Source organism: Miscanthus floridulus, chromosome 14, assembly GCF_019320115.1.
Source record: "Miscanthus floridulus cultivar M001 chromosome 14, ASM1932011v1, whole genome shotgun sequence".
NCBI classification, from domain to species: Eukaryota; Viridiplantae; Streptophyta; class Magnoliopsida; order Poales; family Poaceae; genus Miscanthus; species Miscanthus floridulus.
This window is the reverse complement of record NC_089593.1, coordinates 73960867-74032955: the sequence shown is the minus strand read 5'-3', so window position 1 is coordinate 74032955 and position 72089 is coordinate 73960867. Positions and strand designations below refer to the sequence as shown.

The 72089-nt window shown below is 46.2% G+C and overlaps 2 protein-coding genes, 1 long non-coding RNA gene, 3 other non-coding genes and 2 pseudogenes across 6 annotated transcripts; all 8 read left to right on the top strand.

Moving 5' to 3' along the window:
- Positions 1-3787: 3787 nt before the first annotated feature.
- On the top strand, positions 3788-6055 carry LOC136504348 (G-type lectin S-receptor-like serine/threonine-protein kinase LECRK1). Its single transcript, XM_066499245.1, has one exon. The coding sequence runs from the start codon at positions 4061-4063 to the stop codon at positions 6053-6055; it is 1995 nt and encodes a 664-aa protein (XP_066355342.1). The 5' UTR covers positions 3788-4060.
- Positions 6056-30798: 24743 nt separating this feature from the next.
- On the top strand, positions 30799-34793 carry LOC136502571 (uncharacterized). The gene is made up of 5 exons (XR_010770632.1): positions 30799-30999; positions 31141-31287; positions 31365-31831; positions 33603-34455; positions 34563-34793. It is a non-coding gene; the product is annotated as an uncharacterized lncRNA (long non-coding RNA).
- Positions 34794-45337: 10544 nt separating this feature from the next.
- LOC136505652 (heat shock cognate 70 kDa protein 2) lies at positions 45338-49543 on the top strand. Its single transcript, XM_066500819.1, has 2 exons — positions 45338-45648; positions 47565-49543. Exons 1-2 carry the CDS (start codon positions 45435-45437, stop codon positions 49298-49300), a joined length of 1950 nt encoding a protein of 649 aa, XP_066356916.1. The 5' UTR covers positions 45338-45434; the 3' UTR covers positions 49301-49543.
- On the top strand, positions 46178-46279 carry LOC136506312 (small nucleolar RNA Z194). The gene has a single exon (XR_010771526.1). It is a non-coding gene; the product is annotated as a small nucleolar RNA Z194 (small nucleolar RNA).
- LOC136506272 (small nucleolar RNA Z195/SNORD33/SNORD32 family) lies at positions 46419-46500 on the top strand (annotated as a pseudogene).
- LOC136506275 (small nucleolar RNA Z195/SNORD33/SNORD32 family) lies at positions 46731-46811 on the top strand (annotated as a pseudogene).
- Positions 46920-47001, top strand: LOC136506282 (small nucleolar RNA Z196/R39/R59 family). Its single transcript, XR_010771497.1, has one exon. It is a non-coding gene; the product is annotated as a small nucleolar RNA Z196/R39/R59 family (small nucleolar RNA).
- Positions 47060-47198, top strand: LOC136506326 (small nucleolar RNA F1/F2/snoR5a). Its single transcript, XR_010771536.1, has one exon. It is a non-coding gene; the product is annotated as a small nucleolar RNA F1/F2/snoR5a (small nucleolar RNA).
- Positions 49544-72089: the final 22546 nt, after the last annotated feature.

Sequence of the window (72089 nt, the reverse complement as noted above, 5' to 3'; positions counted from 1 at the left end):
TATGATGCACGCATGCATATATATATATATATATATATTCTATGCTTGAATTGTGTGATTTAATACGTTCATTGTGCTTGAACCGAAACATACTATACGCGCGTATAAATGTATAATTAGCAGCATACAATACGACTTCGAAAACAAAAAAATGAAAAGAAAAGAAAAAAGAAAAAAACCTTTAGTCCCGATTCGTATTACCAACCGGGACTAAAGGTTCCGGCCATCGTGGCTTGTCAGGAGGCACCTTTAGTCCCGGTTGGTGTTACCCACCGGGACTAAAGGTCCTCCTTTAGTCCCGGTTCCTGACCCGGGACTAAAGGACCCCCCTTTAGTCCCGGATGCTTGCTCCCAGGTGGAGAACCAGGACTAGAGGGGGTTCTCCACCGGGAGTAAAGCCCTGTTCTCTACCAGTGTTATGGGTTTTCCTCATTAACTGAAGTTGCTCAAAGCAAGTTGGTGGGTACTTGGTGCTAAAACAGTTCAAATGTCGCAAAATCTGTAGGAAAAGCCAGACCTTGAATGAATTTGCACATAATACTGTGCGAAAACTAGTTCATTAAAATGCAGTGCTACTAGCTACTTAGAGCTTGTTAGGTTGTGCCGCCAGGTAATGCAAGGCCATTGATTTCGGTCGCCTAGCAGCCAGGATCGATGCTTTGGCAGGCCAGGAACCAAACACGCCCTTATAAACTAGGGTTTAACCTGGTGGCAAAAAAACTGAAATGACATAACTGAATCCAGAAACTACTACTCTCAACTCCCGAGTCTCAAGCCATGTTATTAGGATCGGACCGGAGATGGAACCGGCAAGGCCATCGGTTCACTGGTTCACTGGTCCAACCGTTAAGAACCGGTTGAACCGCTGGTTCGATAGTTTTGGACCGGATGAATTGAACCGCCCACAAATATTTTGAACCAGTGTAATATAATAATATACAATAAATAATCAATAACATATAATTGAATAATTGATTACATATGCAAATTAGATGATAAAGAAACATAAAATGCGCATGAAAAGATAATATATGGAGTATTTATAAATTGGTAAAAAAACTAAATAGTAATTTAAATATTCATCATTGTAAAACAATCTCAAATACTGAAATGGAGTGCACTATTGTGAAGAGGTCATTCAGATAATCAAAATGGATATATTCAGCCTGTTCGCCTGTTGGTTTCAACCAGGGCTTATCAGCCAGCCAATAGTATTTCTTTCTCATAACAAACCAGCACCAGTCAGATTTATCAGCCCAAAAACCAACTATCAAAAAAAGTTTTGAATTTTTAAAATTTAAAAGACACGTGAAGGTCCGGTACTCCGAAAGTCCAATCAACGAACCATCTGCATAGCGGATGCACGCCACCAGCCAGAGCAGACTGCACGCACAGCAGTATAGCACCATTCCGGACCGGCCGGTTCAATGCAAGATTTGGAGCCAATTTCCAATAATGCCCCTAACTAGATAAGGTCGTACTCAGTGCACAGAAGGGTAATTTTGGAAAAACTCAAAAACTCACCGGTTCGTATGGAACCGGCCGGTTCACCGGTTCCGTAAAAAACCGGCCGGTTCAACCGGTTTTTAGCGGTTCAATTGTACAGACGGTCTTTTAAGTGAACCGGACCGGTGTAGACTCTGGTTCGGTCTTTTGGCGGTCGAACCGCCGGTCCGGTCCGGTCCTAATAACTAGGGTCTCAAGTCGTCTTCGTCATCTGAATACAGAAACTACAACCCTCTTCTTGCTGTTTCCCTGCCTAAGTTTTCCATTTTCCATTGATATCATATCTTGCCGTGTCCACGCCGTACCTACCGTGCGTGTTGAATTCCTTGCCTCTAGCTGCTACAGCAACGAAACGCCATTGCCGGCCCCCATTACATAATACCATTGCGTCGCTAACACAAAATCCGGACGGTCTTTCCTGTCGCCATCCATCATGGATTATCCTTGTCCATCCTAGCTACACCGCACACGCGGTCGCTGGTCAATATGGATCTGACCGATAATCCTTGAACACAAAAACATAATGTAGTGGTCAATAGAGTCAATTGAGAAGTTGCCAAATATACTATCCTAATCAAGCTTATGTAGAGAATACATGTAAAAAAAGGTTTGTACATAAGAGGATCAACATCTACGCGGCATCATATATAAATAGAGGTGAAGTATACATGAAAATAATATAGTTCAAAGTGGATCTATGATGTTTATTTTACACTCCCACCATCTCAAGATAAAAGTAGTTTGTAAAATTGTCCTATTCAAACAATCTCAAGTTGCGAAAGAGCCTGTAGCCTAGCAGTTACAAGAGCCTCGATCAGTAGCACCTCAGGTCCTGGGTTCGATTCCTCGTGGGAGCGAATTTTCCAGGATTTAACGGTGTTGTGCTTTCAACGGTAGTCGATGTTTCCATCAACATCGAGGCGCATGTGTGGTGACTTCGTCAATCTCGAAGATTTGCCAGTCCAGTCTTCGAAGATGCTCATATATATGGGGTAGGGTTTACGTGTGTGCGTTTACACACGTTCATAGGGGTAAGTATGTTGCGTTGTACTATATAATCGCACAAAAAACAATCTCAAGTTTGACCAAACCTATAGAAAAGAGCATAAACACTTTATGACATCTAATTGGTATCATTAGATTCCACATAAAATGAACTTTTTTAACGTACCGGCATTAGTTGTGCCAATTTCAATTAATAGAGAAGAGGTACATAAAATGAACTTTCATAAATAACTTATTTAGTGTCGTAGATGTTGATAATCTTCTCTATGAAGTGGATCAAACTTGAAATAGTTTAACTTAATTACAACATGTGTAGAAGTGGGTTTATCAGGAACCAAGGGATTCCCTTGTAAATGTTGTTCTTCTTTTCTATAAACTTTGCACCGGTGACAATTGTTATTCCCTCCTTTCCAAATTATAGTTCCAACTTGGTAACTTAGAATAAAATTCTCTTTATTCTTAATTATAGTTCACTTCAAATTTGACAAGGTTTACAAAAGATATTCCAAAATCTACCACATCAAATTAGTTTTAGGGCCGTTTGGATCCGTTCATTTGGAGGAATTAAAATAATCTACTTAATAAATTAAGCTATTTGGCTTGAAATTTGACATTCCACCACTTTCCAAAGTTCACATATAACGCTATCTTAAATTCATAGGGTGGGAGATGAAAATTGATTATATAGAATATCATTCTATGTTTCTACTTTGCAACTTATAATACGCTCTTCAACCTGCTCTCCTACGATAGAAATGCAACACATAAGTATCTTTCTCGTATAGCCAACAACAATATAGAAATAATATAATCCATATACAACCATATTAGTTTAATTAATATATGTCTAAATTATGATTATTAAAATGAATTCAATTTCAAGGATCCAAACGGGCCTTATTGAATTATTGTTCCTGAAATATGTTTTGATATATATTTATTTTGAACCCGTAGATGTTAATATAATTTGTTTTTAAAAAAACTGATCAATGTTAAATAAAGATTTCCGAGAGGAAAAGCAAAGTCAGTGAACTATAATTTTTGGAGTGAAAGAGAACTAGTCAATCTGCCAGATGATATATGAACGAAGTGCTTCATCACTGCTGCTGCTCTAGCATGCACTTATGGCGGGATACATGGTTACTCCCGACGTTAGTTTAGCTAGCTTGGCAGCCATCGGAATGGCTATACCTATATACCCATCCGTCTGCTGTTGCTCACACTCGCCACGGTTGCTTCCCTGCCCATGTCAAGCTCGCAGACCAACAACATCACCTCGGGAACCTTCCTGCTGGCCGGCGCCGGCGCCGCGTGGCCTTCCCCATCCGGCCGCTTCGCCTTCGGTTTCTACGCCTCGGGCGGCGGCCTCGCCGTCGGTGTCTGGCTCACCACCGCGCCAAATGTGACGGTCACGTGGACGGCCGCCGGCAACGATACGCCGGCCACGGGCGGCGAGCTCAGGATCACCAACGACGGTCTGATCTGGACCGGCGCCGACGGCCAGTACAGGAGCCTCGCCGTGGCGCCCCAGACGGTCGTCGCAGCGGCCATGCGCGACGACAGCAGCTTCGTGCTCTACGGTGCCGACGGGACCGTGGTGTGGTCCACCTTCGGGTCCCCCACGGACACCTTGCTCCCCGGCCAGGACCTCGTGCCCGGTGCGCAGCTCTTCTCCAGCATCTCGCTCACCAACAGGGCCGCCGGGAAGTACCGCCTCACCAACCAGATCAACGACGGCAACCTCGTCTTGTACCCTGTGCAGCTGGGCAGCATCGCGGCCGCGTACTGGGCCACCGACACGTTCACGGTGGGCTTCCCCCTCACCGCGCGCCTCGATGCCACCGGAGTACTCTACCTCACCGGAAACAACGGCAACTACACCAAGAACCTGGCGGGACCTGGGGCTGCGCAATCGGCCGGCGAGAAGCAGGTCTTCTACCGGGTCACGCTCGATCCCGACGGAGTCCTGCGTCTGTACCGCCACGCCGTCACGCCCAGCGGCGTGTGGAAAAGCGACGCCGGCCATTGGATCGGGCCGAGCGACCGGTGCCAAGTCAAGGGCGTGTGCGGGGTCAACAGTTACTGCGTCCTCGATGGAGAAGCGCAGCCCAGCTGCCTGTGCCCGCCGGGATTCGACTTCATCGACGCCAGCAACAACGCGCTCGGGTGCACCAGGACGTCGCGCGACGGCGACTGCGCGGCCGCCGCATCTGGTGCGAGCATGGACGCGATGCAGAACATGTCGTGGGCCAACACCCCCTACGCCGTGCTGGGCGCGGCCACGAGCGCGGCCGACTGTCAGGCCGCGTGCATGGCCGACTGCGTCTGCGCCGTCGTGCTGCTGAACAGCGACGGCACGTGCAACAAGCAGCAGCTCCCTCTCCTGTACGGCCGCCCGGGCGGCGCGTACACGCTCTACGTCAAGAACACAGCTGGGACGGCGGCGAATCCCGCGCCTGGCGGCAGGAGCCGCCACGTCGGGCGCGCGGTCACCATCGCGATGCTCTGCATCGGGCTCCTCGCGTGCGTGTCGTTAGCCGCGCTCCTGGCGGGGGCGTGGCTGTTCTGGGCGAGCCGGAGGACGTTCGCAGAGCCGGACGCGGAGGAGGCCATGGACGAGGAGGCGCCCCTGAGGTCGTACAGCTACCAGGAGCTGGAGCACGCGACGTGCGGCTTCCGCGAGCCGCTGGGCCGCGGCGCGTTCGGCACGGTGTTCCGGGGAACGCTGCTGCACAACGGCGGCGACAAGGCGATCGCCGTGAAGCGGCTGGAGAAGGTGGTGGAGGAAGGGGAGGTGGAGTTCCAGCGGGAGGTGCGCGCCATCGGGCGGGCGAGCCACCGGAACCTGGTCCGGCTGCTGGGGTTCTGCCACGAGGGCACCAACCGGCTGCTGGTATACGAGTACATGAGCAACGGGTCGCTGGCGGAGCGTCTGTTCAAGAACAGCGATGGCGGAGGAGGACCGCCGGCGTGGGGCGAGCGGATGGGCATCGCGCTGGACATCGCGCGCGGGCTGCACTACCTCCACGACGAGCTGGACAGCCGCGTGATCCACTGCGACGTGAAGCCGCAGAACATCCTGATGGACGCGTCGGGGACGGCCAAGATCGCCGACTTCGGGCTGGCGAAGCTGCTGCTGCCGGACCAGACGCGGACGTTCACGGGGGTGCGTGGCACGCGCGGGTACATGGCCCCCGAGTGGTACCGCGGCGTCGGGCCGCTGACGGTGAAGGCCGACGTGTACAGCTACGGCGTGGTGCTGCTGGAGATCGTGACGTGCCGCCGGAGCATGGAGCTGGAGGAGGCCGGCGAGGAGCGGACGCTCATGGAGTGTGCGTACGAATGGCTGGTGCGGGGCGAGGTGAGGCGCGTGGTGGGCTGCGAAGACGAGGCGGTGGAAGCGCCGGAGGTGGAGCGGGCGGTGAAGGTGGCGGTGTGGTGCGCGCAGGCGGAGCCGCAGGCGAGGCCCGGCATGAGGAGCGTCATCCTGATGCTTGAAGGGCTCGTGGAGGTGCCCTTCCCGCCGCCGCCGGCCTCCTCCTGATCAAGATGCATCATCATGATAAATTCAAATACGTCCCACGCATCTATCCATCTTCTTTTATCTGTCCGACCATCGCAAATTTAGCATGTTATTTTACATTTAAAAAATGCACGTGTGTTACCACAGGAGTACGGGACACAGAGTTTATTACTGGTTACTTATATGACTTGTAGCATGATATTTATTTAACTAACACATCATGTGTTTCAAATTGTCTTCAAATCACCTACGCTATACTCTAACTCATACGAACATGAAAAGCTTTAAATGCTTGGAATTGAATTTATTTTAATAACCATAATTTAGACACATATTAATTAAGCTAATATGGTTATATATAGATTATATATGTACGTTATTGTTGGCTATACAAGAGAGAATATACTTATAAATACCATTCCGGATGTCATTGCGGTTTGCCTATTGGTATGAAATGTTTAGATACCGGACAATACCGGTATACCGTTTCAGAGTGCAATAAATAAATTTAAGTATATTTATCTATCTATATTTATTTATTTTTATATTCAGATTTAAGCATATGGTGATATGTTTATTTAATTTATTTCTTTATACATGCATGATACTTTGCACCAAAATTGCCCATCATTAACCGTGGCCACATGCAGCGAAAGCAAAAGACACGGTAGCTTCCCTGTGTAGTGTAGTGCAGAGACTCTGTGCAGCGTTGGGCAGTGTGCGTTGGCAGAGAGCAGGGATCCCTTGAATCCATGCCGTTGTTTAGTTCCGCTATTCGCAGGGTTGTAAACGATCTTAAATTTCGGTTGAACAATATTTTTCTCTTACACCAAACCAGTTAGCAGTAATAATCCATGATCGTTTCAGCCCCAGCCGAACAGGCTAACTTTACAACTGTTCCATCAAATATTTAGACGAGTATTAAATATAGACTAAAAAATAACTAATTATATAGATTACGACTATTTTGCGTGACGAATCTTTTAATTCTAATTAGTCCATGATTTGATAATAAAGTGTTACAATAATACATATGTTTATAACGAATTAGTTAGGCTTAATAAATTCGTCTTATAGTTTACTGACAAATTTTGTAATTTATTTTTTTATTATTATATAAATACACCTCACATCGGTATGTAATATCTAATATGATATCCTAAAACTTTACGCCCTATAAACACGTGCCTGTCCGGTTCTGATACAGCTGGATCAGCAGCCGGTACAGAGAGGAACGGCGGGAATGGCCGGTAATTTGGCCGACACGGGATTGAGTAATTTGCATCTCGGTTTGACTTTTGGAATGGAACATACCGGTCATTCCGGCTGATACACGAATGGAATTCCGGCCAATACACGAATGGAATTGATAACTGTGGTAGAGATACCTATATTTGCATTTCCACCATAGGAGAGCGAGTTAAAGAATGTATTATAAGTTGTAAATTAGAAATATAGAATGATGATCTATGGAATCAATTTCAATCTTCCACTCTATGAATTAGAGATATACTTTATATATGAACTTTGAAAAGTGGTGGAATATCAAATTCCAAATCAAATAGTCTAATTTATTAAGTAGATTTTATTTTCTCTAAATGAAATGATCCAAACGGCACCTTAGAGATTTGTATCCTTTAATGCATCATGAATTTCATTAATTTATCTTGTGATTGAACCCTGCATGACACGCTCATCCAACTTCAGACCAAATATTTCTTTTAATAAAAACTAAGTGGTACCCCTCATTTTTTAAAATAAAAAATAAAAAAAAAAACTATGCTAGATCAAACCTAGAAAATAAAACAAGAAAACTTGCGACATATATACACAAACAGAAAAATAAATTAATCATTGAAGGACATTCCTTATGGAATCCCGTGAGATTTGTGAATTGTTTATACCTTGAGATGGGCCCTACATGTCATAAGGCATGTTCTCTTTAAAGTTAAAGGCCCACATCGATCTTTATAGTGAGCCCTACTTCATCAGAAAATAAAAAATACAACTTTATCCTTCCACCTAAACTGCTTTGTCAGATTCCATTTCTATACTTGGCCAGCTGGGCCGAGCACGATGAGTTGACACTGGCACGACACTAATAAGCTCGGCCAGGGACGGCCCAGCCCAGCTCACATAGTGCCCGTGCCTGGCACGGCGCGGTCATAGTGTCGTGCATGGGCCGCCATGTCAGCCTATAGTGCCGCCCCAGACGGCACGATTAACAGGCCGGCATGATTCGGCCCGGGATTAGCAAAGAGTATCATATATATTGAAAAAACACCCTGTGAAACCCTAACTCTATCCACTCGGCCTCCTTTCCTCTCTATCCCGATTCATGTCTCCCTTTGCTCGTCCTCGGAGTCTCACGCAGCTTCCGTAGTCTCCTCGTCTCCTACTTGCTCAGAGTCGCGCGCACTTTTGCGGCTGAAAGGTCCTTGTTTGGTTTTGATAATTGGGTGACAACCTAGGTGGACCAATTGTGTTTAATGTGAGATACATAGGTGATTAGTCCACAGGTACATGCGTGTGAGCAACATGTGCTATGGTGGTGAAAATGGCTCGGAGATGTTGTAAAGCTCACATATGTGATGAAGGAGCTCAATGCACATGAGACATGGCATTGAGTCATATGATCAAGGTGGAGAAGATCAAGACATGACTTGGCTCGACGGACCGGTTGCAAGTGTGAAGGGCAAGTTGAGTGATGACTTGGCGTCAATGGACCGAAGCAACGGTGAGGAGCAAGTGAAGTCAAGATCGATGAACCAATACAGTCACGTGATAATATGAAGTGGATCATATCATTTGTGATTGGTTGGTGCATGTGTTGCATCAACATCGGAGGAGATGGAATGGAATGCGCAAGGCAAAGGTATAACCTATAGGGCATTTCATTTCACTGATCTTAGGTGTGTAGAGAAGTTTAGGACAGATTATCGTACTATCAAGAGGGACAAACTTATTTACATATCGGTCATATAGTGTCACTTGAGCGATCTAACTTTGCATACGTGTTAGGATCGAGTGGCGTGATGAATTAAGTGATTGACTCCATAAAAATTTTTGTGAAAATGCTGACATACATACACATGGTGGTGTACACTTGGTGGTGTTGGCACATTTGTAAAGGAGAAGAAGTTGGAATTGATGTGGATCGACTCGAAGAAGAAATGGAGTCAAGAAGGTGTCATTGTGAGTGACCGGACGCTGGTCTCGGTAGGACCAGCGCGTCCAGTCAGTGGCAACACTTGGGCGTGGTCTCGGTCAAATGATCGGACGCTGAACAGTCAAAGTGACGAGATGCCCAGGGCCTACGTCCGATCACAGGTGACATACGCTGACGTAGGCGGCGCTGGAGTTGGCGCGCGAGCGCAGAGCTGATCGGACGCTGGCCTGCGTCTAGTCATGCATGAGCGGACGTGTTCGGTCGCGTAAAAGCTTCTCTGGACCATTACTGGAAGCGATCGGACGCGGCTTGGGGCAGCGTCAGGTCAAGCTGAGTGGCGCGTCCGATTAGTGGCTGGTGGCCCGCGCACGAGGTAGCCATTGGCGGCAACGGCTATTTCTAACGGCTAGTGCCACGTGGAGGTGGTACAACGACCGGAGGCAGGGACTGGCGCGTCCGAACACGTGGACTTGTGCGTCTGGTCACCCCGTGTTTTGTCCATTGAAGGGGTAACGGCTATTTTAGCCCTTGGGGCTATAAATAGAAGTGGTGGCTGGCCTTCGGCTGGTTGCTGAGCACCCTTAAGCCTTGGTGGCTTGTGTAGGTGTGCTTGGGAGCCCTCTAACTCACATACGCTTGATAGTGATCATCCGATTGAGTGTGAGTGCGATTGCATTGTGAGAGTGCATCGAGTGGCACTAGATGATCGAGTGCTTGTTACTCTTGGAGGTTGCCACCTCCTAGACGATTTGGTGGTTTGTGACTCCATTGAAGCACGTGAGAAGCTTGTGCGGTGCTCCGAAGGAGGATTTTTTAAGGGGATTGTGCTCACCCCGCGAGGATTGCGAAGAGCAACTCTAGTTGAGCGTGCCATTGAGCTACCCTCACTTTCAGGGTAGGTTCTTGTGGTGCCTGATGTGCGAGCTTTGCGGGTGATGTCAATTAGCCGCCGAACCACTAAGTGAGTGGTCAACATTGTCTTCATCATCTTTACGGTGGTTTGCATTCCGCGCAACACAAGCTTGTATTACTTTTATTTACATCGTGCTTGTGTAGTTGCTCTTGTAATTAGTTTGTTTGTGTAGCTTACTAGTTATCTTTTTACTTATGTAGCATAGAAGTAGCTCCCTTGCGTGGATAATTTAGTTTTAATAACCTTGTTAGTCACATTACGTAGGTTGTGTAGCTAAGTAATTTGCTATGTCTAATTTGGCTTGTGTAGCCTTGTTATTGAGTATCGCTAGTGAGCTTATGTGGCTTTGTGTATTTGCTTACTAGATTGTGTAGGAACTCTCCCATTTCTTGAAGTACAAGTTGCATAGGTTTCTATGACCTTGCTATTACAATTAATTAGGTGAGCTCTAACTAGCCCGACACCTTTATTGCCTAATTAGGATCATTATAAGGTGCGTGTGCACTTAGATAGAGGGGGTGTAGTCTTGGCTAGACCGTTAGTTTTAATTCCACATTTATTTCGGTTAGCCGACGCATTTAATTTTAGAAATGACTATTCACCCCGTCTAGTCTGTCATCTCGACCCTACAACAGCGAGCTGGCGATGCGCGGAGGCCACGTGGACCCTCCTCACACGGCACGGTGACGACATATGGGCGCACAACGACAGTATCTGCGGCGATGGCGGCACAACAACAAGCCTAGGCACGACAACGGCAAGTGGTGGCATGGCAATGACGAGCTCAGGAGCGACAACGGCGACGGCGGGATGCGCTAGGCGGAGGCGTGGTGCGGCGATGGTGTGAAAGCCGTGCGACACTATTAAGCACGGCACACGGTTGCGCCACCGTGCCCCGTCATGTCGTGCCGTGCTGTGCCTGGGCAGCCCGGTTGGCCATGTATATCCATCTCTAGTGCTGCTCATCCCTCGCGCTGCCTCTGCCCGTCATCGGCGCTGGTTTGCATCCCCGTTGTCTCCCTACTTACCACCCGAGTTACAGAATCACCAAGGCCACCGCCATAGATCAGCTTCGTTGCGCCGGCGCCCTTGCTCGCGTTCGCCCCGCAAGAGCTATGACAAGGCTCGCGTCCGCCGCCATCGCTGGTCCGTGACAGGCTTGCCACCATCGCCGGTCCCCATGAATCAGCCGCAGCCAGTCGTCATGTCCTCTTATGTCGTCTGCCGCGAGAGGCCGCCACCGCCTTCCTCGAGTGCGAAGCCGCTCGTGAATGGTTAAGCCCCCACCCACCCCGAATCTATCGCTGATTTGTTTATTGGGTGAGGCCGGTCTCAAGATTGAGGTCCAGTTCCAGGTTTTTCTATCTTGATGATGAGGCCTCCCCTTAGGAATTTGTAGTTTGGCCTCTACTCAAATTTTATTTCTGTCCACCGTTATGCTCCCATGATTTTTATCTCAATATATATGTTTTTGTCCGTGGTGGTTTAGATTCAGTTTCCTTAGTTTGATCTGTGCTGTTTGTTTTAATCTCAAAATTTGGTGCACGATGGCCTCAATTTGCTTCTCTTATGTTTAACGTTACCGATTTGGAAAACGTCTCAACCTCATGTCGATCTCCAACTCTGTGTTTTGCACAGAGCCCAACTCAGAAGTGATGAAAAAAGGATTACGGACAGCAGCTAGACCAAAATCGACACGCAGACGGAACATCTTCTTCGGAAACAACTGCCGGTTCCGGAGATAACCAGATGTAGAAAATTTTCCGGAGCTGATGACCGAAGCCGAGCGTGTGGTTAGAGACCAAAGCTTGGACATGCCAAAAGTTGATCATACTATAGTTTTTTCGGCAGCTGTTTGACGCGTCAAACTTTCCTAACACCCTGCTCCAAAACTTATCTCGATTTTGCTCGTCACACTTTATATGGCAGCCACATTTTATGAAGATTAGACATGGCAAATTGGTCACTGACCAAATAGACCGATGCAAATTTAGGCCTGTCAGCTCGGCCTCCATCGATCAGGGAGGTGATCCGCTCTAGCAACCTCTTGGACACATCCCGCAGCTGCTGGGTGGGGCTTTTGACGGCGGTGCGCCAGCCCCGAAGCGACCAGCCGACTCCGGCGGGAGCGACCCGGCGGGATGGGAAAGGTAGAACCTGTTTGGAATTAGTTGCCGTATTTTGTTTCATTAGTACAAGCTTTTAACCAACAAATTATTTTATTAATATATGATTCTTCTAGTACAAAAATTATGCTATTAAGTTCCGATTAAAAAGTACTTGCTTGTGGTTATAATTTTATGTCAGATATATCTTAAGATATATTACTATTTGAAGGCCTTCTACATGTCTTTACATTAACCCTACGCGATTGGGGGAAAAAAAGATAAATCTTGAATTTTTTCACAATAGTTAGAAACATCTACGCTTTAATTTGGTATAAAAACTCTAATTATCGTCGCAAGTAATAGCCATGGATCAATCATATGTTTCTTGTAGAAAAACTACCACCTGCTGGAACTCGGCTGAATTCCATGTGTTTGTGATTATGATTCAAGAATTAATATCACATAAATAATGTTATTATGACAACCAGCATGCTCAGTGCCGCCAAAGTTCATGCATACCTCAAAAAAGGCCTTGCCTGTGCCAAATATAAAATCAGTGGCACCTTGTATGTAGCACCCACGGTAGTAGTGGCGCCCAGTCATGCAACGCCGCCTTGTCACCGTCAACTTTCACAGCAACAGTTGCGCCTAGCTTTACCCTTCCCCCTAACATGTTCTCAGGGACGGATTAACCGTCGGAGCCCCCCTTCCCCGCAAACATGCTCTTATGCAGTAGGGAAAGGTAGTGCCTTCACGTACGCTAGCTAATTCATCGTGGAAGAAAAGGAGTAACCTATATACATATTGAGTTGTACCTTCACACACACTAACTGCTAGATGAAGGAAAGGAGTGAGCTAGAAAACTCTCCTTCTAATTCTTGTCTTCAATCATGTATTGCTATAGTCTATATCTATAGTCTACGGTCTATTTATGATTCAAGAATTAATATCACATAAATAATGTTATTATGACAACCAGCATGCATGCTCAGTGCTGCCAAAGTTCATGCATACCTCAAAAAAGGCCTTGCCTGTGCCAAGGCCTCGTTTAGATGCTGAAAAAATTTCAACCCGATGAATAGTACCACTTTCGTCTTATTTGACAAATATTGTCCAATCGTGTACCAACTAGGCTCAAAAGATTCATCTCGTGATTTCCAACTAAATTGTGTAATTAGTTATTTTTTTTACCTACATTTAATACTCCATGCAAGCGGCTAAAAATTGATGTGATGGAGAGAGAGTGAAAAAACTTGGAATTTTGGTGGCATCTAAACAAGGCCCAAATATAAAATCAATGCCACCTTGTATATAGCACCCACGGTAGTAATGACGTCCCCTTGCACCAACAGAGTTTCCTAATACGATAGGAATTAATCTACAGTCATAGAATGCCGCCTTGTCTCCGTCTACTTTCGCAGCAACCGCTGTGCCTTTACCCTTCCCCCTAACGTGTCCTCAGGAACGGATTAGCCGTGGGGCGGGGGCTCAAGCCCCCTTCCCCGCTAATGTGCTCTCATGCAGTAGAGAAAGGTACCTTCATGTACGCTAGCTAATTCATCGTGGAAGAAAAGGAGTAATAACCTATATATATTGAGTTGTGCCTTCACGTACGCTAACTGATAGATGAAGGAAAGGAGTGAGCAAGAAAACTCTCCTTTTAATTCTTGTCTTCAATTATGTATTGCTTTAGTCTATATCTATAGTCTATTGTCTATATCTATAGTGTCTATATGGTAGTTAATATTAAAGAGTGAAAAAAACTCTTTTGTCCGCTTTTCGTCCATTGTTGGTTCCATTGGCTCTGTTCGACTAGTCATCATCCCATTCTGGTCAGTGTTCCAAGTGTTTCCTTGGGTTTTTTTAATGTTGTATTTCATTTGTTTTCAAAACGTTGCAAAAGTATGACACATTGCTGTCTAAAGCTTTGGTGGAAGAGCTCACATACAATTAATGCACTTCCATGCATAAGTTCAGGGTAAGGTGTGGGTGTGGGAAGCTTGGCTATAGATACCGGAGAGGTAAGTACAGACATAGAGGGCCTTTTTGGTTCCATTAGTCCCTGGATTAAAGTTTAGTCTAGAGACTAAACCAGAGACTAAACTTTAGTCCATATTCTAGGGACTAATGGACATTAAAGGTGGTAAACAAAGACCAAAGTGGTCCTATTAAATGCACAGAATCTTTGCTCCTAGTCAATAATGAGGGTAGGGGTTGTCCTTTTGATCCTTTAGTCCTTTTTAGTCACCTCTAAGCGACTAAAAGGCTAATTCACTTTAGTCACTTTTAGTCAGCCTATATGGCAGTTTAGGGACTAAAAGTGGCCAAAATAGGGTGACTAAACTTTAGTCACCCAAACCAAACAGGCCTATGCAGCGGTGGTAACAGGGGTGGAGACAAGGGGGCAGGAAGGGGCCTAGGCCCCCCTATGAATGCAAATTTTTCCACTAAAATTTTTAAAATTCAAATAAAATTTGAAAATTCAACACAGTTGGCCCTCCCTAGCATTTGAAAAATCTGCTCCTAGGTGGTAACAAAGATGGATTTAATCTTATCTTTGGCATCTAAAATAAAATGTTTTCTTCTTTTTTTTATTCTGAGTTTGATTGCTTCTTTTTCATTATTTTTCTTTCATTCTAAGTTCTGGAGTTCCCCATGCTTATTTCTTCTATTTTAATGTTAAGAACATATAATAAATACAACACTATGAGTCTTTGAGCTCTTGACCATCGATTTTTACCATGAGAGAGTGTTGATGTAGTTATGATTAGAGGCAAAACTTATTTTTATTAAAATCTGGATGAGTGTATAATCCAACTAATCAAATTGTGAAAGGAAATATTTAGTAGTTTGTTGTCGATTCAGTCTAAATAAATAAATGTGTCTTCAACCTATATGTATGTAGCAACGCAATCCTCATTGAAGACTAGCTCCCATCATAATCATCAGCGCACAAACAAGTTCTTAACACTCCAATAACTAACTCCTTGCTGATTTTAATAAAATATTAGAATTATAGATTTTTTTTGGGTCCTCAAAGCCCGCAAGTCATCAAACTACTCAATATTTTGTTTCAACTGAAGACATGTTTTCTATATTTGGTGGAAGAGCTCACGTACACTTAATGCACTTCCATGCATAAGTTCAGGGTAGGGTAAGGGTGTGGGAAGCTTGGCTGATTGGTTGATTTGCATACCGGAGTGATTGGTAGAGATCGAGATGTAGGGACAATCGATGCAGAAATTATGTATGCAGCGGTGGTAACAAGATGGATTTAATCTTCTCTTTGATCTGTGTGTAGCAAGTGAAAAACGGCATCTAAAATAAAATGGAGGGAGTAGTTCAGTTTCTTTTTTCGTTCCGAGTTTGATTGCTTCTTTTCTGTTTTTTATTTATTTATTGCTTCTTTTTCATTTTTTTTCCTTGTGTTCTAAGTTTTGATTTCTTCTTTTTATTTTTTCCTTGGAGTTTCCTATTCTTATTTCTTCTATCTTAAGAACAAATAATAAATACAACATTATGTGTCTTTGAGCTTTTGACCCTCGGATTTTTACCATGAGTGTGTTGATTTAGTTATGATTAGAAGCAAAACATATTTTTATTAAAATCTAGATCAACATATGATCCAACTAATCAAATTAAGAAGCGAAATATCGAGTAGTTTGTTGTCCATTCAGTCTAGATAAATAAATGTGTCTCTTCAACCTATACGCATGTACCAATGCAATCCTCATCGAAGACTAACTCCCATCATAATCATCAGCGTACAAACTAGTTCTTAATTAACACTTCGAAAACTAATTCAGCCTAGAATTATAGAATTTTATAGGTCCTCAAAGCAAGTCATCAAACTGGATAAAACTTTAACAACACATGAATAATATGAAAGTTAAAGTTGTGACATATTTTTACGATTAAATATAGCCGGTGTACTTTAGAAGCTGTGTAGGAGAAGGAAGGAGGGCCAAAAGAAAGGAAAATGTCTTTAATTTGGTCTCAAGTATATGACCTGTTTATTCGTGCCCCAGGTTTTCAGTACCAGATACACATGCAAGTATATATAACACGTCTCCATATGATACGACAGCAAACAAATATACAGTGTTGGATTTTCAAAATTTATTTGAATTTTAAAAAACTTAGTGGAAAATTCATGTTTAGGGGAGCCCCCCCCCCCCCCCCCCCCCCCCCCCCCCCCCCCGATAGATGGGGTGGTCACACACGAGATTCCTGAACAATCTATACTAGGTCAGGTTGTGGCAATCCTGGGTCTTCCGGCCTAGCGATACAGTATTTGGAGTTTGTACAATAGTAAATGAACATATGGGAATAGTAGAAGATCTTTGGGATGCATCGTAATAATTTAAAATGTACTTTTAGAAGATTAGTAAATAATAGACTGATGCCTCAGTGAAGGGAAGTAGAACAGCTGGCTTCAACGGTTAGCTACATCGATGAAGAGATTCTATGATCTTGCTTTTCCACTCATCTAATCAGTCCCTTTACAAATTAAGTAGGGGAACTCAGCTTGTCTATCTTTCAGCAATTTGGTCATTAAAAGTCCCACCCAGAGCACTTTTTTTTTTCTCTGGTTGCTTTCTAGGAATAGAACTAAAACTAGAGATAGAATGAGTAAATGAAAAAACCTAGATGACTTATCCTGTCTGTTCTGTTCAAAATATGAAGCTGTAGCTGAGTAGCTGCACATCCTGAATGCGTATCCAGAGTGAGACAAATCCTTGCAATTGAGATGACGCAGTGATTTTTCCTTCCCAAGGTTTGTATCCAAGCATCGTGACTTAGTTCTTGCACCGTTTTGTCTTTCATTCTTACCAACTCGAAGAGATGAGGAGCTAGGTTTTTGGGCGCCTCGCCATCCAACCAACTGTGGTGCGCCAACAAGTCAAGGTCGGCGAGCTGCGGGTTCTTCACGAGCCCACTGGTGAGCAGGACTCCAACATCATGACGAAAGGGCTCACAACGAAGACATTTGACGCGTTTCGAGACAGTCTTTGTGTCACTCCGATGACCCGTCAGCCTGCGGGGGCGTGCTGAATTGTAGCATAGTTCAAATGTTCCTGTCACACAGTTTTTCTGCGCCTCGCGCCCAGTCCACGCCAGGGCCAGTCACGACGTCGCCCACGCCGCGTTGCTCCGTCGTGCGCTCGTCTTGCTAGAGCGCACTCAAACGCCATGAGATCAATATATACACAAAGTGTTGTTGGCTCCATAATCGCTCTTTCAAGTGCAAGCCGCTACAGCCGTCACGTGGAAGTCGATAGCACGGCACGCACGCGGACAGGATACATCCACGTCCGCTGCATTTTTGACGTAATGCCACGCACGCCGTGGCGCGTGGTGTCGCCAGTCACGACGTTGCGATTTCTCACGGGTGTGTATGCCATTGCCATGGCGTGATGGCGCTGACGCGGACGCGGAAGCACGGGGTGTGTGTGCGTGTTGCAGCTGTACGGTATGCACCGTGGCGAGCTCCGAGCTGTGCGCCGCATGCATGCTTGCGCCTTGCGTGCCAGCGTGTCGCGGCTCCGGGTCGCGCCGGCGCGGGCGCGCAGGTTACAGAGAGCTCCGCGACGGGGTGAGTTCCTCCATTGACTCATTTCTTCCCTCTTCCTCTCTGATTCGTCTTCTTCTTGCATTTTGTGCACCTCAACTCCTCCATGGTACTTGTGGTTTGCATGAGCAGGGGGAGCTGTGGCCAAGCGAAATGTACCATGTGCGTGGCAGGGCAGCTGGCGGAGGCGTTGTACTTGTCGCGGCACAAGCGAGCATTGACACCTGCAAGCCGCAAGGCCATATTTTCTGCAAATTAAAAGGTGGAATTGTGGTCCTCTGGCAAATATTTTATATTTTTCTATGATCTTCAGACTTCAATCTTCATCCTGAAATTTCAGTTTATCTACCATTTGGTTGGCTGTCAGAGTGTCTCGTATGGCATATACATTTCCGACTCTGTAGTCCTGTGACAATAACTCATTCTGATAATATCAGTGAAAATAATTTTCCTTTTACTATGCGAAGTTGTTGGGTCGAGACAAATTTACATGGCAAAGATGTTGTATCCTTTTCCAGTCAAGGCTGGTTACCAGCAGAGTTTCAGTTCTGACCTAGGGATTGTTCTCTAGAAATTGCGGAACATGGATTGAAACATCAGCTAGCATCAATATTGTTGAAAGTGTAAACTGAATATTTTAGATGGGAAGCCTCAACAAAGAAGATGCATGAACAAACTGCTATTCTAGAAAAATAACAGAGTCAATGAAATTGGTCGGCCTTGAAAATGTACAGATAGGACGGAGAATTCGTTAGAGAATAGACGAGAGCTCCCTCGCGTCGTCTCCTCGGAGACAACCCGAGGGCGACTGCCTCGCCAGCCTAGCCCCTAGCCGCCATCGCCGCCGTGGCACCACGCCTCCTCGTCGGTGGCGGCGGCGGCCAGGGGAAGGGGCTCAAAAAGGCTTCCATCCTCGTCCTTCCCTCCTCTCTCTACACCTTCCCCCCTCCAACCCAAATGCCTCGATCTGTTCTTGTTTCTGCCAGATCCTGAGGGCCGGATCCGTGCGTGGGGAACCTCGATGTCGAAGGGTCCTGGTGTTGGCGCCGGCCATGGCTGCTGGAGTCGCCGTCTGAGAGGAACCGGCCGCGGGGGCGCCGAGGATGCACGGGGCCGCCGCGTGGGGGCTGCGCGGGCCTTCGCCTGACGGCCATCTGCGAGGTCGCCGTCGCCACCGGCTTCGCCGAAGAGGCCACTTCGTCCGGCAGGCGGTGCGCCCTTCTTCGTGGAGGCGTCGCGGGTCGTGGAGGCGCCGCAGCGACCCGCAACAGGTCGCTCCGTGCGGCCAGGCATTCCGTGCGCGCTGGGGGAAGGGGCAGCTGCTGGGGCGCTTCAAGGTCCAGATCTGGGCGGTCATAATAACGTCGACCACGCCGCCGCCCTGTCTCGCGCGCGGGCAGGGTAAGGCAGCGGCCTGCTTGGCTGGGCTGTTCGGGTGCTCGGGTGGCCAGGCGCCCGCGTGCTCGCGTGCTCGACTATGCGGCCTCTGCTGACCGCTGGCTGTGGTCTTCGGCCCCCCACGACGGAAGAACGGAGGGCCTACATAGCGCCGCTGCTCCCCTCGGGCTACCCTTCGTCGGCAAGCTCGGATTGTCGACGTGTGCCCCGGGCGCCGCGGAGGTGAATGGCCAGGCTGCTGCCGCAGCCAAATCCGACGGTGGCTGGGGCCAGCTAGCGCGGCAAGCGGCGGCGCGACGCTGCCCAAGCGCTCGTGCGCGCTGGCATTTGGCGACCCGCTGCTGGCCAGTCCTCGCGCGCTGCCTGCAACGGCACCGCCGGGGCGACCAGCTCCACGGCCACACCCGCGCACGCCTGCTGTGGCGGCAACGGCCGGGCGATTTGGCGCTGTGGGCACGCTATGGCCCCACCCCAGATCCAACGCCGCCTGGGCCGGTGGGTTTGGCGAACGATCGGATGCGGTGGCTGCCCGTGGGCGTGTAGGCATTATCTTCTGGGATGAAAATCCTTCTTGAGTGCTCTTACAATGACGATGGCGTCTGCGGATGTTAGTCTCCTTCCTGAAGTGAATCACTGGAGTCAGCGACGAAGCCAGAAATCGACGAAGTGGCTTCCTCTTCTTCTTCCTCCAGCCCCTCCTTGCCTTCTTCTTCCTCCTCATGGCGGTAGCCCGGGCTAAGCCCGGGCTCCATGTAAATCATGGCCGTAGGGGGGGCTGGAGCACGGGTAGCCCCCCCGCTGGCTTCGTCGCTGACTGGAGTGCTCAAGCTGCCCTTCCCTCCGGCTCTGCCGCCAAACTCCTGCTTCGTCTCGTAGTCTACAGGTCTCGGGGCGAAAGCCCTTACTAGCCTGGTGCTTTGGTCATCGATGATGGCGTTCGTGGACGTCATTTCCCTTCCTGAAGGCATCAACACAAGCACGCCTGGCTCCGCCGAGCCCGGCACGACCTTGTGCTCTCCCTGGTTGCTCTCTCACCCTTTTGTGCCTCCTTGCTCCTTATTCCCCTCTTGGGTAAGACTAGTCCTGGTTGTCGGTTGTTGCCGATGTTTCGACGAGTGTCCTTCTTGGCGTCTCTGCTCCGTCAGCGCTATCCTTGATGGTGCCAGAAAATCAGATGTCGGGTGGTGTTTCCATCGCTGCCACCATTCCCCTTCATGAATGGTGGTACGTGGGCTCGGAAGTGTTATAGGTGTCACCATCAACTTCAAGGGAGGTCGCCGTGTCTGGTGATCTTGAGCTTGCATGTCCGTCGCTGCTCTTAGTCCCCATTCCACTGTTGGTCCTCAGATGGAGGGCGGTAGCGGAGCGGCATAGCTACGAAGAGTGGTGCAGGACATAATGGTCACGGCGTAACCGACGAGTATGTTGTTCGGCGAATGGTGCAAGTTGACGATCGGTTGGCGTCCTTAGGCTTGTGTCTAGGCTTTTTCTTAGTCCTCGTGTTGGTTCTTCTTGTTGTTTCTGTTAAGTATTGTTGTTGCTGTTGTAATCACTCCCCCCTCTTATACTTCTCTGGACTTATTATATCTAGATTGGCGCCACGCCCTTTCACCTTCCAAGTTGCCCGGCACCTGTGGAATGAAAATTCAGGTGAGGATAGTTCATCAGCTTGCCCGACATCTGTGGAATGAAAATTCAGGTGAGGATAGTCCATCCCCCGGTGACCTTTAAAAAAATGTACACATAGAGACCAAAGACCTCATTCCTATTGTGGGCCGGGGCTAGCGTCCAGCGGCCAACGGGGTCCTGTTGTGCGGTCAGCTGCCGTCCTGCTGTCGTCGTCGGGCAGGGGCCCCTGCCTCGCTGCTGCTGCTGCTGCTAACAGCCTCCGACGACTCACAAATTGGACCAAACAAACATGATGCAGTGGGCGGCACGGTGCGATGGACTCCGGGCGCGCGATGGGCCGTCAATTCTTTGTTTTCTCGCGGTGAATGGAAGGCAACGGGATGGCCTCAATGGAAGGCCCGCGGCAGTTCCTTCCTTTCTCACAGTGGCCCGCGGCGATCGCGGAGTCTCGCGCTGATCGCACGCGGTAAGTTTGCTTATTCAGACGTTACGCACGCGCAGCAAAGCCGTACAAGTTTTCTAGTCGAACCCTCACCTAACGCGCGGACTCTGGGGCCGCCGGAACAATGCCGTCGAGCGCGTCAGGATCCGACCTCCTCTTCTCCACTTCAGCCCTCTCCAGCGGCGGCGGCGGTGTCAGTTCCACTGCTACCACAAAGTCCAGCAGCGGGATAGAGGTCGAGACGAGACCCTAGGCCTGCAGTGGGTTGTCTCCGCCGCCTGGCGCAGTTTCGGCTCAACCATCTCCCATGGCACGGATTCCAAGGGAGGCCTTTTCTGCAGGTTCGAGATCTGGACCAAGAACGAGGCCTTCTTCCGATACTGGCCTTGTTTAGATTACCCCAAAATTCCAAGTTTTTTCACTCTCTCTCCATCACATCAATTTTTAGCCATTTGCATGGAGCATTAAATGTAGGTAAAAAAAAAACTAATTGCACAGTTTAGTTGGAAATCACGAGATGAATCTTTTGAACTTAGTTGGTCCACGATTGGACAATATTTACCAAATAAGACGAAAGTGCTACTATTCATCGGGTTGAAATTTTTCTCAATCTAAACAAGGCCCGAGTGGGTCGAGCTGTTGGAGGAGGTGAAGCGAGATTTCGGCGCTTGCCTTAAGATGCCGCCGCCGAGAATGCTCCATAGCACCGTGCCTTTCTACCTCTACCCTTGTTTCTTCGCCTCTCCTATCCCCTGGTCCTGATGTGCTCGGTTCATTAGAGTGTTGCTCCGGTCAGTGGCGGACGTGGGATGCGGGATAAGGGGGGGCTAAAACAACAGAGATGTTGATTTGCACGAAGATTTAACGGTGAAATCAAGTTTTTGCTACAGTAATTAACATTGAAATCAAGAAATTAGGGGGGGCTGGAGCCCCCCCAGCCCCCCTTTGGATCCGCCACTGGCTCCGGTGGTCCTCTTTTCAACAGATGCACGCATCTTAAATCACGTGGGTAGTTAATTAAAATTAATTATGTTTGGATCTGGACTCGGGCTGACCCTGTCCATGTCCATGTCCAAACCCATGCCCTAGTCCAATCGATCCGTTCCCATCTGCCGCCCACCCCAACTCGATCCGTTCTCGTCTCGCACATTTGTAACATGAACCGGAGAGGAGGAGGCGGCGCCAGCCATCCTGCTCGGGCTCGTTCGCATCGCCGACGGGCGAGGGGCGGCGCACTACTACACAAACTTTATTGGAGGCGGGCGTTTTTTGTTTTCCGCGGCGGGCAAAGCCGTCCGCCACGGCCTAGAGGCCACGGTAAATCGTGGCTTAACCGCGGCGGGCGGCCTTGCCCGCCGCGGTTAACCGATTTACCGCGGCGGGCGGTGTAACGCGCCCGCCGCGGTAAATATACTTTTACCACGGCAGGCACGTTAGGATGCCCGCTGCGGTTAATCATTTAAAAAAAACAAAAAAAAAACCAGGAGCCCGCCGGCGAGCCCGTTCTCGAGCCCACTGGCGAGCCCACCGGCGACGGATCCGGGCTTCCCACAGCTGCAGATCCGTGCCGCTCGGGGAGGGAGAAGAGGAGGCCGTGGTGGAGGGAGGCCGCCGCGCCAAACCGTCCTCGCCCGCCGGATCCGGCCACCGCGCGCCGCCACCGACCGGATCCGCCTCGGGACGCCGTCACCGGCCGGATCCGGTCACCGCGCGCCGCCGCTGGCCAAATCCGCCTCAGGACGGGCTCGTCGTTGCCGTCCCACGATCCGTGGAGGAGGAAGTCGCCGCCGCTGGATCTGGAGAGAGGAAGAGGGAGGAGTGAGGGAGATGGAGAGAGGAAGAGGGAGATGGAGAGGAAGAGGGAGATGAACTCACCTACCTCGGATCGACGTCCTCCGCGCCGCTGGCCTGCCGGATCCGAAACCCTAGCCCCGCGCCGTCGACCCGCATGCCGTCGTCCCGCGCGCGCCGTCTCCCCGCGCGCCGCCGTTGCTCCGCACGTGCCATCGCCCAGCGCGCCGCCGTGGCCCCGCGCGCGCCATCGCCCAGCGCGCCGTCGTTGCCCCACGCGGAGAGAGAGAGGGAGTCGGGGAGGGGAGGGAGTCACGGCGCAGAGAGTGAGATGAGAGAGGGAGGCGCGGCTGCTGGGAGTGCGAGTTTGTGTATATATATGACGACGGAAATAGTGGGCCTCGCTTTGCTATTGGGCCTCCGATTTTCCATGGCGGGCCTTAAATGATGCCCGCCGCGGTAAATAGGGTATTTTCCGTGGCGGACGTCGTTACGCGCCCGCCGCGGTAAATCGATTTACCGTGGCGGGCGCCTTAAGACGTCCGCCATGGTAAATAGGGTATTTTCCGTGGCGGACGTCTTTAGGCGCCCGCCGCGGTAAATTGATTTACTGCGGCGGACAAAAAAACTTTGTCACGGTAAATAAAAAATACCCGCCTCGGTAAATCGCTGTATGTACCGTGGCGGGCAAACTCAGTGCCCACCACGGAGGCCAAAAGTGCAACGCTGCGCAAATTCAATCGTGTAGTAGTGGCGGCGGCGTCGCATGGAGGGCTAGGTAGCTGCAAAGCACGGAGGGCAGGAAGCGTTTGCTCGTTCTTCTTGACGTTAAGGTTGCGCCGGACTTCGTCGCACCAGAGGACTTCGCGGAGGAGGAGCTTGCACCGGATTTGGCGACAGTACGTCGTCAAGGTTGCGCCGGACTTCGTCGCGCCAGAGGTGTTCGCGGAGGAGGAGCTCGCACCGACTCGGCGACACGTCCGTCGAGCCGTACTCGATCTGCGGCAACGAACCGCAGCAACGCGCCATGCAGAGATGCAAAACTCACGCCACAAAACGAGGACATGCAACATGCAAGTGCCAAAGGGTAAAAAATCCAGCGCGGTCAAAAACGAGCCGCACAGTGGCATACAAAATCATGCGTCAAGCCAAAAAAACCATGCAAGCGGGCGATCGAACCGTGCACTGCAGCCTCGGGACACAGCGTGCTAACCAGTCTAGCTCGGCGATGCGAACGAGCCCGAGCAGGATGGCTGGCGCCGCCGCCTCCTCTCCGGTTCCTGTTACAAATGTGCGAGACGAGAACGGATCGAGTTGGGGTGGGCGGCAAATGGGAACGGATCAACTGGACTAGGGCATGGGCTTGGACATGGACATGGACAGGGTAAGCCCGAGTCCAGATCCAAACATAATTAATTTTAATTAATTACCCACGTGCTTTTAAGATGCGTGCAACTGTTGAAAAGAGGACCACCAGAGCAAAACACTTATCATTATTTCTGTACATCACTTTTTGTTGCTCAGCTAGCCACGTCATCATTTACTCTCGTTCGTCCGATCTCTAATCCTGTGGCTGAGATTGCTCGGAGCGGATTCCGGCAGAAGCGGCTTCTCGTGGTTCCTTTTGGTTTCTCCTCCTCCCGATCCAAAGCCAAGCAGCAAAAAAACATTTCCGAGCTTCTTCCCCCTCTTGTCCTTCTTCCTCCCGCTCCCAAAGGTCGTCGTGCGATGGATTTTGGGGCGCGACGGGCGATCAATTCCTTGTTTTCTTGCGGTGAATGGAAGGCAATGGTAGCATGGCGTTAATGGAAGGCCCGCGGCAATTCCTTCCCTTTTTTAGCAAACAGGAGGGGCGAAGCTCCTACTGAAATTTATTAAAGAAAAGAGCGGCGAAGTGGAACTAACGGTTACTGATTACAAAAAGAGGTGGAAGAGGAGGGCTGCAAAATTCAGGAAACGAAAAAGGAGGCAATTCCCTCCTTTCTCACGGTGCCCGCGGTGATCGCGGTGTGTCGATCGTGTTATGAACGACGTATAGGAATATGAAGTAAAGAATCAAGCCACAGAGGAGACACACGATTTAACGTGGAAAACCCCTCCGATGTGAAGGGAAAAAACCACGGGCACCAGCCAGCAACAATCTCACTATCTCAAGAGTTTTGGGTTACACGCCTATGGCGGCTTACAAGAGAATCAAGTCTCCACGAAACCCTAGCAAGGGTGTATATACCGTACCGTGGGGGGCTCCGCCCCCCGCACCCCCCGAGCACAGGGGCGAGACCTGATGGGCCGGCTTCAGACTCCGCTACGCTCCGGCCCAAGCCTCCGCGCGACGGGCCTCCGCTTCGCTCCGTCAGAAGCCCGGCCTATATCCTGGAGTGAATTTGGAACAACTCCAACAAACTCCACCTTGACACAAATTCATCTTGTATCATAAATCAACCCTTCATCCTGAACATAACAAAGATAGAAAACCACTGGTGCCAACAATAGTCTCTTGGACTATCCAATTAAACCAACTAAGCTTGAGCACAGCTCAAACTTAGCAACGGGAACAAGCTTTGTCATCATATCAGCAGGATTATCATGAGTACTAATCTTGCATACCTTCAGCTTACCTTCTTCAATCACATCACGCACAAAATGATACTTGATATTTATGTGCTTAGTTCTCTCATGGAACATCTGATCTTTAGTGAGGTAAATTGCACTTTGACTGTCACAGTGCAAACTTATGCAAGATTCAACTCCACAAAGCTCAGCGTACAAACCTTTCAGCCAAATTAATTCTTTGCACGCTTCACAAATAGCCATATATTCTGCTTCAGTAGTAGACAAAGCAACAACTGACTGTAAAGTAGCCCTCCAACTTACAGCACAACTGCCAACAGTAAACACATAACCTGTAAGTGATCTTCGCCTGTCCAGATCAGCAGCATAATCAGAATCCACATAGCCAATAAGACCCTTATCAGTTCTTCCAAACTTTAAACAGGAATCTGCTGTGCCTCTGAGGTACCTGAAAATCCACTGAACTGCCCTCCAATGTTCTTTGCCAGGATTAGACATATATCTACTAACAAGACTCATAACATATGACAAATCTGGACGAGAGCAAACCATGGCATACATCAAAGACCCAACAGCACTAGAATAAGGAACCATTGACATGTATTCAATCTCTGCATCTGTACTAGGACACTGAGCAGCTGACAACTTAAAGTGAGGTGCAATAGGGGTACTAACAGCCTTAGCATTTTGCATGTTGAAACGCTGAAGAACTTTCTTAATATAATTTTGTTGACTAAGAAATAGCAAACCAGATTTTCTGTCTCTACTAATTTCTATACCAAGAATTTTCTTAGCACTACCAAGATCTTTCATATCAAACTCACTACTCAATAGCTTCTTTAACTTAGTGATTTCAATCTTACTCTTGGCAGCAATCAGCATATCATCAACATATAACAGCAAATATATAGGTGATCCATTAACATGCTTGATGTAAACACAGCTATCATACTTAGATCTTTTAAAACTGTGTGCTAACATAAATGAATCAAACCTCTTGTTCCACTGACGAGGGGACTGTTTCAAACCATACAAGGATCTCTTCAACTTACACACATATTTTTCCTTGCCAGGCACTATGAACCCTTCTGGTTGGTCCATGTATATGTCCTCCTCAAGCTCTCCATGCAAAAACGCAGTCTTCACATCTAACTGCTCAAGCTCAAGATCATGTGAAGCAACAATACTAAGGAAAGTACGAATTAAACTGTGTTTTACCACTAGAGAGAACACATCATTGTAGTCAACACCCGGAATTTGACTGTAGCCTTTAGCAACTAATCTTGCCTTATACTTTGGAGGCTCGCTTGGAGATAAACCCTCCTTTCTCTTGAAGATCCATTTACAGCTGATGGTCTTCTTATTCTTAGGCAAAGGTACAATCTCCCATGTACTGTTCTTCTCAAGAGACTGCATCTCCTCATGCATAGCAGAAATCCAATTCTCAGTATCACCACAATAAATAGCTTCTTTATAGGTTGCTGGCTCATGAACATTCTCCACCTGTTCAGCACAACTCAAAGCATAGTAAGACAAATTACACTCTTCAATAAGACGCTTAGGAGGTGCAATTGTCCTTTTTGACTTGCGTTGAGTAATAGGTAAATCCTCCTCTAACTGCAAAATAGGAGGAGTTTGCTGAACATCATCATGAGCATCATTCTCAGCAACATCATTATCATGGTCACCATGCTCATCAACAGGCTCCGCCTGCACACCTGTATCATCATCAACATGCTCCACCTACATGCGCATATGCTGCAGCTCTTTTCTGGAACATGATCTGAGGGCAAACTGTCAGTAAACATCACAGATTCATTAAAAACAACACTCCTGCTCATAAAAGTCTTTCCTGTTTCAGGATTCCATAATTTATAGCCTTTGACTCCCGAACTATAACCAAGAAAAAGACACTTAACAGCTCTAGGCTCTAATTTTCCATTATCAACATGAGCATAAGCAGTGCATCCAAAAACTTTCAACTGTGAATAATCAGCAGGCGTACCAGACCATACCTCAATGAGAGTTTTTTTTATTTAGTGGAATAGAAGGCGACCTGTTTATCAAGTAACAGGCAGTATTAGCAGCTTCAGCCCAAAAATACTTGCTCATCCTGACATTAGACAACATGCAACGGGCCTTGGACATGATGGTTCTGTTCATGCGTTCGGCCACATCATTCTGTTGTGGAGTATGAGGTATGGTGTGATGCCTAACAATGCCTTCCGATCTGCAATAATCATTAAATTCACGCGAATAAAATTCTCCACCATTATCAGTACGAAGCAATTTTACCTTCCTTTCAGTTTGCCTTTCTATCATTACTTTCCAGTTCTTAAAAGCAGCAAAAGTATCATCTTTCTGTTTCAGAAAATAAGGCCAAACCCTTCTAGAGTAATCATCAATAATTATAAGCATGTAACGAGCACCACCAAGTGAGGACTTACGGAAAGGACCCCATAAATCAGCATGAACATAATCAAGAGTACATTTAGTGGTGTGAACAGAAGTGTTGAAATGTACCCTTTTATGCTTCCCGAAAATACAATGCTCACAAAACTTTATTTTACTCGAAGTGCAGCCATCCAACAGGTTTCTCTTCATCAATTCTGCCATACCATGGTGACTCATATGTCCCAAATGCATATGCCAAAGGTTAGTTTTACTAGGTTCATCATTAGTAACAGCAGCAACAGCGGAATCAGAACAAGGTAAAGTACACCCTCTAAGGACATATAACTTTGCAGAATTAAGATCACCTTTCAAGCAAACAAGAGAACCTTTTGATACCTTCAGAATGCCATCTGAACCGGAATATTTGTAACCTTCTGCATCAAGCGTGCTCAATGAGATAAGATTTCTAGACATCCCTAGTATATACCTGACGTTTTTCAGCGTGCGTGTCATGCCATTATTAGTCTTGATCTAAACTGATCCAATCCCCACAATGTCACACGGGTTATCATCTCCCATCCACACAACATCCCCTTTCTGCACAGGCTTATACGAGCTAAACCAATTTCTGTTAGTGCAAATATGAAATGAACATGCGGAATCGAGAATCCATTCATCATGACCAGCAACACAACCAGCAAATACTACCAGACAATCTCCAGAATCATCATCAGACACAGCAGCAGCAACAGAGACCTTACCAGCCGACTTGTTTTTCCTCTTCTCCTTATTCTGTACTTTTCTGCAATCCTCAATATTATGATTTGTCAGCTTGCAATAAACACAGAACTTTTTATTACCATGCGGCTTGGACTTTGAACGGCCTCTCCTTTCGAAGTTCTTTCTACCATCATTGCCATCATTGGAGGATCTGTTTTCAGTTCTGCCTCTCACATGCAAAGCATCGCCCTTAGAGGACGACGTCCCGTCATTCTGCACCATGCCTCTCATCTTCTCCCTAGACTGGAGAGCCTCATAAACTTCCTTTAGGGTTAGTTCATCACGGCTCAAAAGTATGGTGTCACGAAAATTTGCATACGAATTTGGCAAAGAACATAGCAGTAAAAGACCTAAGTCCTCATCATCATACTTCACCTCCATCGACACTAGGTCGGCGACGTTCTTCTTGAATTCAGCGATGTGGCTCATCACTGAATCCTCCTCCTTCATCTTCAGAGTGAACAGCTTCATCTTCATCTGCATCTTACTGGTTAGATCCTTGGACATACAAATCGATTCCAGTTTCAGCCATAGTTCTGCAGCAGTTTTCTCTTTCAGACACTCCTGCAAAATATCATTATGAAGATGCAACTGAATTAGGGCGAGCGCCTTTTGATCCTTGCAGATCTCTTCTGGAGTCCACTCGGCCTTCCTCTTTCCGAAACTATCCAGCGCCTCATCATAGTCATGAGTCTGCGCCTATGGCGACTTACAAGAGAATCAAGTCTCCGCGAAACCCTAGCAAGGGTGTATATACCGTACCGCGGGGGGCTCCGCCCCCCGCACCCCCCGAGTATAGGGGCGAGACCTGATGGGCCGGCTTCAGACTCCGCTACGCTCCGCCCCAAGCCTCTGGCGACGGCCCTCCGCTTCGCTCCGTTAGAAGCCCCGCCTATATCCTGGAGTGAATTTGGAACAACTCCAACAGATCGCGCGAGAGTGGACCATCGCGCGTGGATAACGAAATCGACTGCCGACTCACCTACGAGGCTACGAGACAACACGGCAGTGAATACTGAGTAGTAATAGTACTTAACAGGTTTCCCTATTCAGACGTTACGCATGCGCGGCAAAGCCGCCGTGCAAGTTTTCTAGTCGAGCCCTAACGCGCGGACTCTGGGTCTGGGGCCGCCGCAACAATGCCGTCGAGCGCGACAGGATCCGACGATCTCCTCTTCTCCACTTCAGCCCTCTCCGGCGCCATCGGCGGTGTCAGTGCCACTGCCACCACAAAGTCCAGCAGCGGGATAGAGGTCGAAACCCCAACCAAGCCGAGTGGGTCGAGCTGTCGGAGGAGGTGAAGCAAGATTTCGGCGTTTGCTTTCAGATGCCGGCGCCGAGAATGCACGCACCTACTCCTCCGTCGATTTTGTTTCTGAACATCTTTCGAAAAGTTGAATTGAACCGAATTGAATCCCCGTAATGTTCGGCAAATTCAGACCTGTTTGAGAGAGCATGGGGATGGGACCGTTTCTTTCCTGTCTACAACGACCTGAGGTACCTCAAGGAATTCTACTGGCGAAATGCCAGAGCGAGTGGGGCTCAATCTGATACCACCCTCGGTCGACAGCCATTATTTGTGCTACCGCGGGTGTTAATCTAGTCTACCTGGTAAACTCCATTTCCTGATAGCTTCGCTGAGAATTACAGTATTATCACCAATTGTAAAATGTTCCGTTGTTTGTGTTAGATAATCCTAGCTCGGCCACGTTCCTTCTTCAGTTTCTATTCTTGGCATGTCATAATTAGAGCCTGAACTTAGCTAATTCAGGTGCGTCCATGTAAGCCAGACGCATGCTAGTTCATGCAGCGGCAGTCCCTTCTTTTCGGTGTTAGGCGTCGTAGTGGCGCGCATGGCGCGAGCTCGATCGTGGGATGGCGCGGTCAAGTCGGAGTTCGTGGTGTGTGTGGCAGCGGCAGTGGCCGTGTGTAGCGTCTTGTATATATTGCAATATAGAGTCAGAAAAACGCTGCGGTTGTTAGCGGCACCAATTCGCTCGTGTTCCACTGAGTTCGCGTGTGTTCTCTGTGAGATCGTGTTCGATCCTTGGGAGTCTTCTCCAGCTCCGGCGAGGGGCGCCGGCAAGCTCGAGACTTCAGTTTGCTGGCTTGCTTTTTCCAAGCGCCGCAAGAAGGTCTAACAGCTTGCCAATTCTGCTCGTGCCGATCACAACTTGGCTATTGTTCTCGTCTATCTGGTAAACTCCACTGCCTGCCAACTACTAGCTTAATGTGGAGCCTTTGAGGCTGGGCTTGCATTCATTGGTAGCTTACAGTGAATTGATCAATGGTAGCGTACAGTGAATTGATCTATGTTTTTTTTTTGCTTACTTTCCAAGTGTTGCAAAAAGGAGGCCGAACTGGTTTCTGAATCGAAGAAGCAGGGGTTACGTTTTTTCTCTCCTGAGATCAGGCTGAGCACCAGGATCCAGAGTCTCGTGCTGCCAAGAAAGAACAGGCCGACCCCTATCATACCTCCTGTTATTGTACGTGTACAAAAATAGCTTCGCATCAGTTTTTACATTATATGTACTTTATATCCATCTGTTTACACTACTTGCAGTATGATTGCATCAATTGTATCACGAAGGAATCTGGGCTGATCCTTGAGTGGCTGAGGATGGGGTTCGGTGTTTACTCACTCTACTTCCATGATGACTTGAGCCATGACATTCGTGACTGGTTGTTTCGTCTCATCAAAAAGTATTCGCGTGCAGATCCGTGCTCTGCTTCTGTTGCCTGTCTGTCCTTTTGGTAATGACAAGCAAGCTTTTTATTTGTTGTTGTTGTTAGTTGATCTCTATCCAATGGCCCTTTGATCCACGCCCTAATCGGGGGCGCCCAACCCTACATGGTTGGTGGGCCCCCGTCACACTGCGCTACAAAAGAAAGGTGGGGACCGGCCGCTCAAATCATGAGATTCACCTAAGCTACAGTCATCCACCGACACAACCCTAATCCGATCTAAGAGAGGGTGCGCAGCCAGTGACGGAAAGCACCACCACTGGGTCTTCACCAAGCATCACGATGGTGAGCCCGTCTTCCTCAAAGGCGGCCAATGGTTTGCACCCCCTTGACCCCTCTCTCTCACTCTATCTATTAATCATGTACTAGTAGATGTTTTAGGACTCACTGTTTATTTGAAAAGCAAGTAGACACGCTAGATCTATGGCTAGATCCTGTTTTAGGTCTATCAATGGTATCAGAAACCTAACTAGGTGTAGATCTAGCCTATCGGAAAAGAAAACCGAGTAGCAGCATGTAGAAGGATGTGATAGATTCGTTTAGGGATCTAAACGGAGGGTTCATCGAACCCTAAACCCAATTCGGGTGAAGAAAAGAAGTAAGAGAAAGGTCTCGGTTTTGAAAAGCAACTCAAACCCTAACCCTAACCCGCGCAAACCGCTCGGGGAAGATGAACAGTAAGGAAACCCTAACCCTAACCCGCGCAAACTGCTCGGGAAGATGAACAGTAAGGAAACCCTAACCCTAATCTCGATCCTAACCCCATCCCCAACCCAAAATCGGATAGATCCGAGAAGAAAATAAAGAAAGATCCAATCAGAGAAGAAAAGGGGAAGGGGAAGAGGCCTACTTCACCGCTGCACCACGCCATCGCCTCATCTTCGCGCGAGAAGAAGGGTCGAGTCGCCGCTGCACGTTGAGCGGGCGCGTGCTCTGGCCAAGGGCGCTGTGGCCAGGCCGCTCGACGGCGGCACGCTCACCCGCTGGGGAGCGCGCGCCGACGAGGGGGTCGGCGACGGCGTCGTCATCGCCTCGCCTCACTCGATGTCGTCGCGGGGCTGAGAGAGAGAAGGTGGAGAAGAGGTCGGTCAGATCTAGGGTTTTGAGAGCTCTTCACCGCAGCGCGTGTGGGGATCAGGGCACCGCCACCCAGACCGCTCGACGACGGCACGCTCACCTGCTGGGGAGCGTGCACGCCGGCGAGGGGACTGGCGACGGCGCCATCACCGCTCGCTTTTGCTCGGCTGTTGCTGCTCGCTGCGCTGAGGAGAAGAGAGGGGCGTGGCGAAGACAGAGAAAGGGAGGAGTCGAATGAGTTAGGGTTTGGGAACGTGGCCGGCCGAGGGGGTTTCGATCTCCCGAAATCGACGTCTAGCCGTTGGATCTAGATGGATGACTGAGAGCGCCTCGGGCTAGATTGAGCCTAGGCGAGCGAGAGCTTTCCCGGCCTAGGTCCAGGTTACGGCCTGGGCGCGGGGGAGGTGCCGCGAGCGCGTGTGCGTGGGCCGCTGCTGCTGTCGGGCCGCGTACTGTCGCTGCTGGGCCGCTTACTGCTGCTACAGGCTAGGCCAGAATGAACAGTAAATAATGTTAGAATTTTATTTAATTTTCTGAAGCAGATTTGAATGAATTTTGATGAATTTCGAAGGTTTAAAATTTCTGGTAAAATTACACCAATGTGTTACTTTTTCCAGAAAGTAGATATGAACAAGAAAATACTTCTGAAAAGTAGATAATTATTATTTATTCATGGTTCTGCTGCAATGTTAAAGTTTATAATTTTCTAATTAAATTTGAATCAACGGGAGAATTTAATTTTAAGAGTAGTCAATTTTAATCAGTAAATTATAATATTGTTATTTTTCTGATCAACGTTGATAATAGCAATATTATAATGTTTAATCATAAATTTTCCTTGTATTAATTCTATTTCTGCCCAATGGTGATGTAGAATTAGTGTATAAGAATAATGTATGTTTTAATTTTGACCAATGTTAAATTAAAGCATACAATTATAATGTCATATTTTCTCACTATCTCTGACGGTGTTTTTCAGGACTCAACCCAATGGCATTCATCTCGCACATACCACCTCTAGAAGGGGGCAATTATAGAGTATGGCGAGAGAAGTATGAGCTCGCACTTGCGCTGTCCGAGAATGACTTAGCGCTAACCTCCCCGTGTCCTATTGAGCTAGTAGACCCGGTGAGGGAAGAAAACGAGTTTGATGCTGATTTCACTGCTCGGTAGCGAGATCATATAGAAGTGCGGATGAAGTATGATCTCGAACGTAAGAAATGAGACATATCAAACTGCAAGTGCTTGATGGTGGCTAAGTCCACAATTTCAGATGCTATAAGGGGGTCGATCCCAGACTGTGATACCGCCACGGAGTACCTAAAGAAGGTGGAGAGTCAGTTCACTGGCTCTTCAAAGGCTTATGCTAATACATTGATCAAGAAATTGTTCAATGAAAATTATATTGATGGCTGTATGAGAGAGCACATATTGAAGATAAGCAACACAGCTTCGAAGCTGAAGCCAATAGATTTGGGGCTCAAGGATGAGTTCCTGATTCATCTAGTTTTTGCTTCCTTGCCAAAGGAATATGAAACATTTGTTGTTCACTACAATATGCAGCCCGACAAGTGGGACATAGAGAAGCTCATTGCAATGTGTGTTCAAGAAGAGGAAAGGCTGAAGTCCTTACAGGGTGACTCTGCTAACCTTGTGAAGGACAAGAAAGAACTTCAATAAGAATGTCAAACCTCAAAGGAAAGCCCCTTAGAATGACCACCATCCAAAGAACAACAATACTCAAGTTGAAAAAGATCAACGCAAATGGTGCAAGAAGCATGGACACTACCAGAGGGACTGTCCAGACTTCCTAAAGAAACTGCTGAAGAGAGGTGAGGATTTCATTACATTCATAAATGAATCCTTGTATTTAAGTTATGCAAAATCTACTTAGTGGATTGATTCATGTGCAACTGTTCATGTTGCAAATTCATTACAGGGATTCCGTACGAGGAGGACCCTGCAAAGAGGAGAAAAAAGAATTAATGTAGCAAATGGAGTTGAAGCTCAAGTTGAAGCCATTAGAGATCTTTCTCTAGAATTAGTTGATGGGTTTCTACTTAAGCTTTCAGATGTTCTATTTGTACCCTCTTTATGAAGAAACTTAATAAGTGTTTCACGTTTAGATGACGATGGATATGATTGCCATTTTGGTAATGGCAAATGTCAGATTGTTTATAATAATAAATGTGTTGGTCTTGCCTTCCGACAAGACAAGCTTTATTTATTATCACTTTTTGAGAATTTAAATGATGTAAGTATTAAGAATGAGAATGCTTTCTCGTCTATGAATGCAACAAATAAGCGGGAGAGAATGCATGATGTATCTTTAAAATTATAGCACTGTCGTTTAGGCCATATTTCAAAGGGGAGAATAGAGCGATTGATTAATAAATCAATTCTTCCGCCCTTAGAATTTACAGATTTAGAACAATACATAGATTGCATAAAAGAAAAGTATATTAAAAAATAAAGAAAGATGTCAAATGAAGCGTAGAAATTTTAGAAATAGTTCACACAGACATCTGTGGTCCTTTTCCTATGAAGAGTGTGGATGGTTATGATTCATTCATAACATTCACAGATGACTATTCTCGTTTTGGCTATATTTATCTAATTAAGAAAATATTGAAAGCATTGGATAAATTTAAAATATTCAAGGCTGAAGTTGAAAATCAGCATAATTTAAAAATTAAGGTAGTAAGGTCCGACCGTGGGGTAGAATACTACGGTCGACACACCCCATATGGCCAAGTTCCTGGACGAACCTCAATAGAATAGAGTAGCTAAAAGACGTAACCATACCTTAGTGGATATGGTGAGAAGCATGATAAGTTACTCTACCTTACCGATAAGTTTATAGATGGGGATGTTAAAATCCACCATTCATATACTTAATCGAGTGCTAAGTAAATCGATGCCCAACACACCGTATGAGTTATGGACAGGAAATGAACCCTCACTAAACTATTTACATGTGTGGGGTTGTCCAGCTGAGGCAAAGGTATTTAACCCAAACATAGGGAAGCTGGACTCCAAGACAGTCAACTGTCATTTCATTGGCTATTCAGAAAAGTCAAAAGATTATCGCTTCTGTTGTCCTGACAGACAAACGAAGTTTGTAGAAACAAGACATGTTGTTTTCTTGGAGGATGATATGATCAGGGGGAGCATGGTAGCGCGAGAAATTAGTTTTGAAGAGAAGCGGGTATACGTGCACACTCCTATGGTTCAAGAACCATTCTTCACGCTACATGTTGTTGCTGTACCAATGGTGCAAGATACTGTAGTAACAGCACCTGTTGTTAGTTCTCCTGTGACAACAATGAATGAACATGAGGAACCTGTCCTTCAGGATCCCTAAGAACCCGTTGTCACACATGAGGAAGAGCAACAGCAGCCTCATGTAGAACAAGCGTCATCTAATGAGGCCCCTAGAAGGTCTCAAAGAGTCAGGAGATTAGCCATTCCTGCTGATTGTGAAGTTTATGAATGTGAGGAATTTCAAATGGAGAGTGATCCCACCTCATTTGAAGAAACCATGAGAAGCGCTCACTCATCCAAGTGGCTTAAAGCCATGGAAGATGAAAAGAAATTAATAAAAACCAATGGAGTTTGGAACTTAGAAACAATTCCTAAAGGAGCCAAGATAGTAGGCTGTAAATGGGTCTATAAAACTAAACATGACTCCAAAGGGAATATAGAAAGATTTAAAGCACAACTTGTGACAAAAGGCTCCACGCAAAGAGAAGGTATAGATTATAATGAGACATTTTCTCCAGTCTCATGTAAGGATTCTTTTAGAATCATAATGACGCTTGTAGCATATTATGACTTAGAGTTACATCAGATAGATATAAAGACGACGTTCCTAAACGGGAATTTGGGGGAAAATGTTTACATGGCACAACCGAAAGGTTTTGTTGTGGAAGGAAAAGAATGTACGGGATGCAGCCTAAAGAAATCCATTTACGGATTAAAACAAGCTTCAAGACAGTGGTATTTGAAGTTTGATAGTACAATAAGAAAGTTTGAGTTTCAAGAAAATGTAGAGGACAATTACGTTTATGCAAAGTTCAAGAATGGTAAATACATTTTCCTAGTCTTGTATATGGATGACATCTTGCTCACTAGCAGTGATGTTAATCTACTCCTAGAAACAAAGAAGTTCTTGTCCTCAAAGTTTGATATGAAGGATCTCGGTGAAGCTTCGTTCGTCCTAGGAATAGAGATTCACCGAGATAGAGAAAATGAGGTTTTAGGATTATCACAAAAGGCATACTTAGAAAAAGTTCTAAAAAATACAGTATGCAAAATTGTAAGTCTTCACCTGCTCCTATAGTCAAGGGCGACAGATATGAGAAATTTTAATATTCCAGGAACCAATATGAGATCGATCAAATGAAAGCGGTTTCATATAGTTTAGTTGTCGAAAGTTTACAGTATGCTTAAGTATGTACTCGCCCTGACTTAGCATTTGTTACCAGGTTGCTTGGCAGATATCAGAGTAATCTAGGAATAGAACACTAAAAATTAGTAAAGAAAGTTTTGCGTTACCTGCAAGGTACGAAGGGTCTCATGCTAACATACAGAAGATCCGATTTCCTGCACATAGAGGGGTATATAGATTCTGATTATACGGGAGATGAAAGAAAGTCCATGTCAGGATACATATTCACTCTCGCGGGAGGAGCTATATCATGGAAAAGCTCAAAGCAAACCGTCACTATATCGTCCACAATGTATGCCGAGTTTGTAGCATGTAATGAGGCCACACGGCAGGTGAATTGGCTAAAGAAATTCATGTCGGGGTTGAAAGTGGTAGACGACATACATAAACCACTCAAGTTATATTGCTATAATAATCCATCAATATGTTATGCTCACAACAATAAGTCAAGTGGTGCTGCAAAACACATTGACATAAAGTATTATGTTGTGAAAGACAAAGTCCGAGATCATATAATTAGTCTTGAGCATATAAGAACATAAAAGATGATCGTAGATCCGCTTATAAAAGGCTTACCACCCAGCGTGTTCAGAGAACACTTAGCCGGCATGGGTTTAAGGGAAAGCCTATGATTCCTGGACAATAAAGGCCTAGTTGAGAATCTGTTTCAAAACAGAAAGGTACATTGTAGCTGTTTAATCTAATGGCAATTGACTGTGACGATGAGGCATGCTCTATGCACTAATCTGTGATGGAATGAGAACAAGATAAAGTAAGTAAGTTGAGTTTAAGTCATAAGGTGAGATCAAGGGGAAAGAATGTTAGTTGATCTCTATCCAATTGGCCCGTCAATTGGGCCCTTGGATCCACGCCCTAATCGGGAGCGCCCAACCCTACATGGTTGGTGGGCCCTTGTCACACTACGCTATAAAAGAAAGGTGGGGGATGGTGGCTCAGATCACGAGGTTCACCTGAGCTACAGTCACCCACCGACACAACCCTAATCCGATCTAAGAGAGGGTGCGTAGCCAGTGACGGGAAGCACCGCCACCGGCCAACGCCGCCACTGCACCGTCGCCCTTCGACACAGCACCGCCACCGGGTCTTCACCAAGCATCGCGATGGCGAGCCCGTCTTCCTCAAAGGCGGCCGATGGTTTACACCCCCTTGACCCCTCTCTCTCTCTCACACACTCTATCTATTAATCCTGTACTAGTAGATGTTCTAGGACTCATTGTTTATTCTAAAAGCAAGTAGACATGCTAGATCTATGGCTAGTGATCCTGTTTTAGGTCTATCCGTTGTAAACTGATATTTACTGTTTGATGGGTAAGTAACTAACTTGCTTGCAAAAATTGCAAACAAAAAATTTAAGGGGATTGCGAAGGAGTCTGCGCTAGTCTCTGAGAAGTTGAGGCAAGATGGTGATATCTTAGGTGGAGAGAATTCCTTGAGTTTAGACATTCGCTCGTCGGCCTTGGATATGTTGGCTGATGATATGGATGTGTATGTGCTTAAGAGGGCTAGAACTGATGGCTTTGCCTATAGGGTTCACTTTGACCCAGCTGCAGCAGACATACCTGCCTGGTATGATGTATATATATATACTGATTGGTATATTTCATTATATGTGAGAGAAATGTTTATAATGTTGTGGAGGAGTGACAAGCATGTCAATATCATCATTTTCATATATCTACTCTTTCCAGGCATGAAAGGGAAGAGGCTCAAGATATAGAACTGGGTGAAGTGCACGCTGATGGCGCGCATGAGTTAAGTAAGGAAAATCATTCAACCAAAAACGAGGTATAGCAATGAACCAGTTCAGATTAACAGTTTGTTCTTTCAACATTCTGATTTCGTTTTTGCTGACTTGAAGTGTTCGCTAGGTGGAAGAGGATATGACAGTCAATGGCATAACCAGAGGCTCTCATGAGTTAATTAAATAAGGAAAAGAATTCAACCAAAAAGAAGGCAGGAGGATGATGTGACAGTCTACGATGTAATGTAACCAGAGGTGTGTGGAGGGAGGTCTTGTAGCCTGAGTGGGCCGATTAAAATGGTTAGTTGAAATTGTATGGCTATATTGTGGAAGTTCGAAAGGCTTTCATGCATGTATAGTTCAGAAACTTGGGGGAAGACATCTAGATTGGACAGCTAGTAACAATCGCTTGAAAGAAACGTTGTTTTCAGTTATCTGAAATTTAGCACTTCCCTTTTTTTTTTAATGTCCATGCGAGGTACTGAAAAGCATTTAGTTTCCTTTTCCGTATATGCACTCTGAGTTTGACGGACGCTCTTGCTTATGGTATGATTTTGTCCTCACAGATTTGAGCAGCACCTAGCTCTTGCACTTATTTTGCTTTTTGTCTGGGGTACTAAAAACTGTATTAATTCAGAACTTAAGTAATTTTACCTCCAATCTTTCAAAAAGTTACCAGACTAACAATAATCAACATTTTCTTGGCTACGTATCACCGATATTTCATTAGCGCAGCTGTAACCTCTGTATTACCATAATGTTTTACGGAGTTGAATATCGTTGTACCCATCTTGCTGTCGTACCGATGTTCCATATCGATGCTATATATCTTCTTGATACCATCCCAGTCTTATTTTTGCGCCCAAGGGGTAAGGGTGGAGTGGAGGTGTTAATTTTGTGTTCTTTTACCCATATAATCGCGATGAATCATTTTCAATTTAATCTTTACTAAAGTATACGATCATCTGCCACGTGTTTTCATCTGATTCGTCCATCAGCCGACCGCACCCCGCTCCACCACTTGTCCCCACCCCCAACACGTCCGAAAAAAAAACCGTGCATTGGGTTCGACGGGTTGTCCGTATGCCAACGGAATAACGACTCATGTGTATCTATCATGTCAGTGCTATGTTTGTGCTGACTAGAGTATGTATACTCCAATAGTGTTTAGTAGTAGTAGTAGCTAGCACATGTACAGTATATGATGTACTACGTACGTTTCTAGCAAATGGTGTTGCCTACTCGATGTGTCAGCGTGTGTGTACTTAGCCTGTGCTCTGTCCAAGAGGTAAAAGAGAGGAAATGTCAAGAAACGTAATTTGAAGTACGTAAGAAGCAAAAGCGATCATGTTTTGAGGCATAACTTCAATCTAATTTGAAGCAGTAAACATCATCACAGACATAACTATATTAAAAAAACTTTTTTCTTTTTTTATATATAAAAGCAAGATTAAGATTGGAGTGAGCCAATGCAGGATTTGGGCCCTATGTATATACTGGCCGGCCCATCCATCCGTCCATTTCTGGGCCAGTCAAAATGCTAAAACCAATCGTACCTGCACCATATTTATCTACTCCTTCCACCCGATGCGCAACGGCCCAGGACCATGATCAAATCCTGCAAAAAGGTGACAGCAGGGGGGCAAAGAGCATCTTCACTGGATTAAAGTGGTACGCGACGTGCCCGTCGACAGCGATGTGTCTGTGATGATTTTGTCAATCTCGATATTTGCCGGTCTAACTCAGTTCTTCGGAGGTGCTCATAGGGGTAGGGTGTACGTGCGTGCATTCATAAGGATGAGTGTGCGCTCGTGTTTGTGAGCGTCCGTTGTAATCTCACAAAAAAATCCCTTTCTATATTTAGTCATAAAGAGAATTTAATAGAAAAAAATTGGATTCAACCCACCTTTTTCTCTAATTTTTTTCTCAATTGAGAAGAAGTACCCCTCGATCTCTAAGAAAACGGAACTGCTAGCGTCCGGATCGGACATCCGGGCGCTAGCGCCAGCTATGCCCGTCCGCGCGCCCACTTCACATGGGGACCCATGCCGCTCCATTTTCCACGCATGTGCGCCCCCACACGGGGCCGCGTCTCGATCTGCGCCCGCTCTTGTTTCCCGCGTCTGCCGCTCCCATACACATGCACGTGGCCCCAGCAGCTGCAAGCAGGTGGCTATGGCAAGTGGGTCCAACTACAACATTCAAACACCAGATCTACTTTTGCAACATCCAGTTAAAACATTTGCAACAAACGTCTAAAATAGATGAAACATTTGGGACATATAGTTGAAACACCATTGCAACATCCCGATCTACTTTTGAAACATTCAGATGCAACACTTGCAACACACAAAAGAAAACAGATGAAACACTTCAGACATGCGTCTAGAACACTTGCAACATACGTGTATAAAAAAATAGATGAAACATTGGGATAGACACTTGCAACATACGTATACAACTATTGCAGCATATGCAACATCTCGATCTACTTTTATAACATCCACGTGAAACAATTGAAACATACATTTGAAATAACTGAAACACTTGAAACATAGGCTTACAACATGTCTGAAAAATGTCCTGAAACACTTGAAACATAGCATTGTCGCGTGGCCATGACCTTAGTAGCCATGTTCCTGTTCCCGTTCCCGTTCCAAACTTAGGGTATCATTTTATAACATGGGAACGGGAACATTCCCGTTCCGAAACGTGGAACATGGGAATGAGAACGTGGGCCATGTTCCCGTTCCCAGGCTGCTAAGGCCATGACCTACCTGGTGGTAACTGCAGCACTGCGTCCACGTTGTCCGAAACGAGGGCACGCGAAGAGATCCCGTCTGATTCCGCTGCCGGTGGCGATGAGATGTTGAAGCGCTTCCGCCGGGGCAGGGAGAGGTTGGCACGTAGATGGAGGCCTCGAGGAACTCTGCGAGGACGCGCTTGTCGGTGGCGGCGGAGCGCACGCCTCGCGCACCGTAGATCGGGGTTGGCGCCGTGCAGATCAGGGGCAGATGCGGGGCTGCCGCGGAGCCTGGAGGTCGCCGTCATGCCTGAGACGAGAGGGTGGGTGCGATGGGATAGGGACGGTCATGCTCTGCTCGGTCTGCTAGGTCGGTAGTGCCTTGCCCGCTGCATGAGGGTTATTTAGGCTGACGTCGTGGCCCACCTACAGAACAGTCGTGTTGCAAGCATTTCCGCAAAGAAAAGCCCCCACCCCCCCCTACCTATGTTACCGAAGCCAAAGCCGTGTCGCAGTGCAGGGCTAGGATGGTCGCCACAACAACAGCCGCGTGACCGCGTGGCCGCAGGGAGCAGCAGCTTCACCGTGTCGGGTCGAATTGTTGTTGGGCCGCCGCCGCTACGCCAGGCCCCAACCACGCCGCATCTTCCCACCACTTCATCCACGTCTCGCCGCATTTTCAACGAGATGCCGCGCACGCCGTGGCACGACGCACGACGCTGCATTTCTCAAGGGTGCGTTGGCCGCGCAGTACGATGCCCGGGCAAGCCGTGGCACGATCGATCGACTGTGGCGACTGTACCGTGCGCACTGTGGCGACCAGCGACCAGCGACCAGCGACCAGCGTGCTGCGTGCTGTTGAGTGCTTGCTTCTTGCAAAGCCAGTTAAAGTAATTGTCACAGTGTTCTTTTTTCTGAATGAGTCGGCGCAACCATTTCGACGTTTCTGGAAAATTGGAATAATCCACACTGCTTTGCTCTATTGTTTCAGTTAACAGTCTCCTAGTGGCAACGCGTGCGCCATCAAACTGAAGTGGCAAGAGCTCCAAGCAGTAGCCAATACGTTTGATGCCTCCGAAAGATGGAACATACACAATGCACATCTTGAAGCTTTTTTTTGCCACATAACTCCATCCTCACGTGACACAGCGAGGCATGTGTCTCCAACCCACTCTCAGTATCCGGATCCAGCCATGGTCGTCATTGCCACTTTCTGTTTGGATGGAGAACTCCACTAAACCATCATCGGCAAGCAAAGAGCCAAAGATTGGGTTAGCGATCAACGGCAAATTAAAGACATGGACTTGTTAGGCTGAGCACCAGATGTTAGGATGATCTCCACCAATTTGGCCCAACGGCTAATTGGACCCTTGACTCGCGCCCTGATCGGGGGCGCCCCCGCTCTCCTGGCTGGTGAGCCCCCGTCACGCAGCGCTATATAAAGATAAAGGAGGTGGGAACTAGGGCTCGTAACACGAGGTTCACCGTAGCCGCAACTCCCCACCTAATCCTAACCGATCAAGGGAGCGCTGTGAGCGACGGAAAGCGCCACCGCCTTCGCCGTCGCCACTGGACCGCGCCTCCACTGCACGGCGTTCGACTACGACGCCGCGCCACCGTCACCCCTCACTGCATCGCCACTGCCATGGCTATTTCTTCCTCCTTTGCCAAGCTCGAATGTATGGCTCTCTCCCTCCCTCTCTCTTCGGTTCATGTTGTTGGTTGTTCTAAGCCAAATAGAAATGAATCCACCCGCCAGATCTACTCCTAGACGATCCTAGCAACCTATCACCAGACTCTACCAACCTAGCTGAAGAAGCTGTCCGCACCAATATGTTTGTTGTACCAAATCGCATTCCAAGGTTTATTTGCTTCTCGTGCATATGTAGATGAAAGTAGGTCATCACATTCACCTTCCTCAGCGATATCTTTAGCTTCGCCTTCCACTGCAGCAATATAATGGGACGTGGGACTGAGAGACGTGGAGATCTTCCGAGACGGCTACAACGCTGCGAATCTTCTTTCAGTACCACCATCTCCAGACTCTCGGCTTTATCCTCGTCGCTCTCATGGTCATGGCCAGTCTTGTCGCCGGACAGAAAGGATGATACTCTGCTAACTGCCTCGCTTGCCAGTTGCCACGGCAGATCCAGTTATTTGCGCCATTGACAACCACTCAGCAGAATGGAGAGAGCAAAGACGTTGCTTGGCCACTGATAACGTAGTCCAGGCCACCATTAGTCCTCTACATTTGCGTGGACATGATCGATGAATTCTTGAAATTTCCTGCCCTTACCAATCTGACAGAGACACATGGAAAGCTTTAGACCAAGACCAAGGAAATTACATGGAAGCTAGCACGCCTCATGACTTCATAGACAGGATGTTGGTCCTTGAGGTACGATGTTGGTTCATAATTCATACTAGTAAACTATAGCGTCCACTTTGCCTTGATAATTATATATGACAGTTTACTTCAGTATTCTATATGACAATTCAACAACACTATACGTAGCAACGAAGTCTAGGCTCAAATTGGTCGTTTTCTCCTTTTCCTTTTCACTGCCGGTCCTCAAATTTTATTATTTTTGTGTGATGAATATTTTTAATAGAAAAGATAACTACAAAAGGAGTCTACAAGAGTGCCACGTAACTTTCAATTCAACTTCAAGAAGACCAATTCTACAAAAAATACTATAGTAAAATAACTATCTCAAAACTAGACAATATAACATACTAGTTTCATAAAACAAAACGTATATAGGCATCGCAACCTACACTCTCAGAAATCCATGTGAAAGGAATATACCTTTCTATCTATGGGTGTATAGCATGGGCATACATTGCTTGGTCGGACCCCAACACTTCATGAACGTCAAGATATAGGTGTGCTGAGCCACATTGCAGTAACCCGTACCCCTTATACACCTTCATGTAAACTTAAGCTCAATTTCGTGGTTGGAACAATATACTTTCTACAACTTCTAGATCAATATGTAAGCTCATGGCCCGAATCAACTGTGAACACCTTTTTCTTCAATGTGTTTGGAACAACATGTAGGCTCAAGCTCAATCCCTATCGTTTTGGCTACTTGGTTGGAGCTTTACATATTTTGAAACAACTATTGGGATTTGGAAAAAAACAGTTGATTGGACACAATATCTTCACTAAATTTGAACATTTATTTTAAATTAAAGATATCATCAAACTTTTATGAAAGATTGTCAAACTTTTTTACCTTGTCGATTTTTTTTTAAATTGTCAAACTTTTTTGCTGGTATCAATTCCAACTTTTCCTAGAGCTTTGTTGGGCAGATTTTCAGCTCCATGACTCAATTAACCTCGGAGCTAGAGCTATGCTAAACGACGCACAAAAACTGGTAATGGTATGGTGTTTGTTCGAGCCTTTATTAGGAAGGTCGATCTCAGTGGGCTTGTTCTAAGCGGGCCTCCAAGCCGGCCAGCACTTATGGTATATGACTTGGGCCGAGATCTGATCACAGCCCATCCCGTCGTCAAAGATTCCTTTTACTCATGTGAAAGCAACCCAGAAAAGGAAACAAGAGCCGTTTGAACCAGCTCTAAGCCGAAAGGCAACCGCGGAAAGGACTCCGCCACGCGCCCTCGGCCGCACGATCGCATCTCAACGGCTCGGGTCTCCCCACGACGCGCCCAGGAACATTCTAGAACACCACAGCCCACGCGCTGACGCGCCCTTTGGCCCCTATAAAATGTCGCCTCCCCGCGTCCGTCCCTCTCCCTCTCGAAACCCTAGTCCCCTGCTCCTCCCCACAGCCGCCGCCAGTCCCCTCCCGTTCTCTGCGAGGCCGTCGCGACCGCTGAGAGCGAGAAGAGATGGCCGGCAAGGGCGACGGGCCGGCGATCGGCATCGATCTCGGCACGACCTACTCGTGCGTCGGCGTGTGGCAGCACGACCGTGTCGAGATCATCGCCAACGACCAGGGTAACCGCACCACGCCCTCGTACGTCGCCTTCACCGACTCCGAGCGCCTCATCGGAGATGCGGCCAAGAACCAGGTCGCCATGAACCCCATCAACACCGTCTTTGGTGAGCACACCCTCGTTCTCGGCTCTTTACTTACTCCTGTTCCAGCTCAGATCCGTTTTGTTTACCGTGGTTAGTGGTTTGGTCTGACCACTGCAGTTTAGCTGGATCTACTTTAGTGCGTGATTTGATTTGTGTATAACTTCCTGTCGTAAAAAGTTGCTCAGATCCGATCCACTGTAGCTTGTTGTTGTTTAGATCGGTCGGATCTGAAAGCGATTGTGACTGGTAGTAGTAGTAGTAGTAGTAGTTGCATAGTTATTTTTACTCTTGCTGGACTCGGATCTGTCTCTGTTTGTCCGATCTGGTCTTGGGACCGAGACCAGCTAGTTTGTAAGACTGTGTAGCCTGACAGCCCGACTGCATAGTGTTATATTACCTGACATGGAATTTTATACATGTTTTTTTTCGTAGATCCATGCAATGTGTTTTTGGTCTGTTGTTAGCGTTAGATCTGTTAATTTTTGGCACCTACTCAGTACTGAAATTCTGATCGGATGGTTCTGGAGTACTATTTGTCAATTCTTGAGCTGGCAGATTGATGATGAAACAATTACCCCAAGCGCTTTATTCCACTGATACCAGTGATGGAAAGCTATGTTAGAATAGCTTTTGTGGTTTTCAATCTGAAACTGCAGATCAAGAGTTCAGTTTTTTTTTTAAATTTTTTTAATTTTGTGCTATTTTTTTTCTTCCAGTCATGTCAAGATGGAAAACTTGACTAGAAGATGGCATTTGGATCTGTTGTTTAGTTTCCTTTTGGTTTAAGTAATGGGAGAAGTGATGAGATTATATCCACACGAGATATCTGCATTCTTTATGATGACAACATCATGCATCACCATCTGATCTCTCATTGCTTTAATCTATTGCTTTTACTAGAAAATATTGGCCCCCTAGTTTAATATTGTACTCTAGCTTTTATGGTTGGTAGTTGGCAACTGCACATCAAGCATCATTACAATCTTTTAAAAATCAAGCATCGTTACAATCTTTTAAAAATGTTGTACTGCTATTTGTTGCTCTGATATTTTGATCATGTCTGTGGTTGAGGTTTATTAGAGTTGTAGAAGATGAATTTTAATGGGAGAAGTGATGATATCATAACATAGGAGATATCTGCATTCATTGTGATGATCACGTCATGCACTACCATCTGATCTCTCTTTAACATTTCATTTTTACTGTAAGCTTTTGCCAGTTTTATAGTATCTTGTAAGTCAGCAGTAGTTCTCTAAAGTCTAAATAGTTATTTGTTGGTTGTATTTTTTATGTGCAATCTGTGATGCAAATTCCCATTTCCTGAATCACTGTGATTATTGCAACAAAAATCACCATCTTTCGGCTGAGATTGCACCGCAAATTTAGTTTTTATTGCATTCAGAGTATGTTTTCTAGTGTAATTTGTTGTAGTCAATGCATTTGGTATCTGACTTGCAGTCATTCTTTGTGATTGTGTGTCTCAAAACATGGCAGAATACAAGGGGGAACGGATCTTGCGACACTGGTTGCTCATTTATGAGTTTCCAGTTACTATATGCCCGTTTACATGTTCTGATTGTTCTAATGATCATGACTGAAAAACTGATGATTGTTTTTTCTTAGCTAGTTAGCCAGTCAGGTGTAATTTGTTTTCTGAATATAGTCTTTTGTTTTTTCTTAGCTAGCTAGCCAGCTAGTGTAATTTGTTTTCTGAATACAGTCTTACTATTATTATTGGAGTTCACTTGATTGGCCTTTCTGCTAGTGGCATCTTGACTGAAAACTGATGTGAATTTTTTATTAGTTATAGGTAGTCTCTGGATTATTATATTTCACTTGATTGATCAAAGTTTTATTTAACTGATGGATGATTTCTTTTACATTTCAAATTGTATGGTATTGGAATGCATATCTGACATGATTGCATTTGTATGCAGATGCCAAGCGTCTCATAGGCAGGAGGTTCTCTGATGCCTCTGTCCAGAGCGATATCAAGCTGTGGCCCTTCAAGGTCATTCCTGGGCCTGGTGAGAAGCCAATGATTGTTGTCCAGCACAAGGGTGAGGAGAAGCAGTTTGCCGCTGAAGAGATCTCCTCTATGGTTCTCATCAAGATGCGTGAGATTGCTGAAGCTTACCTTGGCAGCACGATCAAGAATGCTGTTGTGACAGTCCCTGCCTACTTCAACGACTCACAGAGGCAAGCCACAAAGGATGCTGGGGTGATTGCTGGCCTCAATGTGCTGCGTATCATCAATGAGCCAACTGCTGCTGCTATTGCCTATGGTCTTGACAAGAAGGCTACCAGTGTTGGCGAGAAGAACGTCCTCATCTTTGACCTTGGAGGTGGTACCTTCGATGTCTCCCTCCTCACCATTGAGGAAGGTATCTTTGAGGTCAAGGCCACAGCTGGTGACACCCATCTGGGTGGTGAGGACTTTGACAACAGGATGGTCAACCACTTCGTCCAGGAGTTCAAGAGGAAGAACAAGAAGGATATCACTGGCAACCCGAGGGCTCTCAGGAGGCTGAGGACTGCTTGTGAGAGGGCGAAGAGGACTCTGTCTTCCACTGCTCAGACCACCATTGAGATCGACTCGCTGTATGAGGGCATCGACTTCTACTCCACCATCACCCGTGCCAGGTTTGAGGAGCTCAACATGGACCTGTTCAGGAAGTGCATGGAGCCCGTTGAGAAGTGCCTGAGGGATGCCAAGATGGACAAGAGCACCGTGCACGATGTTGTCCTTGTTGGTGGCTCCACCCGTATCCCCAGGGTGCAGCAGCTGCTCCAGGACTTCTTCAACGGCAAGGAGCTGTGCAAGAACATCAACCCCGACGAGGCCGTCGCCTATGGTGCCGCTGTCCAGGCCGCCATCCTGAGCGGTGAGGGCAACGAGAAGGTGCAGGACCTGCTTCTGCTGGACGTCACCCCTCTCTCCCTTGGTCTGGAGACTGCTGGAGGAGTGATGACCGTGCTCATCCCTAGGAACACCACCATCCCCACCAAGAAGGAGCAGGTGTTCTCCACCTACTCGGACAACCAGCCTGGTGTCCTGATCCAGGTGTACGAGGGTGAGAGGACCCGGACCCGCGACAACAACCTGCTGGGCAAGTTCGAGCTGTCCGGCATCCCCCCTGCCCCCCGCGGCGTGCCCCAGATCACGGTGTGCTTCGACATCGACGCCAACGGCATCCTGAATGTGTCCGCCGAGGACAAGACGACGGGGCAGAAGAACAAGATCACCATCACCAACGACAAGGGCCGTCTGTCCAAGGAGGAGATCGAGAAGATGGTGCAGGACGCCGAGAAGTACAAGTCGGAGGACGAGGAGCACAAGAAGAAGGTGGAGGCCAAGAACTCTCTGGAGAACTACTCGTACAACATGCGCAACACGATCAAGGACGAGAAGATCGCGTCCAAGCTGGCGGGCGACGACAAGAAGAAGATCGAGGACGCGATCGACGCGGCCATCAGCTGGCTGGACGCCAACCAGCTGGCCGAGGCGGACGAGTTCGAGGACAAGATGAAGGAGCTGGAGTCGCTGTGCAACCCCATCATCGCCAAGATGTACCAGGGCGCGGGGGCCGACATGGGCGGCGCTGGCGGCATGGACGAGGACGCCCCCGCGGGCAGCGGCGGCCCCGGCCCCAAGATCGAGGAGGTCGACTAAGCGGCTCGTGTCAGTCGTCTTCGCGCCTGTGTGCTGCTGCAGCCCCTCGGCTGCCGCGAGTTATCGTCGTCGTCGCGGTGTGTCCGCGCTATTAGTAGCTTTGTTTATCCGTGGTTGGTTGGAACTTTGTGGTGGTTAATTATTTTTTGGACCTCGTGATGGTTGGTCGGTCGGTTGGTGAACAATGTTATCGTGGCAAGCGCTAAGTAATACTACTACGCTATTATTTATTCTGGTTCGGTATTTGCTTCTGTGTATTTCGCTCGTATTTTGTTTGTTTTATTTTTTCTTTAGATTATATATCAGATATTTTCGGTGGGATTTGTCTTCTTGCTAGTTAGGCTAGCAGAGGCTTAATGACCTAACGTGCTCTGATCGGAGGTCGGTCGGTCAGTCTCTTCGGGCCGTGTCCACGTCATTGTTAGGCTGAAGCTGAACATGGCCGGGCGGTCAAAGGTCTGGCAATGGCCATAGAGCAGGCGGGTGATTTTCCTTGCCTCGAAGCATGCGAGGCCGGCAATTGCCAGAGTGAGCGCTTTCCTCTCTGGCATGGCAGGATGCAGCTTAGCCGAATTAGCGCTGCACCCGGCAAAGCACGAGCAACCCGTCGCTGTGTGGCTATTGTGTACCATTCCCATCGGAATCTCACCGCCTTGGCGTGGCCGTCGCCGCGTCCCGTCGGCGTCGCGTCACATGGGGCGGACGGGCAGGATTTTTTTTAATTTTTAATATTTTTAAACAATATTTTAATACTACTCTAAAAAAGTAGGTCGCGCCAGCGTTCCGGGCACGACTGTACCACGCTGCGCGTCACATGCGATGGCGTGACGAGCTGAGCCACCGTGGCAATTATGTTTGACCGATGCTCACGTGATGTACCGTGAGCTCCGCCCTATCGCGTCAGCGACTCAGGCGCGACAGAGCTGATGCGCCAGACGGGCTGGCGCGCCACGCCCATATAAAGGTCGTGGCCCAACTCGTTTTTCCTCCCCCTCTTCTGGTCGAGCTCGAGGTGACATGGTGCAGTAGTGTTCTATCTCTTCTCTTCCTCCCATCCTCTAATTGTCTTAGATGAAGTTTGCATTTGCATTTCAGATCTGATCGGTCCCGTGCATGAGGTTTGACTCCCTCACCTCTGTTGTTATTTTTTTTGTTTAACTGATGTTTTTATACTGCTCTGGTTTATGCTGCCGTGTGCAATACTGGCTTTCGTTTGGTTTAATGAAAGTTTTTTCGGCTAATCATGTTTAATATATTATGGTTCATGATGTACTTGTTGAACTTGTATGATTTTTCTGATTGGTTTTCGTTGGCACTGCATTAGGGTTTGATCGCACTGGTTTCGACAACAATATGGGTTGGAGTGTTGTTTGTAAGCCTTCTTGGAAGTGTGTGATTTCAAGTATTTTTGTGTTGATTAGATGTATAGATGAGTTGGACTATGTATGTATAGACATCATTTACATTCAATAAGTTTGTTTTAGGGTTTGGCTTCATGGGTTTACATGATTATAGAGATGATTAAGATGGAAATTGTTGTTGAACTGTATAATAGTATTGGTTCATATCTTTGCTTTGTTGAACTACTTTGTAATAGGTTCAATGACGGTTCCAAATGACAAATAATTCGTGCACCATCCGAAGGATCATGGTGCTATAGGTCCTTTCCTACCAGCAGAGCCAACACCGTTGTGTTACCGTGGGTTACCGGCATTTGTGAAGCAGTCAAGGCATCCCGCGTCAGCTGGGCGTGCTTTCTACTGTTGTCAACTTAAGCAACGTCCCCCGACACTTGATGCCTACCTAGAGGGATGCATCTTCTATCAGTGGATCGATGACGATGAAATGTTTGAGCCGTTGATATGTTGTTTCCTTATGACCCCTGGAAGAGTGTTCCATATGCAGAATATGTTCGTTGGGTTCCGCCGCCACCGAACCCTCCGGAAATGCCAGAGGCGGAGATGGTTGACGCTGCTTTGCGCCGTCTAGCCAATCCTCCTAGATGCTATTGTGGAGTGTCGACGCAATTAACTACTCCCAGCCTACGTGGAGCATTCACTGCCTTCTATCGCTGTGGATTGCCAGATTATGTAAGTTATCATAAAAACAATCTATCTCTAAGCTTGTATGCGTTTTGCACATACAATGTTACACTTGGAACATTTGTTTTTTGCAGAGAGGGGTCCCATCTTGTGACTTTGAGGAGTACAACTATGGACCCAAATCGCACTGGCCTTCAGAGTATGAATTTGCAGAGTTTCAAGCAGGCATTAAGCCATGGCCATGCACAAAGATGCCGGATCGTAAGTGCAAGTGTGGCATCAAGGCTCACGAAGGAGTTGTTCTGTCTGAATTAGGATATAGATACTACTGTGGCAATGCTTATGGAGGGCCGTCTGAGTTATGGGTGAGTTGACTGAACCGGTGAAGTTACTACATGAACATAGGCCACCTGTTTGTTTGCTCATTGCTTTGTGTTTGCTTAGGTGGGGAGGACATGCAATTGGGAGGACTTCACCGGTCGTGGAGAGTTAGTGGAGAGGCTGAAGATACATTCGCCACTCGAAAAAGAGAGCAAGCGTTGGATGCGGGAGGAGAAGCAGATGGAGGTGAGGATGAGGTACGGGGTAAAGATGCCATTATGGAAGACCTATAACAGGATTTTAGAGGACTTTCCTCGAGTGACCGGTTGACAGTTGAGTTTTTACAATAACGAGACCGAGTTGATGAGCTTCTAGCGACAAAACAAGGAGGCCTATGACTTTAAGAAGGCCGAGGATAAGAGGGAGATGGTCTTGTTCCAAAGGCATTTGCGTCGCTTATGTGAGTAATTGATTTCAAAATATGTTTTGACTTGTGCATATTCTTACAATTGTTGCTAATGAGACATTGTTTTGTTCTTGTAGTCCCCGATGATGCACCGAACGATGGTGAAAGTGCATTTGCCCCCTATGTGGGTTTTGGTGTATTGATGACATCCAAATTAGGGACTAATGAGATCTTAATGAGATATATTGCAGCTTTAGTCTCTTGAAAGTTTCAAAGAGTTGATTTAAGATGAAATGGTATCCCTCAATTCTTCAAGTGCAAAAGGCGAACGAACCCAAAGCGCGCTTCAAGCATTTTTAATTTTGTTTTGGGTTTAGCTATGCCATACTATAAAGAGGAATGCAAGTTTAGGTGGTCTGAGGAAGATAGAGTGCTCAACCATAAAAATAAAATCAAAATAGAGACACAAAATCACCTCACGAACACTTAGATATAGTTCTTGGATTGAGTTCCGGCCATCGGAAGATCTAGCATTTGGTGCCAGAAGTTCTGGCACTTGAGGACTTAGCCATCAGCCCGCCTGCGCTTGCTCGCCCATCAGAAGTCCCGACGAGAGTCGGGAGTTCCGGGTGCCGGAAGTTTCGGCTCCCGCCGAAAGTCCCGACGCTTTGGGACTTAGCCCCCTGGCTCGGTTCTGGATCGGGAGTTTTGACGTGAGTCGGAAGTCCTGGCTGCCAGAAGTTCTGGAGTTCCGCCGGAAGTTTCGGCTCCAGCTGTGTTGACCACCTTTGACTCTGCCTTGAATAGTGTTTTACAGAAGGGCCGGAAGTTCCGGTGATCTGCGTCGAAACTTCTGACCCAGATCTAAACGATTGGATTTCACTATGAGTATAAATAGCTCTCTCCTCTCTTCTAACCGTGAACCACTCATTCATTGCTCACCAACCTTCATCCAAACAGCTCTCAAGCATTCAAGGCACCCCTATCCTCTCTCCTTTGCTCCAATCTTTGATTCCCCTAGGGTTTTGAGTGAAAGCAGTGGATTGAGTGAGAGAATCACTTTGGCAAGCTTGAGCACTTGATTTCTTCGTCAAGCTTGTTGGATTTGCGTCTATTACTCTTGGGTTCTTGGAACCCTACCCGGCTAGGCATCGCCCAAGAGATTCCATCTCGTGGAAGAGCCTTGGGAAGTTTGTATTACCCATGATTTCTTAGTGAAAAGCTCAAGTAACCTTTGTGGTTGCTTTGAGAGAGGCAAGGAGGTGGAAGAGACTCCGACTTTGGTGGTCACCTCAACATCGAGGACGTAGGAGCTCCTTTGTGGGGTTGTCGAACCTTGGGATAAATCCTTGTGTCCCACGTGCTTGTTGTCGTGATTTGTTCTATCATATTTATTCTTGTTAGTTTGTCTTCCTCTCCAACTCTCCTATTAGGGTTTGGACTCAATCTATGGAGTGGTGACCTTCCGGCGTCAAAGGAGCAACCCCAACACTTCACCTTACCACTAGGGAGTGGGGTTGTAAGATATCTTTCACTCAAAGTTAATTTAAGCACTTGTAGTAAATTTCACGTAGGTGCCAGAACTCCCGGCTGTTTGCGTTGGAACTTTGGACTGCCAAAAGTTCCGGCCCAAACAGTCAGAACTTCTGACTGTCACTGATATTTGACTTTGAGTTTACGCAAAAATTTTTAGATATGCCTATTCACACCTCTCTAGGCATTGTTTAGATCCTTTCAATTGGTATTAAAGCAAGGTCTTCTTTTAGCGCTTCACCGCGTGAGAAGAAACAATGTCGGAGACCGACAAGATGCAAGCCGACGCCACCGAGATGGCCAAGAAGATAGCTGAAGAGTTGATGGCTGCTCAAGTCAAGTTCTTTCAAAATAAAATATAAAAGATGTAAGATAAGATGAGCAAGATGAAGGAAGAATTGAGCAAGAAGGTTGATGATGCAATAAGTGGCAAGAATGATGCAACAAGTGGCAAAAATGAAGCAAACAAAGATGCCACTAGTGATATTGGAGCCGGTGAGCATGCTCATGGAAAGGGAATATATTCAAGCATGAACTTCAACTATGGACAACTCATCAAAGGTTCACCTCTACATACCCCTTCCGTCAACATTGGCAAGCCACCTCACTTTGATGGAACGAGATACACCGATTGGTCCTATAAGATGAAGATGCATCTCATTGCCGCAAGACTTTGGAAAGTTGTGGATGTTGGTGTGATGATTCCTACCGATGAAGATAGAGAGATAACTCCAAAACAAGTGCACAATCTCCATCAAAATGCACAAGCCATAGCTTTGCTTATGTCAAGCTTAAGTCCAGAAGAGTTTAGAAAGGTAAATGGAATGGAAAGTGCAAACCAAATTTGGGATACTTTGAAAGTGTCATTTGAAGGAGATAAGAGTGAGAAAAGGCAACATTGAGTTGCTTCATGGTGAATTGGAAAGATTTGTGTTCTCGCAAAATGAAACTACACAATCCATGTTTGATAGGCTTATGGCATTGGTCAACCGCATAAGACCTCTTGGAAGCACCGAATGGGATGACAACAAGGTTACTAGAAAGATGTTGAGAACCTATAGAGCCAAGAACAATATGCTAGCATCCATGATCATGGAAAGGCCCGGTTATGATGAGATGACACCTCAAGAAGTTCTTTCAAAGCTCATGCATCATGAGTGTCTAGATGAAGATGCAACAAATGCTCACAATCAAAATCATAATGCAATGGGATACAACAAGAATGCAGCCCTAAAGGCAACTCAAGCTCATGAAGGCAAACCCTCTAGTCAAGAGAAGAAGAAGAAAATGAAGGATGATTCCTCAAGTGAAGAAAAAGAGTTCGATGAAGAAGTTGCACTCATCATTAGAAACTTTAGAAAGTTTATAAAGAAGAAGAGCAACCGAAAGACTTACGGTGATGGGAAGAGAAGGAATAAGAAGAGGTTTTGCTACGGTTGTGGCCAAACCAGACACTTCATAGCCAATTGTCCTAATGAGAAGAAGAAACACAAGCATGACAAGGATGAAGACAGGAAGAACAAAGGCAAGAAGAGAGGTGAAGCTCATCTTGGTGAAGAGTGGGAGTCAAATGATAGTGACTCAAGTGATGATGAGAAGAAGAAGAGAGCTGCCAACATCGCCATCCACCACTCTTCGTCACCGACCATGATCTTCCCCGACTCGACTTCACCACCAAAACTCTTCCCCAATTTATCTTCATCACCAAGGCTCTTCTCCAACCTCATTGACAACGACTACTACATTCCAACTTGCCTCATGGCTAAGGGGGAGAAGGTACATATCTCATCTGATCCCTCTAGTGATGAGTATGATAGTTGTGATGAGAACATAGAAGAACTTGAAGCAACCATGATAAAGAAATTTGGTAAAAAGGCCTACACTAAAATAAAAATGCTAATGAAGAAATTAGAGAAGAGGGATAGATGCTTGGAGATGCAAGGAGACATAATCACTCAAGAGAGAGACAAGAACCTTGCACTTGAAGCATCTATTGCCGAGGAAAAGATGAAGGTTGAAAAGTTAACCGTTGAATTGTCTTTAGCCAATGACTCAATTAGAAAATTGACTAAGGAACATTCCTTGGTTAATGATCTAATGGCTAGCCTCAAGAGTGAGAAGAGTATAGCTCAAGAAAGCCTCACAAGCTTGGAAGAAAAATACCAAAATCTTGAGCTAAACTATAGTACTCTTTGGGCTAGCACTTCAACTTCTCCTAAGGCAACCGAAGACTCTAATGTCTCCACTAGTAATGGTTGTAAAAGATGCTATAAAGTTGATGTAAATGCATATGCAACTAACCTTGTTGAGCTAGAGAAGAAAGACAAGGAGATTCATAGGTTGAAGATGATCTTGAAGAATGGATGCAAGTGTCAAGAGCAATCCAACAAGACTATATACAAGTTATCAAAGCATCCATCAATCAAGGAAGGCATTGGCTACAATAGGTATGATGGGAAGGCCAATGGAAGGAACATGATCAATGGTGTGCCTTGTGTGAAGTTCAACAAGGGCATTGCTCTTGATGAGCTTATATGCAAGGCCAACAATAAGGTCTACATTCCCAAAATCCAACCTACAAGTGACAAGACAATCAAGATGAAGCAATCCAAGGCCCCTAATCCACAAGCGCCACTTCCACGGTGCTATGCTAGTGACTATATGTGTTGTTGGGGGCATGGATGACAAGATTGTAGTCAAGTATGTTGGTGCCCAAAAGAGGAAGGAGATTATGAGGAGTGTTTGGGTGCCCAAGTTTTATGTGACTAACCCCCCAAGACCCAAATCCGTTTGGGTACCTAAAAGAAAAGCTTGATTTATCTTTGTAGGAATATTCCTCCGTCGGAACAAATTAGGTGGTGGATAGTGGTTGCACCAATCATATGATTGGAGAGAAAGACATGTTCACATCATTCCAACCTAGTCATGACCAAAGTAGGAACATTGTGTTTGGTGACAATGGAAAAGGAGAAGTTCTCGGTTTGGGTAAAATTGCTATCTCAAATGATAATTCAATTTCCAATGTTTTACTTATGAATTCGTTGAGATACAATTTATTGTCTGTTTCGCAACTTTGTGAGATGGGCTATAATTGTCTCTTTACGGATAAGGGTGTGGAAATCTATAGAAGGGAGGATTCCTCTATTGCATTTATGGGTCATTTAAAAGGAAAACTCTATCTAGTTGATTTCACATCAAATAGAGTAAATTCCGAGACTTGTTTAATGGCAAAATCTAGCATGGGTTGGTTATGGCATCGCCGACTTGCCCATGTTGGGATGAGGAACTTGGTCAAACTTCAAAAGGGCGAACACATTCTAACAAATGTTTCTTTTGAGAAAGATAGGATTTGTAGCGTATACCAAGCGGGAAAGCAAGTTGGAGCTAAACATCCCGTCAAGAATGTTGTGACAACCGAAAGGCCATTGAAATTGCTTCACATGGACATATTTGGACCCGTCGCTTATATAAGCCTTGGTGGTAACAAATATGGTTTCGTAATTATTGATGATTATTCTCATTTCACTTGGGTATTCTTTTTGCATGACAAGAGTGAAGTACATGGCATCTTCAAGAAGTTTGCAAAAAGAGCCCAAAATGAGTTTGATGTCAAGATCAAGAGAGTTAGAAGTGACAATGGGACGGAGTTCAAGAACACCAATATTGAGGAGTTCCTTGATGAAGAAGAAATCAAGCATGAGTTTTTGGTTTCATACACTCCACAACAAAATGGTGTTGTGGAGAGGAAGAACCGAACACTCATTGAAGCCGCAAGAGCAATGTTGGATGAATACAAGACTCCAACCAACTATTGGGTAGAAGTGGTTAGCACGACATGTCATGCTATCAACCGCTTATATCTTCACAAGAAAAGGGACAAGACTGCCTATGAACTTCTAACTGGTAAAAAGCCTAAGGTGCACTACTTTAGAGTTTTTGGATCCAAGTGTTTCATACTTAACAAGAAATCCAAAAGCTCAAAGTTTGCACCAAAGGTTGATGAAGGTTTCATGCTTGGTTATGGTACTAATGAACATGGATATCGTGTTTTCAATAAAACCACCGGTTTGATTGAAATCGCGGTAGACGTGACTTTTGATGAAACCGACGGCACTCAAAAGGAGCAAGTCAATGTTGAGATTGTAGGTAATGAAGAAGCTCCACATAAAGCCTTCAAGAAAAGCTTGCAAATGGTGAAGTAAAGCCCATCGAAGATGAAGATGATGACAATATTGTGCATGTTGATCTTGATCCAACCACACATCATGTTTCATCCAATGAACATGGTGAAGCTTCCGCAACAAGAAATGATCAAGATGAGAGATCAAATGAAACACAAGATTATTCTCATGAAGATGGTGTCAACAATAAGCAGGCTCAACCTCAACTCAACAACGAAGAAAGAAGTGAAGACAACCCTCCAATCTATCATGACCATGATGATGAAGATGATGGCCCCATTCAAAGATCAACTCAAGTGCCACATCCTAGAGTGCATCAATCCATTCAACGGGATCATCATGTTGATAACATATTGGGGAGCATCCACGAGGGGTAATGACATGTTCTCGTTTAGCAAGTTTTTGTGAACATTACTCGTTTATTTCTCCTTTGGAACCTCGTAGGGTGGAAGAGGCAATTGATGATCTAGATTGGATGATATCCATGCAAGAGGAGTTGAACAACTTCACTCGAAATGAAGTCTGGTCCTTAGTAGAAAGGCCCAAGCAAAATGTGATTGGAACCAAGTGGGTCTTCCGCAACAAGCAAGATGAGCATGGCATGGTGATAAGGAACAAGGCAAGGTTGGTGGCTCAAGGATTCACTCAAATTAAAGGCTTGGATTTTGGGGAGACCTATGCATCGGTGGCTAGGCTAGAATCAATTCGTATTCTACTTGCCTACGCCGCTCATCATGATTTCAAGCTATATCAAATGGACGTGAAGAGTGCATTTCTCAATGGCCCCCTATCCGAGTTGGTGTATGTAGAGCAACCACCAGGCTTTGAAGACCCCAAGTATCCCAACCACGTCTACAAACTTGATAAGGCGCTCTATGGCCTCAAACAAGCCCCTAGAGCTTGGTATGATTGCTTGAAGGATTTTCTACTCAAACAAGGATTTGAGATAGGAAAGGTCGATGATACTTTATTTACTCGCAAAGTCAATAATGATATCTTTGTTTGCCAAATATATGTCTATGACATAATATTTGGTAGTACTAATGTGATTTTTTATGAGGAATTTAGTAGGATTATGACGAATAGGTTCGAGATGTCCATGATGGGAGAGTTGAAGTTCTTTCTTGGATTTCAAATCAAGCAACTCAAGGTTGGCATGTTCATAAGTCAAACCAAGTACACCAATGACGTGTTGAAGAAGTTTGACATGGACAAGGCCAAGCCCATCAAGACACCTATGCCAACCAATGGACATCTTGACCTTGATCAAGGAGGAAAGGACGTCGATCAAAATGTATATCGCTCCATGATTGGATCCCTCCTTTACCTTTGTGCATCTGGGCCTGATATCATGCTTAGCGTGTGCATGTGTGCAAGATTTCAAGCTAATCCAAAAAATGTCATTTGATGGCCGTTAAGAGAATTTTTTGATATTTAGTACACACTCCTAATCTTGGCTTGTGGTATCCTAAAGGTTCCACTTTCGAGTTACTTGGCTATTCCAATTCGGATTATGCCGGTTGCAAAGTAACTCGAAAAAGTACCACTAGGACTTGTCAATTCATTGTTAGGTCCTTGGTGTCTTGGAGCTCTAAGAACCAAAATTCTATTGCTTTGTCCACCGCTGAAGTCGAGTATGTGGCGGCCGGTGCATGTTGTGCCCAACTACTTTGGATGAAGAAAACCCTCAAAGACTTTGGTTGTGAGCTAACCAAGATCCCCCTTTTGTGTGACAATGAGAGTGCCATTAAGTTGGCAAACAACCCCGTAAACCACTCTCGAACAAAGTACATAGACATCTGGCATCACTTTTTGAGAGACCATGAAGCCAAAGGAGATATCACAATTCATCATGTGAGCACCGAAAAGCAACTAGCCGATATCTTCACAAAGCCCCTAGATGAGTCAAGATTTTGTGCTTTGAGGAGTGAGCTAAATATCATTGATTCTCGTAATGTGGCTTGATGTCTTGCACATACTTTGTTTGAACTATCTAGGAGAAAAGAATTGTGAAAATATTGTGTGACACTTTCAAAATCTAATTTATAGTTTTCATATGTGACTATTGCTTTGTGGAATGTTTGAAACCTAGTCACATGTGAAAATGATGTGTCCATCATATTTTTGCCCCATATGACATGGTGAGCTCGAGGTAGGATGTTTCTAAAATTTCCTATGTCAGAAGTCCTGGCTCTAGGGCCAGAACTCCCAACTGCCAGAAGTCCCGGCTCAGGCCAGAACTTTCGACGCAGATTTGCGTAGACGGTTTCTTTTTAACTGCGCCCATTGACCTAGGGTTCATTTTTTACCCACACTCCGCCCGCGCACTACCACCATCACGCACCATGCCCGCCCCTGCGCCGTCGCCCCCGCTCGCCTCCACTCTGCCCGCGCGCCGCCACCCTCGTGCCCCCGCGTTGCCTGCCGCCGCCATCGCGCATGTGCCTCGGGAGGTCCGGCTCTGCTCGGGACTCCCAGTGCTGCTGCCTCCTCTCGACGCCGTCATCTTAGCTGCCTCCCTATGCTAGTCATCGCCCCTAGTGGTGGAGAGGCCATCCACTTGTTGCAAGCAGTGCTTCTTGTCGTGGATTTCCTCGTTGGTGCTGCGGATTTGGTGTTTCTCCTATTCTTTCTCTCCTTTCCAAGGTACAACCTCCATGGCTAACCCTAATTGCAATGTACCTTGTGTCTTTGCTTCTATTCCTCTTTCCTCTCTCCTCCTTTACCTTCGTTGTGTGAATGTTTGCGTGGATTTGGAGCCACATGTATGGATTGGCCACCAAAGTATGCCGGAAGTCTTGGCTATAGTCGAAACTCTTGGCCGTCGGAAGTCCTGACCCAGGGCTAGAACTTCTGAACCCCGAAAGTCCCAGCGCCTGCCGGGACTCCTGACTGCTAGAAGTCCCGGCGCTAGCCGGCACTCCCGACCTTTTGGTTGCTACTCCATCCATGTTTCTCCATCTCTAGGTTCTCGTTCGCCATTCTTTTACCTTGTTTCTTAGTCTCCTTTCACTTTTCTCCACAACGATAGTCTCTAATGGTGATGCCTCTCCTCCCCATCATAGCGAGAAGTGTTCCAAGTGGACCAAAGATCCTGTCGCATCCTCTCGGCCAACTAGACGCACCAAGGCGTCACTCTCTCACGATGCCGCTGGTGGTCATGGGGCTCATGCTCGTGCTGCTCGTGCTCAAGCCCAAGCTCCGCATGTTGGGGCCGCTACATGGGAGTTCATTCCTGTTCTTGGTGATGTTCCCATCGTCGATCCTACTGAAGAAGCCCTTGATCAAGAAGGCCAAACTATTGCTGATGATGTGAGCACCATGACACCTTCAGCTCTAGGTTACTTTTGGGATCAGTCGCTTGATTTGGTTTGATGGTCCCACTCCTACTATCTGGGAACCGCAACGCACTCCCAATCTAGCTGGAGGTTATACCCCTCATCTGTAGGTTGATTATCGTCGACATGTGGCTGAGATTCATCGCCATTGTGCACAACACCTTTATGATGAGCCCAAGGATCTAAGAATTGAGTACCGGTTCTGGGAACCGCTTCATTTTGATTTCTACCATCACTTCATGTTTCTTTGCTTCATCAACAAGCAAGAGGCTTTGGTGATTCAGATGAAGGCTATTGACACCTTTGAGCTTAGCAAGCTACCTAGACCGGATATGCAATAGTTGCTCCATGACTTGAGAAGGATGGGGTTGCAGCCATTGATGGATTTCCGCAAGCCGTGGAACAATGAGATTATCTGTCAGTTCTACGCCTCCTATCACTTGGACACCCGGGTAGAGACTCATTTCATTCATTGGACCACTGAAGGCAAGCACTACAGGGTTGATTTCATTATCTTCTCTTGCCTTGTTGGCTTGGACCGCAGGGATCACACCTCCACTGCCATTAATAACATTTCTGCTGTTGCCATGGATGAGTATCAGTATATGTATTTGGATGGTCATCGTGTTGATGGGAAGACCGTTTGGTTGAAGCCCTACTACTATGTGCTAAACAACATCCTCCATCAGATTGTGTATCCCAAGATAGGTGACTCTACCAATCTCCATGAGGATTCACAGGTTATCCTTGATTACTTTGGAGATGAGTTCACCAAGTTCTCCATTAGCTGTTATATTTGGGATAAGATCTTCATAGCTAGTGAGGATGTGGTAAAGCACTACCCCTATGCTCCATTCATCATGCATATCATTGAGCATGTGTTCGGCATTCACTTCCCTTCCGATGTCCCTCACAAAGTCCTCAAGCTGTCTAACAAGACATCACTTTAGGCAAAGCGAGAATTAGCGGACCTCGCTAAGGGCAAAGGCAAAGGTGTCTCGGGCTCCTCCTCACAAGCTTCTCCACCACGTGCTTCGCGCTCTCACCTTGCTCATAGTGAGGAGCCTCAGTTCTCCTCCTCCGGTGGTAAGCCCCCTAGCAAGTTCCAGTTCTTCATGAAGTATATGTTTGGAGCTTGTTGTGCTAGTGCTGAGCATGAGCAAGAGATGCTAGTGAGGATGCATCGTATTGAGTAGAAGCTTGACATTCCCTCCGCTCCGCCTCAGGCCTTGGAGCCACTTCGTGATCCTTTTGAGCTTTATGATGAGGCTTGCAAGGAATACTATGGAGAGTCATCCGATCAGCCCTGTCCCCATGGCAAGTTGCAAATGGATGTCGATGAAGAGGAGTACCGAGAGGAAGATGATGACGACGACAACGATGGTGGTGGTGACCAAGATTATGATGAGGACTACAATGAGTAGTCGTTTCTTTCATGCGGCCTACCCCTTTTGGCACTTGTTGACAAAGGGGGAGTGTTAGGCTTTGATCTTATTGTAATAAGTTAGTTGGTCGCTTAGAGTGGTCGCTTAGAGCTTGTGAGACTTTAAAATTTTTAGCTTGTATGAACTATGTCGTGTGGTGTCACTATGTGATGGACAACTATATTTGTGTGATAGATGATTATAGGACAAGCAATGTTTATCTACATATCTATTTGTCTCTACATGTGAATGGTGGATGTTATTTTGGATGGCCATGTGTTGTTTCAAGTTATTACTTTGAGATCTTGGCCATCATATTTTCTTTTACTTGTTGTATAACATGTCATATTGCATCTCCCTTTTTCACGTATATTCACTTGTTCACATACACTTGTTGCACCCCACGAATTGCAAAATTTAGGGGGAGTTTCTATCTTAATATATGCAAGTGATGTGTTGATGATCATCATTGAAATTCAAATTCAATGCACATATTAAGGTGGAGCTCTCTATAAATTTTGGGGTTCAAATGCTTTAAATTCTTACATTTTTATAAAAGCCTAAGTTAGTTGTTATCAATTACCAAAAAGGGGGAGATTGAAAGTGCATTTGCCCCTTATGTGGGTTTTGGTGTATTGATGACATCCAAATTAGGTACTAATGCGATCTTAATGAGATATATTGCAGCTTTAGTCCCTTAAAAGTTTCAAAGAGTTGATTTAAGATGAAATGGTATCCCTCAATTCTTCAAGTGCAAAAGGCGAACGAACCCAAAGCGCGCTTCAAGCATTTTTAATTTTGTTTTGGGTTTAGGTATTCCGTACTATAAAGAGGGATGCAAGTTTAGGTGGTCTGAGAAAGATACAGTGCTCAAGCATAAAAATATAATTAAAAGAGAGACATAAAATCACCTCACGAACACTTAGATATAGTTCTTGGACTGAGTTCCGGCCATCGGAAGTTTCGGCATTTGGTGCCAGAAGTTCCGACACTTGAGGACTTAGCCGTCAGCCTGCCTACGCTCGCTCGCTCGTCGGAAGTCCCGACGGGAGTCAGGAGTTCTGGGTGCTGGAAGTTCTGGCTCCTGTCGAAAGTCCCAGCGCTTTGGGACTTTGCCCCCTGGCTTGGCTCTAGGTTAGGAGTTCCGATGTGAGTCGGAAGTCCCGGCTACCGGAAGTTCTAGAGTTCCGTCGGAAGTTCTAGCTCCAGCTATGTTGACCACCTTTGATTGCACCTTGAACAATGTTTTACAAAAGGGCCGGAAGTTCCGATGATCTACGTCGAAACTTTCAACCCAGATCTAAACGGTTGGATTTCACTATGAGTATAAATAGCTCTGTCCTCTCTGCGAACCATGAACCACTCATTCATTGCTCACCAACCTTCATCCAAAATAGCTCTCAAGCATTCAAGGCACCCCTCTCCTCTCTCCTCTGCTCCAATCTTTGATTCCCCTAGGGTTTTGAGTGAAAGGAGAGTGGATTGAGTGAGAGAATCACTTTGCCAAGCTTGAGCACATGATTTCTTCGTCAAGCTTGTTGGATTTGCGTCTATTACTCTTGGGTTCTTGGAACCCTAGCCGGCTAGGCATCGCCCAAGAGATTCCATCTCGTGGAAGAGCCTTGGGAAGTTTGTATTACCCTTGTTTTCTTAGTGAAAAGCTCAAGTAACCTTTGTGGTTGCTTTGAGAGAGGCAAGGAGGTGGAAGAGACTCCGACCTTGGTGGTCACCTCAACAACGAGGACGTAGGAGCTCCTTTGTGGGGTTGCCGAACCTCGGGATAAATCCTTGTATCCCGTGTGCTTGTTGTTGTTGTGATTTGTTCTATCATATTTGTTCTTGTTAGTTTGTCTTCCTCTCCAACTCTCCTATTAGGGTTTGGACTCAATCTACGGAGTGGTGACCTTCCGACATCAAAGGAGCAACCCCAACACTTCACCTTACCACTAGGGAGTGGGGTTGTAAGATATCTTTCACTCAAAGTTTATTTTAGCACTTGTAGTAAATTTCACGTAGGTGCCGGAACTCCCGGCTGTTTGCGTCGGAACTTCCGGTTGTCGAAAGTTCCGGCCCGAATAGTCAGAACTATCGACTATCACTGATATTTGACTTTGAGTTTATGCAAAAAAAATAGATACGCCTATTCACCCCTCCCATGAGGCATTGTTTAGATCCTTTCAGACCGGCATATCCCCGCACCCAAGGAGGAGGACGATGACGATGACCATGACCATGACCATGACCATGACGACAACGATGACGATGATGATGACGAGGACAATGAGTAGTGTTTCCTCTCAACTGATGCCTACAAGGTGCAGTATATATTTTACAAATGCCAATACTTTTGACATTATGTAGGTCTTGTATATGGTAGATGGAGGACTGGTATGATAGCGCTGCTTCTTTTGTGCAAAGATAGCAAGATTCGTACATATTTTGCAAATGGCCTAGGGTTGCCATTTGGTAGTACTTGTTCATGGTAGATGGAAGACTAGTGTTAGTAGTAGTGCTTGTATATGCTAGATGGAACACTTATGTAAGTGATGATGATGATGATGATGATGGCCTTCGAACAATGCTTCGAACTCCTTATCGTGTGTAATGCTTCGAACTCGTTATGATATGACTCATTATGGTGTGTAATGCGAACAATGTTTCGAAACCATGAAGAAAATACAATGTCAATAAGTTATGAAATGGTGGACTTAAGAAATGGTTTCAAAAAATAGCGTCACTTGGAGGAAATGGCTAAGAAATTTTGTGTTTAGAAAAAACCATGAAGAAAATTCAATTTCAATAAGTTATGAAATGGTACTTAGGAAATGGTTTCACAAAAATAGCGACACTTGGAGGAAATGGCCAAGAAATTTTGTGTTTGGAAGAAAAACATGAAGAAAATTCAATTTTAAGGACGTATGTTTCAAAAAATTCATGAAAGCTAGACACTTGGAGGTAATGGCTGAAGCTAACAGATTTCCAGGACTGTCGTGCCAGTCAAAGAGGTAGGACAAGGTTGTCACGCCGGAGTTGATGGTGCGACAAGCCTGTCGTGCCACCCATGCCGGCGAGACAAGGTCTCACTAGGCCAGGCCAGACGTCTCTGGTTTCGATGGCTGGCTGGCGCGACAGTATCGCGCCATCATTGGTGGCGTGCCAGCCCGACTAGCGGCGCTCTGTCGCGCCACCTATGCTGGCATGACACTGCCGCACCAGCCAGCCATCGAGACCAGAGAGGTCTGGCCTAGCCTGTGAGTCCTTGTCCCACCGGTATGGGTGGCGCGACAGCCTTGTCCCGCCTCTTTGGCTTGGTCGACAGACATTTGCACAGTATTCGGTGATGGCTGTCATGATAGGCCTAGAAATAATTTTTTTTCCATTTATTCCACACTTCTTAACACATAAGTACAATTGAGACATATACATAGCATATAATAGTTCATAGATGCCCAACATGGGTGACAAGTTCATAAATGACCAACATAGCATATAACATCAAGTCCACATAGTTCATACACGACGATAGTTCACAAAGTCCACATAGTTCACATAGTTTACAAGCCATTGACAAAGTTTAGTTCATAAGTCATCGACAAAGTCCAAATGAGCACATAGTCGACATAGTTGTTCCATGACGAACATAGGCAACAAAAGAAGGACATACTTCACAAAGCATGCTTGAGATGAATTAGTTAGGCGTGAAGGGCTCTCGAGGATAACGCAGGTGGCTTGGATGTGTCAGTTGGAGATTAGGAGTGCTGATGTCGGAGCGGTCATGGGCACGTCATCGCACGTTTTGTCCTTGACCTCGTTGCGGGCGTTGGGACGAACTCTACACAAAACATATACAACATACATGTAAAACAAGTAACATGAGGAAATAGTAAAGTGGCGGTCATTTTCACAAAATATAAATGATGTTGGCCATCCACTATTATGAACACTCATGGGTTAGTGCAAGATTACACAATAAGCACTTTATGACCAAGTGGATTACCATTTGTACTGCTTAACATACTTCTAGCAGCTTAACATACTACTAGCAGATAAACAACCACATGACCAACTTTATTTCTAGGGCATAGTTGAACTGTTGAATCCACACCCTTATAACAGCCTCATGTACTACTTGGTAATGACACACGCACCTGAGTTTGTGTACCCTGAGGAGCATCAACAAGTTGGGAACCCATCAGCTCATCTTGGTCATACGTTGGATCATTGATGTCATCATCATCTCCATCGTCGTTGTCTTCGTCATCCCTACATCTTGCACGGGAGCTCTCCACTCTATCAATCGCTGCCCTTTGCCTTGTATGGGTTTGTCATCCTTGGGATGCGGGAGCTAGCACTTGTACATCTTTGGCTTGCATGCAACTCAACTTTCGAGCCATCCGTCGATAGGATGTCAACACCTTCTGCAACCATGGTCATGTGAAATGAGAAGTGGTTACATATCGTTCCTGGTATAGTTGAAATACATAGGTATAGGGGTATTACCTTGGCAAATTCTTCAAGGTATGAATTCTTGATCCCTCCTGCACGTCCAAGGTAAACTCTGGCCTCATTGGAAAGGTGAGCTAGCTGATTTGCCTAGAGTACATTCATAATCATCATTACCACATACTTTTCAAGTGAAGCTACGTCGAGGCATAGTTCAAATGAAATGCTTACCATGTAGTTCTCAAGTGGCGCTCTCTCCGGCTGCACGCTTGTCCTTGTCATGACATCATAGGGGTCATCGTCGTCGCTCCCTTCTTCATCTATTGGAATGCTGGATAGCGGTGGATGCACACTGATTCTTGTGGACCTGTGAAGCCACGCCAGGTATGCACGGTAGTCGTTAGTCACATAGTGAGACCCATTATGTGGTTCCACCCTCTCTGTAGCTTCCCACTCTTGCACGTACTTTTGATGCTTCAAAAGCCAGTCATTGCTGCTGAACCTTTTCCTCCTCGAAATCCTACAAGGATGACACATGTTACATTTTGAGGCCTTGTACGATGCATGCAATGGTGAGTCATGATACATGCAAAGTCTAGCTTACTCATGCAACTAACAGGTTGTCGACTCATGCTGTAGAGGGAAATTTTGATTCCTACCAAACTGCTTCATCACTCTTTGGGGCAAGTGGTGCTTGACCACATAGTAGAAGATCATCGCTACATTGGATCGCCACAACACCTTCTCAGCCTCAACATATGGGGCCATGTTCAACTCCCGTACGTTTTGCCTATCATATGGATCCCATTCAACCTGTAATTTGTGTTATTAGTACATGGCCATGTTGATACTTTATGAACAAAATGAATGGAAGCCTCGGTGGTACAACAAACCTGATTCGGAGTTAAAACATCCAAATCATTGGAGTATTAAACATAGCGCTGTTGCAGCTGACCCTGAACCGACTTAATTCCTGTCCAAATGTAGCATACGAGGGGACGACAGTCACCATGTGTCCAAGCCTAAAAAACAAAACAACTATAAGCATTTCACATAGTGCATGCAGTAAATGAAACACATATAGCAATTAAATGCAAGGTACTTACCGCAACTCTGCCTCGATGCACCCGTCCAATAGGAATGCGCTCCCAAATCCAAATCTAAAGCAAGTATGTGCAACCACCTATGTTGGAATTGGGGTTAGCCCTCTTACATCCCTATGGGGGTATGGCCCTCGGTATCCATATGACAAGACATGGGTGGCAACATCAGAGGTGGCCCAACCCACAACATCAAGGCGTGCACCGTAAGACTATATGAAGATGTGATTTATTGTGTAATCCCAAATATGATATTTTTCTTGTAGCCCTATCCCTCCAGAGTATATAAGGAGAGGAAGGGGTCCCCTAGACAGGATATCGAATCTAATACACAATCAATACAAAATAATAGAGCACATGATGTAGGGTGTTATGTCAAGCTGACGGCCTGAACCTGTATAAATCTTGTGTCTTGTGTCTCTGTTACCATCTGGTTCGTATCACGCGCACCTCCACCGATTCATCTACTACCGTGGGTATACCCTTAGTAGACTGCCGACTAGATTTCATCGATAGTGGTGCGCTAGGTAGGGGATGTGCGTGGTGATTCCATGGTGATCCAGATGGCGTACCTCAAGATCAGCATCACGTTCTTGGCAAGATCGTTCTTCAGTTTTGCACGGGAATTTCTTCATCGCTATCATCTGCAGCGATTTGCTTTCTGGCGTACCTCGATCTACAGGGTGCTAGGCCCATGCGACCGCCTCGTCCTCCTCATGGAGCACTTCGTCAAATCATCAGCAACATCATCGACAAGCAATGCATCCAGATCAAGCCCGACTTTGACACGAGGGCGATCTACTCTGACCAACTCCCCTAATCCAAGACACGGTGTATGCGTGGTCTGTTAGCGGCGGCGTACGAAGCAACTCAACCCTTGCTGATCAGATCTGATCCCATCGTGATGCTTAGCCTGTCTACGACATGATCCAATCTGGGTCATGATTCACGGGCATGCAAGCAAATAAGGAGCCACCGTACTATATCTTATAGAGCCATGCAAAGGAAGCATATACGCGGTGTACAGGGCCATGCATCAATGGAGTGCGTATACATGTATATGTCACCATTCATGGCATAGCATGGATAGACCAATTCCCTTGCTTATTGTAACACCCTAAAAATTGCTCCTTTTGAAATAGAGAGAAATTGAATTAATTTTGAATTTTTGTGCTCATGAAAACATAGTGAAATAATATTTTTCTTTAAATTAAAATTCATCATATGGTTTAGAAACATGTTTGTGCATATATGCTGCTGCATATTTATTTTATGATGCTTGGGTTTGATAAAAAATTCAAAAGAATTTGAATTTGGTTTGAATTTGGATTTAAAAATGAAATAAAAAAGATCGCTCTCTCCTCCTCTCTCTGTTTTCAGTCTAGTAGCCCAGCAAGCCCCTCGGCCTGCTTCCCCGCACCGCGCGCTGAAGGCCCGCTCCTTCTCTGCTGACCTATCGTGCTGTGCTCCCTTCCAGCTTATCCCACGGCCTAGTACCGCTCTCACTCCTCCGCGTCTCCGCCGCAGGCCGGCCCAGCTAAGCCTGCATCGCTCCCCTCTCCTCTCTTGCTGCCACCCCGGCCCCATCTATCAGCGGGGTCTTCTTCCTCCTTGCACCACAACCGCATCGGACTCCGCCACCAGACTCTGCCTCCGAGCCGCCTCGTCCGTTGCCTTGCGCCCCACGTCGCTTCCCCGGTCTTAAATAGGAGCTCTATGTGCGCCGCTTCCCTCCGCATAATTCTAGAGCAGCAGCCGCCGCCTCGCCCGAGTCACACGCACTGCCCCGTGCCCTAGCTATCGAGCTCCACCGCCGCCGCAAGCCCGTCGTCGAAGACTCGTTGTTGACCCCAAGAAAGTTCCGCGGTGAGTTCACCGTGCACCGCTCTCCATTCCCATGCCCTCGGTTCATCGAATCATGGCCCGAAGGCCTTGAATCACGTGCGCTGACGAGTTCCTCATTGCCTGAGCTCACTGTCGGTCTGCTCTCTCTCTGATCTATTTCCGTCCGTCCAATCCAAGATCAAGGGCCAAGATTAGATCATATCCCTTTGCTGTGATTTTTGCATTAGAGCCCCTCACCTTTTCTAGTATAGAACCCGTAGTCCATGGCGCACTTCCAGAATACGTTTTCCTATTTTGAAAGCGTAGTTTCTTTCTAGTAGACTCAAAATACGCTTTCATCTATTTATAGTTTTGCCACTAGTTTTCTTTAGGCCATAAAATCTATGTTTTAACTCCGATTTGATCCGTTCAAGTTGCGTTAGATTCGTAATTTCATAATCTACATGTTTATCTTACTATTAAATATAATTTCAACTTTTGAAATTCGAGGTTAGATTTAATCTATTATTTTAAAGGAAATCTTGTTTAATTCATAATGTCTATTATTTTCACGTCTGTGTGTTCGTAGTAACATGTAGAACATCTTTAAAACCTTTTTACTTATTGTTTATGGTGTTTGGTATACTGTTCTAATTTAGTTCTATTATCTACTTCGTGTATGATTGCATGGATGCTTGAGTGGTGCTTTATGATCATATCCAGTCGGTGAGCTATATGTGGTGAATCCAGAAGCAATTCTTTGAAGGTTTCGACTTGAAGAAGGATCTGAGTTTAAGGCAAGTGTAGCATGTGATCATCCTTATTATCCTATTCACTTTAATAATCTAATCATATGCATGCGTCTACCTTGGCAACCATAGTAATTTTCCTAGCTATTTGATATCCTGGATTCCTTGTCACCTATGTGGTATTGCATTGGGTAGTATGATGCTAGTGCTCAACTACAACCATGATCTTTTAACTTGACTAATGGAATATGCAATAAACATTAAAAGATGCTTTTTAGCAACATAGAACAAGGGGGCTAGAGCATTGGGCTATTTTATGGTGCTATAGATTCCTCTCCCTAAGGACTTATCTGTAAGCGAACATCCGGGACTTACAGTACAACTGTGGGGGCTACATGGCTCTAGCTTTAACTCAGTATGAGGACCTTTTCTAGCTTGTTAGAGGTTACCTTTATGACGTAAGAATGGCTTGATGAATCAGGTATAGGACAACCTCTACTCTTATGTGTATAGCCGTGGTGGAATTGTGCCATTAGATAGGGGGGGTTCCTATATCTGTTTGCCGAGTGAATCTAATGGCCCTAACTTGTTAGACGAACCTTTGAAAGGCTTCATAGTGAACCCTATCGACCTTCCTTGGTAGTGGGTCAAGAGGTTGGCCGCCTCAGGCGAAAGGGTAAATCATGACTCACAGTGAAAGTGTACAACCTCTATAGAGTGTAAAACTAATATATCAGCCGTGCTCACGATCACGAGCGGCCTTGGACCCTTATGAAATAGATGATGAACACTGATGATATGGATGATGAAGATGCTCACTAATGATTACTGTTTATGCTATTCATTATTCATGTTTACCTAATCATGTGTTTATATGGGCTTGTGAATAAACTTGTTGCCAACCAATTGCTAAAAGATGACTCATTAAAAGCTAATCGTAGTTAAACCAGTGTTAGCCTTTTGAGCCTCATGAACCCCATGTTATATTTGTTGAGTATGACATGTACTTATGCTTGCTTTACTTTTTTAAATCTTTGGAAAAATCTCGGATGGGTACCAGATTACTAGAGTTTGGAGGAATTAGGCTTGTGATCAAACAGTCAGTTGTCCCTGTGGAATTGGAGTCTTCACCCGAAGATCGGACTGTCTTTCCGCTGTTTGCTATCTAAGGTTATATCCTTTATACTAAGTACATTATATATTGAGCATTGTCTTCGATATTACCCTTATTTGTAGCTATACATGAGATTTGACTTCCTGGGCACATATGGTTCGTATCTGGTTTTGTTCTTAAAATCGGGTGTTACAAAGTTGCATGAGAGCAATGCTGACTGTAGGACGCAAGCCTAGTAGAAACTGGTCATTCTAAGGTTTAGAAGTTGCTACAAAAACCCTTGCTCTATGAACCTTGATATTTTCTTCTCTACT

Bases quoted from the DNA above. Each gene is read 5' to 3' on its own strand.
- LOC136504348 (XM_066499245.1), top strand. From the start codon at position 4,061: ATGCGCGACGACAGCAGCTTCGTGCTCTACGGTGCCGACGGGACCGTG.
- LOC136505652 (XM_066500819.1), top strand. From the start codon at position 45,435: ATGGCCGGCAAGGGCGACGGGCCGGCGATCGGCATCGATCTCGGCACG. The intron at 45,649-47,564 runs GTGAGCACACCC...ATTTGTATGCAG, and splicing joins CCCCATCAACACCGTCTTTG to ATGCCAAGCGTCTCATAGGC.